This window comes from Grampus griseus (assembly GCF_964374135.1).
Source record: "Grampus griseus genome assembly, chromosome: 1".
In the NCBI taxonomy this organism is placed as follows: Eukaryota; Metazoa; Chordata; class Mammalia; order Artiodactyla; family Delphinidae; genus Grampus; species Grampus griseus.
In genome coordinates this window covers 138,421,984-138,494,072 of record NC_139017.1, presented here as the reverse complement: position 1 = coordinate 138,494,072, position 72,089 = coordinate 138,421,984, and the positions used below count along the sequence as shown (strand labels likewise).

The 72,089-nt window shown below is 38.9% G+C and overlaps 1 protein-coding gene across 1 annotated transcript; it reads right to left on the bottom strand.

Moving 5' to 3' along the window:
* Positions 1–21,540: 21,540 nt before the first annotated feature.
* Positions 21,541–69,900, bottom strand: NDC1 (NDC1 transmembrane nucleoporin). The gene is made up of 18 exons (XM_082671831.1): positions 69,622–69,900; positions 68,020–68,140; positions 65,359–65,460; positions 62,337–62,511; positions 61,056–61,194; positions 57,767–57,875; positions 55,771–55,822; positions 53,652–53,787; positions 52,523–52,615; positions 50,899–50,980; positions 48,108–48,266; positions 45,684–45,929; positions 45,479–45,594; positions 42,762–42,812; positions 40,692–40,755; positions 39,830–39,930; positions 27,298–27,458; positions 21,541–24,046 (listed from the first exon to the last, which is right to left on the bottom strand). The coding sequence occupies exons 1-18, from the start codon at positions 69,769–69,771 to the stop codon at positions 23,983–23,985; spliced, it is 2,121 nt and encodes a 706-aa protein (XP_082527957.1). The 5' UTR covers positions 69,772–69,900; the 3' UTR covers positions 21,541–23,982.
* Positions 69,901–72,089: the final 2,189 nt, after the last annotated feature.

The window sequence follows — 72,089 nt, the reverse complement described above, 5'->3', positions numbered from 1 at the left end:
GAAGTATCTGCTTAATGGGTATAGGTTTCCTTTTGAGGTAACGAAAAAATGCTGGCACTAGGTAGAGGTAGTGGTTACACAACATTGTGAATGTACTAAATGACACTGAATTGTTCACTTTTAAATGGCTACTTTTATGTTATATGAATTTCACTGCAATAAAAAATTTTAATGTATTTAAAATTTAAAAGATTATCTACCTGAGTCCAAAGCCTGGACTTTTCACTGCATTTCAGGGCTCTCACTGGGGTCAGTCCATAGAAGAGCTTCTATAATGGTTGTCGCTCTGGTGCTATCAAGCTGAGGGACATGAGCAAGTCACCATCCCTGGTTCCTCGATACTACACCTGTCAAATAAAGGTGATAGTACCTGACCCACCAGGCTTCTGTGGAGACTCAATGAGAAGGTGGAAAAAGGTAAAATCAATTGGAAAATGAGAGGTAATGATGATGATTAATGAAATACCCAACTTACTTCTCCTACCATTTCTAGAATTCATAATTATAACTTGAAGATGCTCTTTTAAAGAACAAATCAGCGACTTCCCTGGTGGTGCAGCAGTTGAGAACACACCCGCCAGTGCAGGGGACACAGGTTTGATCCCTGGTCCAGGAAGATCCCATCTGCCACGGAGCCACTAAACCTGTGCATCACAACTACAGAGCCTGAGCTCTAGAGCCCACGAGCCACAACTACTGAGCCTGAGTGCCACGACTACTGAGCCCACATGCTGCAACTACTGAAACCAGTGTGCCAAGATCCTGTGCTCCACAGCAAGAGAAGCCACTGCAATGAGAAGCCCATGCATGGCAATGAAGACCCAATGCAGCTAAAAAAATTCTTTTTATTTTTTATTTAAAAAATAAAACAAATAAAAACCAAATCAAACAAACAAACAAAAACCTGGAGAACCCCAATATGGAACACAGTCACAAGAGGCCAAAGATGATGTTTTATATGTACACTCATATATGATTAGAGAATAAGAACCAATTTAGGAATAGAAAGAAACTTTCTTAACTAGATAAGCGCAGCAACAAAAACAAAACAAAACCTACAGCTAACATCACACGCTTACACTAAACTTAATGATAGAGACTGAATGCTTTCCCCCTGAGATCCAGAACATGGTAAGGATATCTACCTTCACTATTCCTATTCAACATCATACTGGAAGTCCTAGCAAGTGCAGTAAGGCAAGAAAATAATTAAATAAAAAGGCATACAGCAGAAAACTATAAGACACTGATGAAAGAAATTAAAGATGATACAAACAGATGGAGAGATATACCATGCTCTTGGACTGGAAGAATCAACATTATGAAAATGACTATACTATCCAAAGCAATCTACAGATTCAATGCAATCTCTATCAAACTACCAATGGAATTTTTCACAGAACTAGAACAAGAAATTTCACACTTTGTATGGAAACACAAAAGACCCTGAATAGCCAAAGCAATCTTGAGAAAGAAAAACGGAGCTGGAGGAATCAGGCTCCTGGGCTTCAGACTATACTACAAAGCTACCGTAATCAAGACAGCATGGTACTGGCACAAAAACGGAAGTATAGATCAATGGAACAAGATAGAAAGCCCAGAGATAAACCCATGCACATATGGTCACCTTATCTTTGATACATGAGGCAAGAATATACAATGGAGAAAAGACAGTCTGTTCAATAAGTGGTGCTGGGAAAACTGGACAGCTACAGGTAACAGAATGAAATTAGAACACTCCCTACCACCATACACAAAAATAAACTCAAAATGGATTAAAGACCTAAATGTAAGGCCAGACACCATAAAACTCTTAGAGGAAGACATAGGCAGAACACACTATGACATAAATCACAGTGAGATCCTCTTTGACGCACCTCCTAGAGTAAGGGAAATAAAAACAAAAATAAACAAATGGAACCTAATGAAACTTAAAAGCTTTTGTACAGCAAAGGAAACCATAAACAAGACAAAAAGACAACCCTCAGAATGGGAGAAAATATTTGCAAACAAAGTAACTGACAGGATTAATATCCAAAATATACAGCAGCTCATGCAGCTCAATATCAAAAAAACAAACAACCCAATACAAAAATGGGCAAAAGACCTAAATAGACGTTTCTCCAAAGAAGATATACAGATTGTCAACAAACACATGAATGGATGCTCAACATCACTAATCATTAGAGAAATGCAAATCAAAATTACAATGAGGGGACTTCCCTGGTGGCGCAGTGGTTGAAAGTCCACCTGCCAATGTAGGGGACACGAGTTTGAGCTCTGGTCCGGGAAGATCCCACATGCCACAGAGCAACTAAGCCTGGGTGCCATAAATACTGAGACTGCGTGTCACAACTGCTGAAGTCCACACGGCTAGAGCCCATGCTCCACAACAAGAGAAGCCACCGCAATGAGAAGCCCACACACCGCAACAAAGAGTAGCCCCTGCTCGCCGCAACTACAGAAAACCCGCATGAAGCAACGAAGACCCAACGTGGCCATAAATACATAAATAAATAAGTAAATTTATTTTAAAAAACTACAATGAGGTATCACCTCACCCTGGTCAGAATGGCCATCATAGAAAATCTACAAACAACAAATGCTGGAGAGGGTGTGTAGAAAAGGGAACCCTCTTGCACTGTTGGTGGGAATGTAAATTGATACAGCCAGTATGGAGAACAGTACGGAGGTTCCTTAAAAAACTAAAAATAGAACTACCATATGACCCAGCAATCCCACTACTGTGCATATACCCTGAGAAAACCATAACTCAAAAAGAGTCATGTACCACAATGTTCATTGCAGCACTATTTACAATAGCCAGGACATGGAATCAACCTAAGTGCCCATCGACAGATGAATGGATAAAGAAGATGTGGCACATATATACAATGGAATATTACTCAGCCATAAGAAGAAATGAAATTGAGTTATTTGTAGTGAGGTGGATGGACCTATTGTCTGTCCTACAGAGTGAAGTAAGTCAGAAAGAGAAAGACAAATACTGTGTGCTAACACATATATATGGAATCTAAAAAAAAAAAAGGTTCCGAAGAACCTAGGGGCAGGACAGGAATAAAGACGCAGACGTAGAGAATGGACTTGAGGACATGGGGAGGGGGAAGTGTAAGCTGGGACGCAGTGAGAGAGTGGCGTGGACATATATACACTACCAAATGTAAAACAGATAGCTTGGGAGAAGCAGCCGCATAGCACAGGAGATCAGCTTGGTGCTTTGTGACCATCTAGAGGGGTGGGATAGGGAGGGTGGGAAGGAGACGCAAGAGGGAGGGGATATGGGGATATATGTGTACATATAGCTGATTCACTTTGTTATACAGCAGAAACTAACACAACATTGTAAAGCAATTATACTCCAATAAAGATGTTTTTTTAAAAAAGGAAGGCGTACAGGTTGGAAAGGAAAAAATAAAACTGTTGGCAGGCAACCTGATCATCTATGTAGAAAATTCCATGGGATCTATGAAAACAGGTTCCTCCTAGAACTAATAAATGAGTTTATTGAGGTTGCAGGATATAAGATTAATATACAAAAATCCATTGTATTTACATATACTAGCAATAAACAATTAGAAATGAAATTTTAAAAATACTATTTATAATAGCACTGAAAAGTATATACTTAGATATTAATCTAACAAAACATGCAAAATCCGTATGCTGAAAACCATGAAACTGATGAAAGAAATCACAGAAAATATGTAAATGAATGAAGAGGTATATTGTGTTCATGGTTTGAAAGATTCAATATTGTTAAGATGTCACCTCTCCCCAAATTAATCTGTAGATTCAACATAACTTCAACCAAGATCCTAGCTGGAATTTTTAAATAGAAATCAACAAACTAATTCTAAAATGGAAAGGAGCTAGAATAGCCAAAACAATTTTGAAAAAGAAGAACAAAATTGGAGGACTCACTCTTTGATTCTAGAACTCACTGTAAAGCTACAGTAATCACGACTGTGACAGTGGCAAAAAAACTATACACATAGATCAATGGAACAGAATACTCCTATTCTATGGAAGCCACATAGGGCCATATGCTTTTGTCAAAGGTACAAAAGCAATTCAGTGGAGAAATAATAGTCCTTTAACAAACAGTGCTGGAAAGGCTGCACATACATATGTGAAAAAACGAACCTCAACCTGTACTTCACACATTATGCAAAAAGTAACCCCAAATGGACCAAACTGCAAAGCTATCACTTCTAGAAGAAAACATAGAGAAAATCTTTGTGATCTCAGGTTAGGTAAAAAAGTAGTTAGATAGGGCTTCCCTGGTGGCGCAGTGGTTGAGAGTCCTCCTGCCGATGCAGGGGACACGGGTTCGTGCCCCGGTCCGGGATGATCCCACATGCTGCGGAGCGGCTGGGCCCGTGAGCCATGGCCGCTGAGCCTGCGCGTCTGGAGCCTGTGCTCCGCAACGGGAGAGGCCCCGACAGTGAGAGGCCCGCGTACCACACACACACACACAAAAGTAGTTAGATAATGATGCCAAAAGCACAATCCAGAAAATAAAAAATTATTAAATGGGACTTCATCAAAAATCTAAAATTTTTGCTCTGTTAAAGATACTGGCTGTTAAGAGAATGAAAAGACAAGCCGCAGACTGGGAGAAAATATTTGTAAATCATTTATCCAACAAATGACTTGTATTCAGAATATATAAAGCCCTCTTACAACTTAAAAAAAGAAAACAAACAAATTTTCTAAATGTGCAAAAGATTTAAACATTTCACAAAAAAAATATGAAGATAGAAAGATGTTCAGCATTAGGGAATGCAAAGTATAAGCATATTGAGATAGCACTACACACCTTCAGAATGATTAAAATTTAAAAATAAAACAAAAAACTAACAATAGCAAATGCTGGCAAGGGTATGGAACAACTGGAGCTCTCATACCTTGCTGGCAGAAATGCAAAAGGCACAACCACCCTGGAAAACAGTTTGATATTTTCTTATAAAGTTAAACTTAATACTTATCATACAACTCAGATAATCCAGCAATTCCATGCCCAATATTTACCCAAGTGAAATGAAAACCTATGTTTACACGAAAACCTGTACATGAAGATTTTTAGCAGCTTTATTTGTAATCCGCAAAAATGGGAAACCAAATGTCCTCAACTGCAGACAGAACAACCTGTGGTAAATCCACAGAACGGAACACTACTCGGCAATAATATGGGATTAACTATCGGCATTCGTAACAATGTGGATGAATCTCAAATGCATTATGCTAAGCAAAAGAAGCCAGGCTCAGAAGACTACAGACGGTATGGATTCCATTTCTGTGACATTCTGGAAAAGGCAAAATTACCGAGAACAGATCAATGGTTGCTAGGAATTAAGAATTGAGATAAATTTGACTGCAAAGGAATAAGGAAATTTGAGGGAGGAACGGTCAGTGAGAGAATTGTTCTGTTTCTTGGTGTTTACATGATTCTATGCTTTTGTCAAAACTTGTAGATATGTACATTGAATTTTACTGTATGTAAATTTAAAACAAAAGAGTCAAGTTGATTATTCCTAAAAGTAGTCTCTTCTGAATGAAGCTTCAGTTTAATCAGGCTCTCTCTAGAAATAGAAACTGTTAAACGGCTTGAGAAGCCAAGTTCTACTAAACTCATTTTCTCCCTGTCTCGCTCTCCTTTCTCCCCTCCCCATCCTGGGTATTCTCTTACGTGAATGATGACACCACCAAGCTGGGACCCTGGGAGTTATCCTAGGCTCCTTTCTCTCTCTTCACCTACATTCAGACTCCAAGGCCTCTGATTCCTACCTCCAATGTACCTTCTGTAAGTGCTCCTTCTCTCCATCTCCACATGTGTGGCCCTTGCAAGCCTCGTCATCTCTAGCCTGAACCACTGGACCAGCTTCTCATCTGGGTCTCCCTGCTTCCAGCCTGGCCCTTCCAATCCATCCTCCTCCCTGCAACCAGAGTGGTCTTTCTAAATCACTGATCCAACCATATTGCTCTCCTAGCTTAAAGCCTTCTGAGTGCCCCTGGCTCTTTGGGGGCAGGAGTTATTTCACTTGCTTCTGTAGCTCTAGTACGAAGCACAGGGCCTACCATCCATGCACACTCAGTGAATGATGGTTGAATAAATACGTAAGTTAATGAAGGAGTTAAAGGATGTGCAGGCCCTCAAGAAACTCAGAGAAGTCAGAAGACAATGGCTAAGAGTGCAAGGAGGAAGCACCGTTTGTATCCCAATCTCTTTCCTTGTCCAACAATATTGATTGAGTACCTACCATGTCCCAGGCACTGTCCTAGGTGCCAGAGATTCATGGAGGTTCCGACTGGTGGAGGACAAAAAGAAATCAACTAGGACTTCCCTGGTGGTGCAGTAGTTAAGAATCCGCCTGCCAATGCAGGGGACACGGGTTCAAGCCCTGGTCCGGGAAGATCCCACATCCATGCGCCACAACTACTGAAAATCCCGCACCTAGAGCCCATGCTCCACAACAAGAGAAGCCACCGCAATGAGAAGCCCACGCACCACAAGGAAGAGTAGCCCCCACTCACCGCAACTAGAGAAAGCCCGCGCACAGCAACGAAGACCCAATGCAGCCAAAAATCAATAAATAAAGTAATTTTTAAAAAAAGTATTCAACTAATCATACAAATGAATGCATACTTACAAACAAGGAGAAATGTCCCATGCTATGAGAGGATGTGAAGTGGGGAGGGGGGGTCGGAGGCTTGACGGAGTCTAAAGGGTCAAGGAAGTCTTCCCTGAGAGGTGATGATTAAACTAGAATCTAAGGGCTTCCCTGGTGGCGCAGTGGTTGAGAGTCTGCCTGCCAATGCAGGGGACACAGGTTCGAGCCCTGGTCTGGGAAGATCCCACATGCCGCGGAGCAACTGGGCCCATGAGCCACAATTACTGAGCCTGTGCATCTGGAGCCTGTGCTCCGCAACAAGAGAGGCCGCGATAGTGAGAGGCCCGCGCACCGCGATGAACAGTGGCCCCCGCTCACCGCAACTGGAGAAAGCCCTCACACAGAAACGAAGACCCAATGCAGCCAAAAATAAATAAATAAAATAAATTAAAAAAAAAAAAAAACTAGAATCTAAGAGGATAAGAAGTTACTTGTCGTAGAGTTGAGGAAAAGCTTTCCAGAAGATGGAGGAGTACGTGCAAAAGGTGCAAATGTTTTGAGATGAGAGGAATAATATTCCTTCCAGGCAGCAAAAGAGAGGCAGTGTGATTGGAGCCACAGAGTGAGAGGAGGGAAGGCATCAGGTGAGACTGGGAAAGGGAAAGGGCTGCGTGCAAAATCAGTGAAGGACTTTGGGTTGGAGACTGACATGATCAGATCTGTTCTGAAAATATCATTCTAGCTGTTGTGTGGAAAATGGATTGAGAAAGCAGCAAGTGTGGATAATGGAAGACTAGTGAGGAGATAATCCCAGAGAGAAATGCTGAGGAGCCAAGGGTTGGTGGAGATGGGGAGAGGTGGCTGGAATGCAGCTTCGTTGAGGAAGGAAACTTGACAAGCCTTGTGATGGGAGTGAAGAGAAAGGAGAAGCTGAGTATCTGGAAGAAAAGTAGTTTTAGAGTTTGGAACTTCCCCTGGGTGGCCCAAGGCATTCTTCATCCTTAAGGGTGATTTTCTAGAAGCAAAGTGTCACAATTAACAGGCCATTAAGTTATACCCCTTCCTCACTCATTATTATGCAACTGCTTTTCCATAAAAACATTAGTTGGTTTCCAGCACATCATCGTATTTGTAGGGAAACAGAATCAGACTTAATATAAAATGCACATCAAATGCTGCTAATGAAGACAATAAGAATCGACAGCTTGAAAAGTCGTGAGGGACAGTTTTGGTTGTCTGTTTAGAAGGGGCCTGTTATTTATGGAAGCACAGAGTACCATGCCCTGTGGCAGGTTCTTTTACGTAAATTACTGCAGATGACACTACATATATACATTTAATACAGACAACAACCTATGAAGAGAGTGGTATTGTTCCTATTACAGATGAGGAAAATGAGACCCAAATAAGTTAAGGGACTTGCCCAAGGTTTCAACTAGCAAGTGGCAGATTCAGGGTTCAGCCCTAGGTCTGCTTGACCCTAAATGCCATGGTCTTCCTGTCATGCCACTGTACCTCATGTCCAACTGAACTGGAACATCCTCTGTCACCTGACCTTTCTTTTCCTTTCATCCAGAGTGCCTTTGTGGCTGACCATTCCTACCTGGACCCATCCAGATCTCCAAGGTTCACCTCAAATGGCCCCTTGTCCACATAACCTGCTTCCCCTCCCAACCAAACACTAGCACACAAAGCCCCTCTCAGAGCATTTATTTTCTGCCTTATTACATACCCAATTATAAACTATAGACCCCTTGAAGGCACAGACTTTCTATGTGTATGAGAGATAATCAGTGGTGTGTGGATTTGAACACATGTACTAAATTGTTTGAAGAGGTCAAAAAGTTGGCAAATGAGGCTACGACAAATGTATATATGGAGTAAGGAATGAGATAGTTGATTATTCACATTTTTATTAATTAATATTTTAATTTGTTAAAGTAAATATCAAGTTCATCCAGTATACACTAGTATTATGTAATTCATATGCTTCTTTTTGAGTATTAAAATCATCGATACCTATAGGCAGAAAGCATTCTGAAAAACAGAATGGAATGGTATTCGTGGATACGTTTTAAATGAATCTTTCAATTACAAAAATCAATTTTAAGATATTTGATAGACATCTTCTTACCATAATATTTTCTTCTAAGACTTCTTATCTCTTTTGTGAAAACTATACTTACCTTACTATGTGACAAACTCAAAGACTCATGCAAAATTAGTTAGAAGGGAACTTAAAAATCATTCAGTCCAATTCTTTTATTTTGCAGTTGAAATAGAGGTTTAGTGATGAAATCTTAGCACAAAGTCACACAGCTGAATGATGCCAGACTAGAACTTGCTTCTTCCAAAATCAAACTTCAAACTCTGGAGAAGAGACGGCTCACAGCCTATGTTAATATTCATTTAGAGCCCCAGTAACAGAATCCCAATTTATTTAGGAGTTACACACAACCTCCAAAAGACATTTCCCAGGCTCCCTTGCAGCCAGATATGGCCTCATGACTACTATGCTTCAGCCAATAAGATACAAGGGTAAGTGTGTGGACTTTGAGGAAGTCTCCTTGAAAGGGAGGGGATTCACCATTCTCTCTTCTCTTCTTCCTTCTTGTTTCCTGGAATGCAGATATGGTGGCTGTAGTTCTAGCAGCCGTTTGGGACCATGAGGATGAGAAGCTAGCTAAGTAGAGAGCTAGAATGAGCCTGAATCCCTGATAACTTCAGGAAGCAATCCTGAGACAGCCTATTTCTGGATCTCCTTTTATGTGAAAAAAAAAAAATTATAAATTTCTATGTTACTTAAGCCACCATTATTTTGAGTTTTTCAGTTATATGCAGCCACACTTAACTAACCCATCATACTTACCCCACCGTAAACCCATTCCTCTCCCATCTCAGCAAATGGCAATTTCAGTCTACCAACTGCTCAGGCCAAAAACCTCAGAGTCCATATTACTGACTCGTTTTCTTTCATACTCCACAACCATTCCACCAGCAATTTTCATCAACTCTTTCTTCGTAATAGACCCAGATCTGTCTGTTTCTCATTGCTTTCACTATCACTCTGGTCCCAGTCACTGCAGGTGATCCTTGAACAACGTAGGGCTCAGGGGCACCAACCCTCTGTGCAGTAGGGAAATCTGCATAGTACTTTACAGTCAGCCCACCATATTCGCGGTTCCACGTGCATGGATTCATCCAACCACTGATGGTGTAGTACTGTAGTACAGATTTAGTGAAAAATAGCTGCGTGTAAGAGGACCCACGCACTCCCTTGGTTTTTCTCTTGCTTCTCTGGCAACTCCTGGCCCTTCTTCTTTCTTCATCTTCTATTCAGCCTTAAATGCTGGCTTAGATCTTCTTCCCTCTCCGGCTCTACATAGTCTCAAAGGCAAGGTCATCCATCCATATCCCCAGAGCTGTCACCATCATTTAGAGGATAATCATTAGGAATTCCAAAGTTAGAATATGAAAAAGAATATATATATGTATAAGTGAGTCATTTTGCTGTACAGCAGAAATTAACACATTGTAAATCAACTCTACTTCAATAAAATAAATTTTAAAAAGGAGTAAAAAAAAAAAAAGAGGACCCACAAAAGTTTGAACCCATTTTTCAAGGGTTAACTGCATCTTCTCTCACCTGCTTTACAGCAGTAGCCTCCTAACTAGTCTCCCTGCTTTCTTTTTTTTTTTTTAAGATTTTTTTGATGTAGACCATTTTTAAAGTCTTTATTGAATTTGTTACAATACTGCTTCTGTTTTATGTTTTGGTTTTTTGGCTGTGAGGCATGTAGGATCTTTGTTCCCCCACCAGGGATCAAATCCGCACCCCCTGCATTGGAAGGCAAAGTCTTAACCACTGGACCGACAGGGAAGTCCCAATCTCCCTGCTTTCATTCTTACCTGTTTTCCATAGAACAGCCAGATTTAATTTTTTTTTTTTTTTTTTTTTTTTTTGCAGTACGCGGGCCTCTCACTGTTGTGGCCTCTCCTGTTGCGGAGCACAGGCTCCGGACACTCAGGCTCAGCGGCCATGGCTCACGGGCCTAGCCGCTCCGCGACATGTGGGATCTTCCCAGACCGGGGCACGAACCCGTGTCCCCTGCATCGGCAGGCGGACTCTCAACCATTGCGCCACCAGGGAAGCCCCAGATTTAATTTTTTAAGACATAAGTTGGTCCACATTACTCCTTCGCTCAGAACTTTCCAGTGGCTGCCCCTGACTCAGAGTAAGAGCAAAGTCCTTGTTGTTGTCTACCAGGCCTGACATGATCTGGTCCCCTCCTCAGTCTCTGACCACAGCTACCACTCTTCCCCTCACCCACTGAACCCCACCACCCTGCCCTCTTTGCTATCCCTTGAACTTACCAGGCATGCTCTGGTCTCCAGGTTCACTGCTTTTAGGAACTCTTCCCCCAGATACCCACATATCACCACTCTTACCTCATTCAGGCCTCTGGCCAAACATCACTTTATCAGGAGGGTGTTCCCTGACCACCCTATCTAAAATAGAATCCCACCCCCACTATCTACTGTCTAATTGTTCCCCTGTGTACTCGCCACCACATGATGTTTGTTTATATTCATTGTCTATCTCCCCCACTACCGCCTTAGTGTTGCTACTCTGAGCAACTTGCCATCCACATGGAAACTTGTTAAATATTTGCTCGCAACAAAAATAAGCCAGCTCCATCTTACTAGTTAATTAAGAAGATCTATAAGGGTAATACGGTTTTCTGTTCTAATCATAATAAGTATTACTATTACAGTTAACAGCAACCACAAAACATTAAAAATTTTGAAATAAGAATGATGGACAGCAGTATGTCAGACCAATTTGTAAGACTGACTCCAGAACCAAATGTCCTTTTATAGCAGCCCAAGAGATACAAAGCTTTTTCTTACTGTTCTCATATGACCTCTTCAGTGAGAACAGGGTGGGGTCAAATTGACCACTCGTTATTTGGTGATGAACACAGCTGTCTTCTCATAACTCTCCAGCTTTATGGAAAATCCTCATAATTTATTAATGTTTTTAAAAACATGAATAAATAAAAGTCCACGAAAACAGATTTATCTTTTCATTCACAAACAGCTTATTTCTTGTCAAAGTTAGGAAGTTCTTCCTTTGGATTTATAAATTGAAATTAGAAATCTTTTTAGTAAACTACTCACCAAATAGGTCTTAAGCTTGAGACATTTTTGGAGACAATGTATTACTGACATTTGTTTTCCTGTGGAGAAGGAGCAAAGGCTGACAGAACATCACAGTTCCCATCTTCAAAGAGGACCAAGAAGCCAAGTTTAGATTCTTCAAGAACATTTGCAAGGAAAAACAGCAAGCTATTTCTGAGGCTTTGCTTCAGATGACTGCTAAAATATTCCTTCTTTGAAGAAAAAGTATAGCTCCCAAGAAAATGAAAAGCCGAGCTTTGAAGACACAACTCCCTGCATCTGAATCCCATCTCCATTAGCTGTGTGCCCTTGGACCGCTCCTCGCCTCAGGCTCCCCTTCTGGAAAACTGAGGTATAAGCATCACAACCACTCCAGAAGATAGATGGCTATTAAAGATAAGAGAGTGGGATAGTGTGGAGCACAGGGTCCGGTACCTAGTAGGTGCTCAATAAATGTTATCACTACATAAACAACTGTCTACAGAAGTCCACGCAAGCCATCAGCACTTTTAAACGTAATATATTACAAAATTGATTTTTTTTAGAACATTTGGAAAATACAGAAAAGTATGAATAGAAAACCACCCACCAGTACTCTATGAATAATACCTCCCCCAAACAAAAGAGAAGTGGTGTGGACTATCATTTTTCCTCTGACAACTTTGAAATAGTGACCTCTGCTGGCCAGTGGAAAACATGAGCTTTCCAATCAACTCTCGCGACTGAGCAAGGGTTGAGTCAGCCAGGCTTGGTCCGTGTCCCAGAAACAAAAACCAGGTGTTGCATTACAAGGTACAGAAATCATCACAAGGGTTACCACAATGTAATTGGGATGTTAACAAAATTAAAGGCTGGCCTTTCCATTTGCTTATCCGCCCAGAAGATTCTTTTTTTCAAACTCCATGGTCTCCTATTTTTAAAATGTCATAATTACATGCAAATGTTACAGTCGAAAAACAATGCAAGGGGCATTAAAAATCAATCTTCCATGTAAGCCTCAGATTTTCCAACATGATGATCCAAAAGCAGAAGTGGTGACAAATGTGTAGAAAACAGAGTGAAAAAGTCAGAAGGCATCATTAAGAATATTACAACAAAAGGAGGAAAAAAATCTTTGGGAACACATGTATGATTCAGCTAGGGTAAACAGCCAACTACAAAGAAGGCTTTAAAAAACCCTACAAACCTCTTACAGCTATGACCCAGAAATCCAGTTAGGAAGCAGTCACGACCCTTTTCTTCAGGCAGAAATAAACATGATGGAATAGGCTGCCCAAGAGTCTACTGGCTGAGATATTTAGACATGAAACACATTCCCACCTCTTAAGGTATGAAATAAAACAGAGGTTGCAAACTGGCAACGACAGGACTGTGTGGCTTGATTTGGCACTTACTGTATCTTTTTTTAATTAATTAGTTTCCAACATTTTAAAAATGGAGATTTCACAAAAATCTGAATTTCTGCCTTCTTAAAAACAAATGGGGAGATCTAGACATACCAAGCAAGCACTCTCCCACAGCAACAATCAACCAGAGCCAAACAGCAGTGGTTCCTTTATTTTATTTTAATTAATTTTTATTGAAGTATAGTTGATTTACAATGCTGTGTTAGTTTCTTCTGTACAGCAAAGTGAATCAGCTATACATATACATATATCCACTCTTTTTTAGATTTCCTTCCCATTTAGGTCACCACAGAGCACTGAGTAGAGTTCCCTGTGCTATACAGTAGGTTCTTATTAGTTATCTATTTTATATATAGTAGTGTATATATGTCAATCCCAATCTCCCGATTCATCCCACCCCCCCTTCCCCCCTTGGTAACCATAAGTTTGTTTTCTACATCTGTGACTCTATTTCTGCTTTGCAAATAAGTTCATCTGTACCGTTTTTCTAGATTCCACATATAAGCAATATTATACGATATTTGACTTTCTCTTTCTTTCTTCACTCTTTTTTGTTCGTTTTTGGCCACGCCGCGTGGCATGCGGGATGTTAGTTCCCGACCAGGGATCGAACCTAAGCCCCATGCAGTAGAAGCGCAGAGTCTTAACCACCGGACCGCCAGGAAAGTCCCTTACTTCACTCTGTATAACAGTCTCTAGGTCCATCCATGTCGCTGCAAATGGCATTATTTCGTTCCTTCTTATGGCTGAGTATAATCTCACTCCTGGGCATATATCCGCAGAAAACCATGATTCGAAAGGATGCATGCACCCCAATGCAGCACTGTTTACAATAGCCAGGACATGGAAGCAACCTAAATGTCCATCGACAGAGGAATGGATAAAGAAGACGTGGTACGTATACACAATGGAATAGTACTCAGCAGTCGCTCCTTTAGATGGGGCACGTGCTCTCCGGTTTGCTGTGTTCCCCATCCTGACAGCCTTACTCATCACATCACCTGTTTGGCTTTTGTAAGCTCGAGATTGAGGCCCAGGGTTTCTTTTTCTTTTATTTTCAATATTTATTTATTTATTTGGTTGCACCGGGTCTTAGTTGCAGCGGACGGGCTCCTTAGTTGCGGCACATGGGCTCCTTAGTTGTGCCAGGCGGGCTCCTTAGTTGTGGCATGAGGCATGCACGTGGGATCTAGTTCCTTGACCAGGGATTGAACACTGGCCTGCTGCATTGGGAGTGCAAAGTCTTAACGACTGCACAACCAGGAAAGTCCCGAGACCCTGGGTTTCTGACCAACCTAAGGCACTGAGGATGAACTGAATTCAGTTAAAACAATTATCAACCATGTGCAAGGTACTTCAACAAGCACTGGGTTTATAAAAAGACATGATCCTTGAACCCAAAGAACTCATTTATCACCATTTCCAGTAAAACCAAGTAAACTGGTTAATTATAATACATTATGACATGTTCACTGAAAAGATATAGAGGTGGTAAAGATAAAAGTGATAAAATTCACTTTCTAGCTTTTTGAGATGCTACTCAGCCCACTGATGTTCAGCCTTTCTTCTTTCCTAATAAATGCATTTTAAAAATATTTATTTATTTATTTTTTGGCTGCACTGGGTCTTCGTTGCTGTGCGCAGGCTTTCTCTAGTTGCAGCGAGCGGGGGCTACTCTTTGTTATGGTGTGCGGGCTTCTCATTGTGGTGGCTTCTCTTTATGCGGAGCACGGGCTCTAGGCACACGGGCTGCAGTAGTTGTGGCATTGCAGGCTCAGTAGTTGTGGTGCACGGGCTTAGTTTCTCCGCAGCATGTGGGATCTTCGCAGACCAGGGCTTGAACCCGTGTCCCCTGCATCGGCAGGCAGATTCTTAACCACTTCGCCACCAGGGAAGTACCCTAATAAATGCATTATAAGGGTATATATTTCCCTCTAAGCATGGCATTAGCTATATCTCACAAGTTTCAACATGTATTCTTATTATCACTCCTTTAGAATCATTTTTCTAATTCCCACCTGTGTCATTTTCTGTGGGAGATTTTGAAGTGTATTTCTTAATTTCCAAACATATGGAAATTAGTTATTCTAATTATCATTTTTAATGGATTTCTACCTTAACTGCCTTACAAATATACTCTAAATCATTTAAATCCTTTGAAGTTTGTTGAAACTTGCTTTATGGATCAACATATGGCCAGATTTGTAAATGTTCAATGTGAGCTTGAAGAGAATGCCTGTTTTTTAGTTGTCAGGTGCAGTGTTTCATATGTGTCCATTAGGTCAAGTTTGCTGATTGTGTCATTCAAATATTCTACATCCTTACTGATTGCTAAAATCTACTCGTTCTATCAGTTACTGAGAGAGGTGTGTAAAGAATCTTGTTGTAATTGTGGATTTATCTATTTCTCCTTGTAAGTGGTTCTGTCAGTTTTTGTTTTGTGTATTTTTTATTAAGGTACAACACACCAATACATAAAGCACATAAATCTTACATATCCAGTTCAACAAGTCTTTTATGTATACACCCACATAATTCAAATCAAGATATAGAACATTTCCAGCACCTCAGGTTTCCTCATGCCCTTCTAAGTCAATATGCTGCCCCTCTCTGCATTACTATTCTGACTGAGGATGACAACATGAAGTTTTACCTGTTCTGGAAATGCATAAAAACGTAATCGTACAGTATATATTCCTTTGTGTCTGGCTTCTTTTGCTTCACACCATGTCTAGGAGCTTCATTCATGCTGTTACACATAGCAGTAGTCCATTCTTTTGCTTGCTATGTAAAATTGCATTGTAAAAGTGTAGCACAATTTATCTATCCAGTCTACTACTGACAGACAATTGTCTCCAATTTGGGGTTTTGTGAAAAATCCTGCTGTAAGCATCCTTGTAAACATGACGTTTGGTGTGCACACACACTTATTTTTGTTGAGTGGTATCTCAGTATAGTTTAAATTTGTATTTCCCTAGTAACTGATGGTGCTGAATACCTATCTTCTCTTATAAGCCATTTCAATATCCTCATTTTTGAAGTGCCTGTTAATCTTTTGCCCATATTTTTTAATATACTTCAAGGCTATGTTATTAGGTGCATTAACATTTAGAACTGTTATCCTTCTCACGAATTGAATCTTTTATTTTGAAGTGCCCCTCTTTATCTCTAGTAAGGGTTTTTGCCTTATACATTATCAAAAATTAATGCAAGTATACTGGCTTTCTTTTAGTGTCTGCATATTTCTTTCCTATTTTTTTATTTTCCATATATCTTTCTTTAACTGTGGCTGTTGTTGACAGCTAACAGTTCAATTTTGGTTTTTTGTTTGATGATCTTTGCTTTTTGAGTGGAATATTAGTTTATTTATATTAATGTAATTACTGATATCTTGGGTTTATTTATTTATTTTTTGGTGGCCACACAGCATATGGAATCTTAGTTCCCTGACCAGGGCTCGAACCCATGCCCCCTGCATTGGGAGCATGCAGTCTTAACCACTGGACCGCCAGGGAAGTCCTGATATCTTGGGTTTAAATCTACAACTTATTATGTGCATTTTCTTTGTCCTGCCTATTTCAGATTTCTTTTTTCCTCCTCCTTTCATTTTTTATTATTTCATTCTTTCCCTGTCTTCATTTGAAACTTTTACTATTCTTTTAGAGGTTATCCTTAAGTTACAATGTACACCTTTAATATATCAAAGTCTACTTTTAGTCTACTGGCACTTTCTCTCTTCCCAGACAACATAAAGACCTTAAGATATTTTACATCCCAAATACTAACGTATGTCATTATGTTGTGTACTTTAATTCTCTCTATATTTAAAATCCTATCAGACGTTACTATGTCTCATAAGTCAATATTCGTATTTATCCTTTTTGTTGTTCTTAATTTCTTCCTGCTTCTCTATCCTTTCTTATCCCTGAAAAAACAAAAAAAAAAAACCCTGTATTTACAAATTAAGTTCCTTTTAGTGTGACCTGTTGATGAAATTTCTCAGCTTTTATCTGAAAATGTTTTGAATTTCCCCAGTATTTTTGTAGATTAATGCTGGATATGGAGTTCTAGGTTAGTACATTTCTTCCAGCACTTTAAAATTTCCATTCCATTCTCTTCAATTGTTTTCTTGAAATGTTAGCTGTCTAGTTGTTGCTCATTTAAACATGTCTTTTTTTTCACTTCTGGCTACTCTGAACACTTTGATTTTTAGCACTTATGTACCTCAGTGTGCACCTTTTATTTATCTGTTTAGGGGTCATAGAGGTTTCTCAATCAGTGCCTTGACGTTTTATCAATTTTATAAAATTCTGTGCTATCAAGTCTTCAAAATCGTTTCTGTTCCATCAGATCACCATCTCTTTCCAGGACTCCAATTACATTTACAAACTTTCTCATTATATTACCTCTGTCTTAATCTGTCGTCTGTATTTTGATATTTTTTACTTTCCATGCTTTATTCTGAATAATTTCTTCTGACCGATCTTCTAAGTCAATCTTTTTCAGCTATGTCTATCTGCAGGTAAACCTATCTATTGACTTAATTTTATTCCATTTTTCTGTTCTAGAATTTCTCTGTGGTACTTTTTCAAATTATCTGTGTGTGTGTATGTGTGTGTGTAGTTTCTACTACATATATATGTAGTTTCTAGTTCTCTAATGAATTAAAATTTCATTTTTTAATCTTATTGAACACAGTAATCATAATTCTTTTAAAATCTTTGTCTGATAACTCTAATACCTGGAGTCCCTATGGGTCTATTCTATTGTCTATTGCTTTTATTATTCTCATTCATGTTGTCTCTTCCTGTGCCTGGTTATTTTCAATTGTCTGCAGACACTGTATCTGAAAAATCATTTGTAGAAATAATTGAGACCCAGGATGTTGTTTTCCTCCAGAGATGATTTATGATAGCTTCTCCCAGGAGCTAGAAACGCTGGCAAATAGAGATTACTGCAACTCAATTTAATTAGGATTCTAACTCAACTACAGCTCATGCAATCGACTTCCTCTTCACCCTTCCTTCTAGGTTGCAGCCCTTTAGGGGTCCAACCCAAAGCAAGGGGACCTACCAGCCCCTCTTTGCAGGCCCTGAATCCCAAATTCTGTCCCCTATGTTGGAAAACTCTGGAAACTGCCCCTACCTGACACTTTATCCTGATCAACAAAGGTAAGTTCTCAGAAGCCATGTTGGCACTACATGACCTTGTCCCTGAAGCCTAATTAGACCCTTGGACACTTAATCCATTTAGGCTAATTTCTTTCAAACAGGAATTTGGTTGGCATTCAGAAACAGATGGTCAGTCTACATCTATTATATGTAAACTCAGGAGTTAGAGGGCAGATGGAGTGAGTAGCAGAAAGCCACTAGGCAGAGAGACAGAATAAATCTTTGATGCACAAAGAAGCAGAGAAGAACCATTTAGAGGTCCTGAGAGCTCTCCAGGTTCTTCATGGGGCCCAGAAGCAAATCTATACTTGTGCTCACCAAGACTTTCCTGTGCCCTTAGGATCAACTCCCCTTCTTATGCTTAAGCTAAGTTGGGTGGGGACTGTGTCCTTGCAACAAAGAATCATCATATAGCAAGGGAGGGACTAGTGTTCAAATTTTTTTCAAAACTGTAGACCGCTTTACTAGTAAGTTGAGAGATTAAAAAGGATAAATCAATCAAGAGTCAACATATCTTCAAGACTATCAAGTAAAAGCATGTAATTCAGAGGTCATCTTCCAATGTTTTTCTGCCAGAGACATCCCATAGGTCTTCCAGAACTACCATCAGAACTACTTTACCAACAGAATCGCTTGCAAGTCACACTCAACAGTATCTGGTAAGAGATATGTGTGTGCAGGGAGAACATAAGCAATTAAAGACAAGGTAGAGCCACACAGCTCCTGAAAAATAATGTAAGAGACAAAGTGGGAGGGCACCAGGACACCTAAAGAGATGCTGCATTCTGGGTAGGCTAGGAACAGAATAGGTGCTCAATCAACAAGGAGATAGCACATAGCAAGACACATCAATTCTGTAAATAAGTAGAAAAAAGGTCTTTGCAAACAACGGTTACCTCCACTTACTTCTTCCACACAAGGAAGAACTCTAAGGGGGTAAGTTTGTACTGTCAGGGCCTGGTATACAGCAGGCAGTTAGTAAATGCTGCATTAGTAAATGGAAGAATTAACAGCATTTTACAAAAACAGGTCTACAACGCTTTGTCTTAAATTCCTGAGGCCAGATGTTTCGAATAGAGAATTTTTCAGATTTTAGAAAGGTAATAAAGATGTATATTACATAACACACTAGTGGGGTCTGGAACAGCACCTTATAATCACACTACAGTGAATGTAAACGTAGTCATACTACATGGAATAAATTAAGTCTACAAATAACCTCATATCAGTTAAGGTCGGGTTTAGCTGCCAAATATGTTTTGTCACCAAACTTACCAATAAAAAAACCTCTGGATTTCAGAATTGTAGATAAGGTCTGCTAAAGATGAAAACTAAAAGTAATCCTAAAAAAGGACTGCTAATTTTCACTTAGTTATCAGGAAACTATTGTTAGTGTGATAAGTTTACTGATTAGACACAGTTGAGGAAAACGACTTGTAAGACAGGTCAGAAGAAACTACCCAGAATAAAGCATGGAAAGTCAAAAATATTAAAGTGATACATTGAGAAAGTGTAACGGGAATCCTGGAAGGAGAGACAGCTCATAATCTACAAGGGGAAGCAGATTTTTAATCAGTTAAGTTACAATTCAATGTGATATGGTCCAAAAAAGAAAGAATGACAAAGCATTGAAAAAACACATTGAAACCTATCCAGGAGCATGAGGGAAAGCTAAGCTCGTTGTGAAAAACGGGAAGTGCGCCAAGACAGAAATTCAGGCAAAGGGAACAATGTGAGCACGAGCACGTAAAGGTGCGAGAGCAACTCGCGTCAGATCCCTGCTGCAGTTTCAAGATAATCATCCGCACACCTGAATATTTCTCAGCATTCCTGCATTACCTATGGGATCTAACCACATTCTTCAAGCTTTCCAACAAATGAATCAGATGTAAGAACTCCACCTTACAGAAAATCATAGTTCATATGCTTTAGACACTCATCTGAGAGAACAACACATATGAGAAAATCCACTAGAACAGTAGTTCTTAAAGTATGGTCTCCTGACTAGCAGCATCCGCAGTGTCTGGACACTTGTTAGAAATACAAATTCTTGGGCCCCACCTCAGACTTACTGAACCTAAAACTTTGGAGAGGGGGCCCGGTAATGTGTTTTAACAAGCTTTCCAACTGATTCTGATGCATGCTAAATGCATCAGATCTCCTGATCTAAGATAAACCCTTCTCATAATGTAATTCTCAGACCACTGCTTGGAATTGGTTACAAACTACATCTCTTGGGAACCAGTCCAGACCTCCTGAAGCAGAATCTGTACTGAAGTGGAGCCCAGACTCTGAACCTTAATAAGCACTCCCTGTGAGTCTGATGCTTCTGATTCCAAGTTTCAAATGCCACTGCATCAGATTATACACTCCTGGAGGACAAGGACTCTCTTGTTCACAGGTCAATTTGTTTCTAATAGCTGGGCCATAATAGACATTCAGTGAGTATTTTTGGATGATTAGCTAGCTCCACATCAACGTGCCTATCACTACAGCAACTGCCAAGTCTGCTTAGGACCATGACTGAGAACTCTAGGGGGTGCGTGCTGTCTATCCCCCTTTCTTACCCTCAAAATGATAACGATTTTGCTTATTTTAAAATGGTGGTCAGCAGCTTGTTAAGAGTAGCTGGATTATTAACTGATGAATTAAAGTCATCTTTGTTTTAAGCTATTTGGTTCTAAGGAAACATAACTATGGATTGGGATAGCACACAAGAAAGTTGAGGGACTTAATACATAGTACCTCAACTACCTTGAGTTGAAGTTCAGACTAATTTAAGTAAAGCTGACAGACAAAACTTTTAGTCTGGTGGAATATGATCCGTTTAGAAACATTATTCTGGCAAGAAAAGAAACCTCTATTAAGAAATGGCTTTCAGCACCTGCATCCTTTGTTTAGTTTCGGAAAAAAAGGCAGCCAAGACAACGAAGAAAGAGGCTTTTAGAATTCACGCTCCTTAGAGGTACCATGAAACACAGATCACCTACCAGATTAGTCCAACCAGGGGCAAAAGCTCATTTCTCAAGAAGTGTTTCAGGTTTTATAAGCAACAACTCTGAGACTGCATTAAAACGGCTAAGGAAACACACACACACACCCCCCAGAAATTAAATAACTGACCTCACAGATATACATATTTCATTTTATAGTCCCATTTTTAAAAACTGTCAATTTATTTTTCTACCCAATTGAGTATCAGTGATATACAAAAGGATATAAACAGATCACCATATTTATAGGAAGACACACAGAACAATTACCAAGGAATAAACCCAGCAAAGTAACAAATTGTTGCTTATCCACGTCCGCTCAACTATACAAGTTTTTTAAAATTCTAGCACAGTGTCCCAGTTCTCTAGGAAAGAAGTTACGTGGATTTATACCTTCCATAAGGGTCAAGAAAACATTACAAGAGCTGATACAATCACGTTTTGTACTGACAGTCAGAGAAAGGCTTTTAAAGAACACCCTCTAATTTTCAGGCCAATGTATAGTATCAGTGAGTTCACAGGCAGGATGTGACTTCATCAAAGGAAATGGTTCTCTCCTCTTGCTGGCCTTCCTAAGATCCTCCTCCCTGTACACAGGCGAAGGAGCTCTCTTTCATAACAGGTGATCGAGCCATACCCTACTCCAACAGATGGTGTGTAGATTAACAACACAATGAGGAAAAGGAACTGACTTCCTTATCTACTAAATACAATCCAGATTTGGGGAAGCAGTTTCCAAATTTCCACCAGCCAGACATATAGTGAACTATACTGTGTACACAGCACGTCCTCTTGAGAAAAAATAGGGATGAACACATCAGAAATTTTCACATTGCTCATCAAATATACATTTGCCCAAAGTATATGGGAAATGATAAAAACCTAAACAAAGCCAGACATTTTATCTAAGTAAGTCAGAGTTTAAATTCTTCTTTATGGAAGCATAAGGTTAAGAGTTCTTTTCTCTCAAAATGCCTCAGCCAAGGAAAGCAGAGAATGGAATATAAGAAGTTCAATGGCTTTAAAACATGGAACTCAACAGTTCTCAGTCAACCTAGTCACAATTTTTTGGTCATCTGTAAGTAACTTCCACATTCAAAATTCAACTTTTACATTCAAAAAAGAGATCAACTCCACTTCAGATGCAAAAAAAAAAAAAAAAAGGCAACTGCCTAAATACTCCAAACACTTGACAACTGGGAAACTGTCTCATAAAGATACTTTAAAGGCCAGCAGGATTCATTTATAATTTGGCATGTGCTGGTTGAAGGGGCAACAAATAAATCAAGATATAATACATCAAGTAATCAGACAAATGGTAGACATATATACCACATTAAAGATTCATATACAATTCTGTGCTGACTTTAAAGAAAAAAATGGGGGACACTCGAGGGAAAAAATGGGAAAAGAATTACAAGGGAGCATTTCAGTCCAAAGTTAGTCCAGTGAGTATCTACCAGTAGGATTTCCAATCTTTCACCTCCAAAGGTGATCTAATAAATTATAAAATTACCTACTCACTTTGGGGACATACAACATACTCCTAAGAACAGTAATCCCTCTGACATTTTGGTTTCACTTGCTGATTGATGACTAAGTTGTTTCTGGCTGCAAAGATTTTCCTAATATATTTTAATTAGCCAGTTAACAAAGCAAAGGTTGCTCCCTCTGTGAGGCCAATTAAGCTTTACAAAATAATTTGATCTAATGAAGATGAGGGAAGGAAAAAAAAGGGAAAGTTTCCTGGTGTTTCGTGCAAAACTTTTTCTCTCACTTGAAAAACTCGGCAATCACTTAATGTTTTGTTCCAGAAAATGAAAGCAAAACTAGTTGAGAAAATACCCATATGCTTATTGTTTACTAGCATGATACAAAATAAATTCATAGATGTTGGTCAATTGTCTTTCGAAAACCAAATGTGAATGTTTAATCTTGTAACTTAAGAACTGAATTTTTCCACATTCCTTTATATAGAGTTAGCATCTGTAAATTGAGACTTTTTTTGGACAATCATGCAAATTTAATTTGTCTCTGAAAACAAAAACACAACCTAACAGATTAACAAAATATGTCCTTCAGACAATATTTTCTGTGAAATTTTCTCCACTGTTACCCTTTTTATCCTTTAGCAAACAGAAACTACTCCAAAAAAGTTTATGTATTTTGAATTTACAGAGAGCTAAACTCTCAGGACGATTAGGAAGGAAGACTAGATCAAGTCAACCTATTTTATCAGTACCTTCTGAGCTGACTCTACTCCTCTCAAAAGTAAATTCTAAAAATTTTCTGGTTACTATTATTAAGCTATATAAGCTGCAAACATTTCTACTGCCATAGATGCTTCTGTAAAATTGAATAAAGATTTTATTATGCCACACACAAAAAAAGTAATCGGTACAGAAAAGGCAGTTTTCGGTTATTCTGTTGAGAATTTCTCTCCATGATTTCTCCCATTAAAGTATAGTTTTCAAAGCAACCACCACGACAAAGGAAGCATCTAATTAGTCCATTTTCTTCTGATCCAAGAATGCTGAACATTTACTGTCCCATCTGTAGTTGTATCAGCAGTGTAATGAACACAGTTTATATTACTTAACTATTCTTTGAACTCCAAGAACTGTTGAAGTCTTTTCTGATGTTCTGCAGATGCTTGCACAGCACTAAATGAAACATAAATTCAAAGCATAAGCTTTATTTTACATTAAGCATATTAAGTGAACCACAGAGCACAGAGTCAATATTTTTCAAAACAATTAAAAACGAATAGAAATCTTCACATATTTAGTACTTCTGAAAAAGCTGGATGAAAACCCTCCTTAATCTAATGAGGAGGAGGGCTTGCACTCAGTAACAGCATGCTTCTACCTTCTAAAAGACCAAAGCAAATTAAGACTGACAAGTGAAGGCATCAATTTTAACCTGCTCTGCTGTGGAACCTGCTGTGCAGTTCCAGGCCTTGCAGTAGATTTTCTGGATTTTATTATTTTATTTAAACCAGATTCCAACATTATCTTTGAGTTGTGGAGTATTTGAATTGCCTTTAATATAAAATCCTTTAAACTAAAATGTTTGGTTAAAACACAATAGACTCCACTAATCGTTTTCAAAGGTAATAGCTTGGTGGTTTAGATTTACTTTTCCCTTTGAACGTAAGTTATGTCTTAGAGGGGGAAACTGAGTTCTCTCCCCACCCTTGCCGCCACAAAAATACATTACCTGGACAAAAGCGGGGCAAATATATATATTGAAACTAGTATAAAACTTCCTTTTAAACTTTTGGGCAGAAATTGAATATACTGAAAAATTCTGGTTTTCTAGTTGTTGATAGTAATATACCATTACTGAATGATAAAATTCCAGGTAACTGAAGGTCGCCACTTTTAAAAGCGTCAAGTCTTATTATAATAATTTTGCTACAAATCATGCTAAAGCACCTTATACATTTACATCTCTCTGACTAACTGCACCATCTCAAGTGTATTTTACTGTTCAGACTCCCTCTAGGTGCCAGTGAGGTTGCCATCTCTCACTAAATGGCTCCGAACTTTTTCAAACACCAAGTCTACAGCTTTTCTCGTGACTCCCCTCTGCTAGCAGGCACTGTACTGTCTCTTACTGTTGTTTGTATTCTTGACTCTAACAGCAGTCTTCCTCTCATATTTTAATATGTTATAGGCTGGAAAACTAGCAAATCGAATTTGCCTAAATTAAGAGTAAATAGGTATTAAATGAATTTCTCCAATGCATAACTGATCTGCGTTAATTTTCACACCTCAGACGTTTACTTCATTTATACCTGGTTCTCAGAGGTGAAGTTTTGGGGAATGAATAAACCAGGTATGATACAGTAATAATAGTTATTGTCACAACAATATATAATGTAGTGTGGGCTTTACATATGTAGGATCCCATTTTATCTCTCTTAACAGCAAATGAAACAAACTGGAATGGATAACATACCCTTTTCATAGGAGGGTAAACAGTATCAGAATGGTTTCCAGAGGTTTGTAGATAGAATTCTAGGGTCAGAAAGATTTGAGTCTAAATGCTGGTTCTGCAACTTACTACCTGCATAATCTCAGGCCAGTTACTTAAATCAATAGGTAACTTGCCCACAACTACAGATAGTCAATAATGTAACCAGGCATATATCCAAATGTTTTAATTCCAAATCTAACTTCTACTATACCATTCTGTCCTGTATTTGTACAAAATAGTCTCTACTGACCTCATCAATTTTGGTACATGTATAAAAATATGGCTCTTCTCAAAGGAAAGAAACTAAGGCAGAGTTTCATTCTCATAATTTTTTTAACAGTCATCTCCCTTTCTTATCTAAGTTTACATCTTAAAGGGAGTCTAGTATTGTATAGGGTAAGAAGGTGGAATTTTAAGAGGAAGAAAGACCTGATTTCAGGTTCATGTTCTAACACTGACTAGACTACGCTATTAGGCGAGTTCTTAATCCCTCCAAGTCTGTTTCCATATCTATACAATACGATAATCTCTACACCCCAAAGGCTCTTTGAGAAGAGTAAGTGAAAATGCGAGTGTATTGTCTAGAACAGCACTGTGCAACAGAACTTTCTGCAATGATGGAAATGTTTTATACCTAAGCTGTCCAATATGGTAGCCACTAGCTATGTGCAGTTATTGAGGACCTGAAATGTGGCCAATGTAAGTGACAAACTGGATTTTCAATTTTATTTAACTTTAATTAATTTAAATTTAAATAGCAAGGGGGCTTCCCTGGTGGCGCAGTGGTTGAGAGCCCGCCTGCCGATGCAGGGGACACGGGTTCGTGCCCCGGTCCGGGAAGATCCCACATGCCGTGGAGCGGCTAGGCCCGTGAGCCATGGCCGCTGAGCCTGTGCGTCCGGAGCCTGTGCTCCGCAACGGGAGAGGCCACAACAGTGAGAGGCCCGCGTACCGCACACACAAAAAAAATTTAAATAGCAATACATGGCTATCACATTGGAGAGTGCAGATCTAGAAGCACTCAATAAATAGATTTTTTTTTGGTTTGTTTTTAAACAAATGAATAAACTTCTTAAGGAGAGCGGATCTACAACTCTTCTGTATTCCCGCACAGAACCAAAGTGTTCCAAAAAAACTTGCTGCTGCTGCTACCTTATGTATGTGTTGACATGTATGTCATATGCTTTATGTATGTGCCTCATGGAAGTAAAAGGAAATACACTACTGCTTCTAAAAGCAAGTGGTTTGAGGAAGTTCTAAACTACTTATTGATTGCATACAGAAAAGAACAGAGCAATCTCTTATATCTTTTAAAGTTTATTTATAATTATGACAGAAATAATTTAGTTAATAAACTAGTATCCCTTACACTGCCTAGGTAGATTATTTCATGAAAAGAAAGCAGTAAACATCAATGAAACTAAATATACACAGGTCTGGCATTTGTGGTTTTCTTTCTGGTTCCGTTTCTGAAGGTGGTATGATCTATCATTGCTTTTCCAGCACGATTCACAAAGCACCAAGGACTCATTTATGGAATACTCTCCTCACCCCAAGTCTTAGTTTGCTGACCAAGATGTAATAACAGAATTATTTTTAATATGCTTTTCTGGAGAAGAAAATATCATTTTGCCTTTTTTCTCCCTTAAGGATATTTTAGTAATTAAAAAAAACAATATATAATTACATTTGCTGCTTTTATAACTTTCTATCCTCTTTTTTACCCATTTGAAAGAAGGCCCCAAAGCTTATATGATAGGCCAAATTTTAAAATGTAAATATTAAATCTAAATCCAAGCTGTTAGTTCCCAGTAGGAATCATGAAGGTCCCAAAAGAATACTTTCAACTTATGAGCCTTTATAATTCTCATGCCTGTTTCTCAGGTGAACTCCTGAGAGTGAATTATCGTGGAACAAAAACAGGTAAACTTACTTCAGATGTTCACCAAATGTAGTAGTTATTCTATAGATGGCAGTTTTTAATGATGCTCTAAAGGCAAATCTTAATGTTTTATAAGAAGTGTCCACTAGGCTTCCTGAAATCCGAGGTGGTTTACTGGAAGCATGAGGAAGCTTGAAGTACTTATCAACTGCCTACATCAAGAAAGAAAGAAAACACGTTAGTTCAGACTATCAAGAAAGCCAATTTAGTCCAAAGGATTAAAGAGATTTCATTTCAGATAGATAGATACAGACACACACACACACACACACACACACACACACAGAGACATATAATATTTATTTTGGATCACAGTCAAAACAATTTGAAAAACAGGGAGTAGAGGTTCAGCCACTTCAGCAGTTACCAGGGAAAAGTCCACATCTGTCCTCTAAAAAGCAGCTATACTTCAACAGCCTTGAAAATGCAAAACTGGGAAGTGAAACACAGATATCCTACTCTGCTTATAATGTATGACAGACGGGTAAGAGCATCTTTATTATACATCTCAGCCCAAAAAAAGACCAAACTTTATACTTTACAAGGGTAAGGTTATTTACTATACTAGTTTATCTTCCTTTACAATTCTAGCTGATAAAGTACCTATGAGCAAGAATAGGTGGGAAGAGAACTCACAAGTGAAACTGATTTTATTTATAGTTGATAGTATGAGATTTAAGTATAACTTTTAAAAGCCAAAGGTAAATATTATAATTTTTAAATGCTATAAACTATATTAAGAGAAGGGAGAAGACTGAGAAGTATAAGCATGTCAATCTACTACAGGAAAGATAATGTCTAAAGTGACAAGAAGTAATAATATAAGTCTATTATTTATAGTTACAGATGTAAGCACCAAAAAAGTACTTAAAACTATAGTTAAAAGGATTTCTGCCATCATGTTTTTAATTTCAAGAGCTCTTACGAGGGGAAAGCAGGGGTGGGGGTGGTGGTGGGATGAATTGGGAGATTGGGACTGACATATATACACTATTATGTATTAAATAGATAACTAATAAGAACCTGCTGTGTAAAAAATAAATAAAAATTTTAAAAAGAGCTCTTTATGTCATTTGAGTGATCCTTTTTACTTCAGCATACTATTTTTGTTTCAAGGCTGCAATACCGCTTTTATTTCTGAGGATTTTGGTGATTTTTGTTATGTTTTTGGTTTTTTGTTTGTTTTATAGTTTCTTCCAAGCTACTTTTCTTCTCTTTCCTTCTTCTGGTCTGTATCTTCTGTATTGGATACTTTCTTCAAAATCTAGTGATCTTTGGCTCATGACTGAGAGTGGGACCTCCTAAAGAGCTGACCGAAAGCTCTGAGTACTGGAGATTATTGACCACAGCTTTGAGTACACAACTGGAGATTACTGACAGCTTCACAATAGGTGATCTGCGTGGACTTTTTTGGGGATAAGTGCTCAACTCAGTAACTTTAGATCTTTCTTCTTGGTTTGATCAGAGTTCCCAAAGAAAAGTCTTCCAGTACCCTGTCTGGGGGGCTTGGTCCCCAGTGCTCAGGGAAGCCAAGTGGTGAACAGAGCTATGGAGCACACCTCTACGCTTTTTAGTAGAGTACCCACAACTGTGAACTCTCCCAGTCCAGAGACCCAGTGCTCTACTCTCTCTGAGGATGAACCTCGACTTCTGCTGGAATGAGGGAGAAGCACCACCTAGGAAAATCTAGGGATCTAACTGGTTTTCAAACAGCTCTCACCCAAACCTCCCTGTTCTGGTACCTGTCCCTTCACCCTTGGTTCCAGAGGGTCTTGGTGCTTGCCCCACTACCAACTTCAGATTTGCCTCTGGAATCTGCTAAGTTAGTTATCTCAACCATCTGCTGTCCAGCTTTGAAGACTTTGTTGCTGTTGTCTCCTCTCCTATTTATGGATTTACGTTTGTTTTTTTTTAAAATAAATTTAGTTATTTATTTTTGGCTGCACTGGGTCTTTGTTGCTGTGCGCAGGCTCTCTCCAGTTGTAGCGAGCGGGAGCTACTCTTTGTTGCAGCGTGAGGGCTTCTCATTGAGGTGGCTTCTCTTGTTGCGGAGCACGGGCTCTAGGCGTGTGAGCTTCAGTACTTGTGGCATGTGGGCTCAGTAGTTATGGCTTGTGGGTTCTAGAGCACAGGCTCAGTAGCTGTGGTGCATGGGCTGAGTTGCTCCATGGCATGTGGGATCTTCCCAGATCAGGGCTTGAACTCGTGTCCCCTGCACTGGCAGGCGGATTCTTAACCACTGCGCCACCAGGGAAGGCCCTGGATTTATGTCTTTTTAAAAGTCCTTTTACTGTAGTTTAGCAGAGTTTAGGGGTAAGGAACAAGACCTGATGTGTGTGTTCAGTCTGCCATGATAACTGCAAGTCTAAACATTTATTCTCTCAACAGTAACTTATAAGAGGGATTCCCAAGACTGGGACAAACTTGAGATAATTTTAGGCAGTATGGGAGATGGTATCCAATGACATATTTAAGCAACATTAAATAACACTGAATCATAATGGAAAAGTTACTTCCTTTTCAATTTTCTCGTAAACCTTCTTATTAACATTCAGTATACCAGCAAAATCATCATCATCATTTACACCTGGATCCAGTGGACCCTTTATTTAAAAATCTATTTTTATTTATTTATTTTTGGCTGCGTTAAGCCTTTGTTGCTGCACATGGGCTTTCTCTAGTTGCAGCGAGCGGGGGCTACTTTTTGTTGCGGTGCGTGGGCTCCTCATTACTGTGGCTTCTCTTGTTGTGGAGCATGGGCTCTAGGCGCAGGGCTTCAGTAGTTGTAGCAAGTGGGCTCAGTAGTTGTGGCTCGTGGGCTCTAGGGCGCAGGCTCAGTAGTTGTAGCGCATGGGCTTAGTTGCTCCGCGGCATGTGGGATCTTCCCGGAACAGGGCTCAAACCCGTGTCCCCCGCATTGGCAGGCGGATTCTTAACCACTCTGCCACCAGGGAAGCTCCCCTTTTTTTTTTTTCCAGTGGACCTTTTTTATAGTTTAGTTTTTTTACAAAAAATTTACAGAAATAAGAATGACAGGATAATGTAAAATAACTTTATAGAAGTTTAAATAAGATTATAAACATATTTTCCAGGTTTTGAAGATATATACATCTGAAATAGGCAGTCTTTTGAATGCAACTAGCTGCTTATCAGCTATCATGAATAAACGTGGAACACAGCCATCTTGCAATACTGATTTCAAACTGAAGATATATCTCCAACAGGTTCTAGTTTATCATTACTTCTGATTCTTTTTCTTGCATCTGCACATCAAAATACAATATTTTAAAAAACTTTTGACAGCTCATAATATTGTTGAAGACTTCAGCCATTTTCTTTGTACCCTAATTGTGCAAAACATTTTCATTCTTAGGTTTATAAAGATGAACTGAAATGATGAATCAAATATAAAAATATTTTATTGTACATGACTTTTTTCATTTCAGTATCACCTATTTCCTTCCACTTTTTTGTTTATTAATTAATTAACTTATTTATTAATTATTTATTTCTGGCTGCGTTGGGTCTTCATTGCTGCCCATGGGCTTTCTTTAGCTGCTGCGAGCGGGGGCTACTCTTCGTTGCGGTGCGCAGGCTTCTCATTGCAGTGGCTTCTCTTGTTGTGGAGCACGGGCTCTAGGCACACGGGCTTCAGCAGTTGTGACTAGCGGGTTCTAGAGCGCAGGCTCAGTAGTTACGGCACGTGGGCTTAGTTGCTCTGCAGCATGTGGGATCTTCCCAGACCAGCACTCGAACCCGTGTCCCCTGCGTTGGCAAGCAGATTCTTAACCACTGCGCCACCAGGGAAGTCCTCCCATCACTTTTTTTTTTTGCAGTACGCGGGCCTCTCACTGTTGTGGCCTCTCTCGTTGCAGAGCACAGGCTCAGTGGCCATGGCTCACGGGCCCAGCTCCTCCGCGGCATGTTGGATCTTCCCGGACCGGGGCATGAATCCGTATCCCCTGCATCGGCAGGTGGACTCTCAACCACTGTGCCACCAGGGGAGCCCCCTCCCATCACTTTTGAATACACCTTCGTGTACCTTCAGCATGTAACCACTTAAGAACCATGTAAATTTCCAGAGTGCTGTCTCTCCACATTCATCTTCTGATTTATCTAAATAATTATTTAACATATTGGCAATTTTCTTCCTTTTACCATCATCGGTGGTAAATTTTAAAAATCTGAACTAGCAACTGCATTCAATGAAAGCTTAAAAAAAAAACTGTAAAGATGTGTGTTCAGACTATATACCTTTTCTTCAAAGATGATACAATATTATATGATTTCATCATTCTTCTGTTTTCTTATTGGTCTTTTTTACCACAATTGGAATAACTGATGAGTAATGATGAAATAATTCCTGGGATGATCAAATAGCAAGTTGTTTCAAGATACTGGAAATGTAAAATCACTAGGATTTCATAATACCTCTTGGATTTTACAAGGGTCCAAAGGATAACTGTAAAACAGTGAATTCTGTTTGACTGTTTTCTCTTTGTTCTTTGAAAGACCTCTAAGAAAGAATAAAAGTCATAGAATATCAATCCTTACAAATAACTGGAATAGCTCACAAATAAATACAAAAATTAAATTGAGTCCAGCAGACCCTAATGGTATCAAAGTTACATTGGGGAAGAAAGTCTTAGTTTGGAGGTAATGTGTCCTTAACACATCTCTAATTCTCTCTAATCTCCTTTTGTAGCAAAGGACAAGAAGGCTTCAGGTTCAGGGATTTGAGCAAACAGTATGTAGCCAGAGCTTAAAATTATTGTCTTTTCTCACTCCTAATTGTCTTCTCCTAAATACTGAAATCCAAGAAGCACTGGGACTTCCCTGGTGGTCCAGTGGTTAAGAATCCTCCTTCCATGTGGAACATATATACAATGGAATACTACTCAGCCATAAAAAGGAACGAAACTAGGTCATTTTTAGAGACGTGGATGGACCTAGAGACTGTCATACAGAGTGAAGTAAGTCAGAAAGAGAAAAACAAATATCGTATCTTAATGCATATATGTGGAATCTAGAAAATGGTACAGGTGAACCGGTTTGCAAGGCAGAAATAGAGACAGAGATGTAGAGAACAAACGTATGGACACCAAGGGGGGAAAGCAGGGGTTGGGGGGTGGTGTTGGTGGGATGAATTGGGAGATTGGGACTGACATATATACACTAATATGTATAAAATAGATAACTAATAAGAACCTGCTGTATAATAAAAATAAAATAAAATTCAAAACAAAAAAGAAATCCGCCTTCCAATACAGGGGACACGGATTCGATCCCTGGTTGGGGAACTAAGATCCTACATGCCGCGGGGCAACTAAGCTTGTGTGCCACAACTACTGAGCCCGCGCTCCACAACTAGAGAGAAGCCTGCACACCACGAAGAAGAGCCCGCATGCTGCAATGAAGACCCGATGCAGCCATAAGTAAGTAAGTAAGTAAATAAATAAATAAATAAATAAAAGGAGGTTAAGAAATGCATGCTCCTGCCAAGCCCTTACAGAGGTAATTTGATATGGCGGGAAGCAAAGGACTTCAGGTCTAAAAGCCTGGTTTTCAAATTTACTCGACCATTTATTGGCATGATCTTGATTAAGTCATACCGACAGATACAGTCTTTTTGAGAGAGCCTCAGTCATGCAAAGTAAGTCTTATTCTAACTTTATGGGAGTGTTACAAAAATTAAAGAAAGAGCATTTCTTTTGGAGTACTACACAGATATTAGGTAAAGTAGCATAGGATTCTAGAGAAACAAAGAATGGACTGTGACTTGTAGAAGAGTATTGGTCAAGGGTCTCTGGGCCTTCAAACCCATAGTTCTGGCCCTCAAGAACATTCCTTTCCTTTTCCCCATTCTTCCTTCTAACTTCTGTCATCACTTCCTCAGGGAGGCCTTTAATGACTTCATACTTCCTTTCAATCTCCTATTCACAAGACTAGCTTAGACTTGCCTGTTTTATGTTCTCTGATCATCCTGCATTTTTGCATACTGTGGCACTTATTACAATTGTAGTTACTTATTTGTATGATTTTCTATTTTATAGTCTGTAAGCTCCTGGAGGGCAGGTACCATGTATGCCTTTTCTCATTCTATATCATAACACATGGTAAACCATTTGATAATTAACATTTACTGGATGAATGGATATGTGAATAGCATAAAGGTCAACTCCAATATTCCAAGTATATCAAAATTTGACCTTCAGATGACAAGGCAAAAAATATAATAGACAGAGCTGATATCCCACCATCAAGGTGACAATGACTTTTCAAAGACTTGAAGGCTTTCTGAAAACTTTAAAAAGTACTTTTAAAGATGAAAAAGTTCTGGAGCTAGATGATGGTTGATGGTTAAACAACAATGTGACTGTACTTAACGACATAGAAATGTACACTAAAAGATAGTTAAAATGGTAAATGTTACGTTATGTGTATTTTAACACAATTTAAGAAAAATTTGTTTTGATTAAAAAACCACTCTAGGGGCTGCCCTGGTGGCGCAGTGGTTGAGAGTCCGTCTGCCGCTGCAGGGGACATGGGTTCGTGCCCCAGTCCGGGAAGATCCCACATGCCGCAGAGTGGCTGGGCCTGTGAGCCACGGCTGCTGAGCCTGCGCGTCCGGAGCCTGTGCTCCACAACGGGAGAGGCCACAACAGTGAGAGGCCCGTTTTCCGCAAAAAAAAAAAAAACACTCTAGGGGCTTCCCTGGTAGCGCAGTGGTTGAGAGTCCACCTGCCGATGCAGGGGACACGGGTTCGTGCCCCAGTCCGGGAAGATCCCACATGCCACAGAGCGGCTGGGCCCGTGAGCCATGGCCGCTGAGCCTGCACGTCCAGAGCTTGTGCTCCGCAACGGGAGAGGCCACAGCAGTGAGAGGCCCGCGTACCGCAAAAAAAAAAAACCACTCTACCATTTTGGTCCCCAACCTTTATAAGGACCCTTTTTAAAGATTATATATATATGTAGACATGTACACATATATATGTATACGTAGTGGAATTCCACAGGATAGTAGTTTTTCTCCATCCACTAATGTAGGAAATAATGCTTTTAAGTGAATTTCTATTTTAATTAACCAAAACAGCATGTAAAAACCTCTGAAAAATAGCTATAAATATGTCAGACAAACATTAATTACTCAGATGACAGCAATATATGTGTGGATTCATGAATCTGTTGTGATACTTGGAATCTCCCAGGAGGGCCTGGCCCACTATTAGGAACAACTGTCCTAGGATATCCATCCCTCCACGGCTTGCCCTCTGAATGATTTGAAGAATGAAAGGCTTCCCCTTTCCTATTTTCTCTTTAATGATTCACAGTGATATGGCTTTTTTATTGATAGTGAAAAATAAAACAAAAGAACAGAACAGTTCCATACAATTTTCCTTAGTAACATCCAGAAGCCTGTATTTTATAACTTGCCTTAAATTCTAAGAGATACTTAGAACTTATTCTCGTTATTAAGAGCAAGTATCCCTCCTACATCACAGAACATAAAACCAAAAACATGTAACAGGGCTCGTATGAGTCTCATGACATCCCTGCCTCTCAAAATGAAGGGGCTTGGGACTATTATAATTAACCCATTACATCAGAACTGTCACTCAAATCAGGCCCCAGAACAGAAGCTTTTGCCCACCAAACCAACCATGAAGCTATCCAGCAGTCATCAAACAAGCATTTAATAAGTGCCTGTCATTTGCCAGGTACCAGGTCAGATGCTAGGAATACAGAATTAAGACAAGGTCCCTGCCTCTGCTCTGACTAGAGACAATAAAAGTAAAGAGACAGGGCTTCCCTGGTGGCGCAGTGGTTGAGAGTCTGCCTGCCGATGCAGGGGACACGGGTTCGTGCCCCGGTCCAGGAAGATCCCACATGCCGCAGAGCGGCTGGACCTGTGAGCCATGGCCTCTGAGCCTGCGCGTCCGGAGCCTGTGCTCCGCGACGGCAGAGGCCACAACAGTAAGAGAACCGTGTACCGCAAAAAAAAAAAAAAAAGTAAACATACAATTAAAATGCAGTATAATAAAGTGATGAAATGGGGATTACAGGGCAGAGCCAGAGAAAAGAAAAATGTGTTCTAAGCAAAGAAGGAAAGAAGAAGCATCATATACAGAGTTAGAGTCTGGTTAAGAAAATAAAATATATTGGGGGGGGAAATGGAATAGTCCATCGTGGTTATTAGAGTAGAGGGCTTATAGGAAGAACAGGATAGTGACTAAAGTCAGAATGAAGGATCCCTGTTAATAAGAGGAGCAAAAGGCCATAGTAATAATTCAGGTCAGAAATGCCAAGGGCTGAAGTGAGGCTGAAGCAGGAGGGATGGGCAAGAGAAAGGGTGGGTGGTTGATATGGGATTGATCCCTTAGAGTTTTGCCACATGGGTGCAACTGAAGGACATGGCAACAAGGAGTTGAAGAACAGGTAACAAGGACCTAATGAAACTTGGAAGCTTTTGCACAGCAAAGGAAACCATAAACAAGACGAAAAGACAACCCTCAGAATGGGAGAAAATATTTGCAAATGAAGCAACTGACAAAGGATTAATCTCCAAAACATACAAGCAACTCATGCAGCTCAATATCAAAAAAACAAACAAACCAAGCCAAAAATGGGCAGAAGACCTAAATAGACATTTCTCCAAAGAAGATATACAGATTGCCAACAAACACATGAAAGAATGCTCAACATCATTAATCATTAGAGAAATGCAAATCAAAACTACAATGAGATATCATCTCACACCAGTCAGAATGGCCATCATCAAAAAATCTACAAACAATAAATGCTGGAGAGGGTGGGGAGAAAAGGGATCCCTCTTGCACTGTTGGTGGGAATGTAAACTGATACAGCCACTATGGAGAACAGTATGGAGGTTCCTTAAAAAAACTAAAAATAGAACTACCATACGACCCAGCAATCCCACTACGGGGCATATACCCTGAGAAAACCATAATTCAAAAAGAGTCATGTACCAAAATGTTCACTGCAGCTCTATTTACAATAGCCAAGACATGGAAGCAACCTAAGTGTCCATCAACAGATGAATGGATAAAGAAGATGTGGCATATACATATAATGGAATATTACTCAGCCATATAAAGGAATGAAACTGAGTTATTTGTAGTGAGGTGGATGGACCTAGAGACTGTCATACAGAGTGAAGTAAGTCAGAAGGAGAAAAACAAATACCGTATACTAACACATATATATGGAATCTAAAAAAAAAAAAAAAAAAAGGTCATGAAGAACCTAGGGGCAAGATGGGAATAAAGACACAGACCTACTAGAGAATGGATTTGAGGTTATGGGGAGGGGAAGGGTAAGCTGGGACAAAGTGAGAGAGTGGCATGGACATATATACACTACCAAATGGAAAATAGATAGCTAGTGGGAAGCAGCTGTATAGCACAGGGAGGTCAGCTTGGTGCTTTGTGACCCCCTAGAGGGGTGGGATAGGGAGGGTGGGGTGGAGGGAGATGCAAGAGGGAAGAGATATGGGGACATATGTATATGTATAGCTGATTCACTTTGTTATAAAGCAGAAACTGACACACCATTGTAAAGCAATTATACTCTAATAAAGATGTTAAAAAAAAAAATTGGTAACAAAATGGTTGAAGTGACAGACTATAAGGTCTAAGCTGGATAGGGAAAGACATATGTGTAGCTAGGAGGGAGCCGAAAAACAAAGGAAGTGAAAATATTGACAAAGACAAAGTGTACAGAAGAAGCAAGGGCATAAGAGGCTGTGCTTGGGGGGCCTCTTACATGGGCCCACAGATCTATGGATAGGATTCAGGGCGCAAGAACTCTGGGATAAAAATTACATGCTTATCTTTACTAAGCTCTAATTAAAAATTAGCATTTCTTTCAATTATGAAACAGTAAATCACAATAGCATTAGCAATTCCTGTGACTTTGCCACCACAGATATCATCAATATCTTCATATCACATTACTATTGCAATTATCTGAAATACCATTCATCATATCACTACTTCAAAGTGATGGGTTAGTAGACTCACTGATAGATCTTGTTATTTAATGCATTAATTAAAAAGCACACATTACTGTATCATAGATTTAATACTTTCATAATTGTATTCTAATATAATTGATTTCCTTTTTAATCCTAAGGACTTTATTTTATGTATTTAAGAACATTATTCTGAGAAAAAGTCCATGGGCTTCATCAGACTGTTAAAGGGACCTTTGGCACAAAAACATTTAAGGACTCTGACTTAGAGGGTAGAATCCTGGAATTTTAAGCTTTGGAGGTGGAGAATTCAGGGGATGATGAGGCCTGGATGATGGTCAAAGGCTGACACTGATGGGTATGTAAAAGACTGGTGAGGAGGTCAAGGTGTGGGACAAATATCCACGTGGACACTGAATTACTCACTACAGTCAACCTCAGGATATGGGGTGGGAAAGACTGCAAGGCAGTTTGCAAAATCTGATGCCTGCAGAGCATGACCAAAAGGCCGACTGTGATGTGGCCTAGGGGAGAACAGATGCCAGAAGCCTCACACTAGGAAGGGTTTTTATACTCAGAAGCAAAGTATCAAATCACTGGTCCTGTTCTTTGTTCCATTTACCTCTTCTCAACTCTCAAAAACATGCCTCTGCCTCTTGCTACTCTGCCCCTCAACAGTATCCTCCATTCAACTCCTCTGTTTCAAAGTAAATAGGGCCTGACCCTTCGACAAATCTATAATTCTTATCTTCCCAATCAATCAAAGGTAGGAATGACTATAACCAAATAAACAAATTGCTTTCCTTGTCATACCTACCCATAGCCAACTATGAAGAATTAGGAATTCTGATGGTGGGGAGGTGAAAAGAAAGTAACTTTGGTGCAGAATACCTTGAGGGCAGTGTGATCCTTGTGAAATCAATTCCGTTTCAACCACCATTTTTTTTTTAATGAAACAGAATGGAAAGCATTAGAATGCAGAGCACATAATAAAAGGTAAGCACTCTTCTAAGAATCTTTTGTTTCTTGTTACACCCACACACCTCTATATTCTGAGTCTAATGTAAATGTACTAGATCATGGTCTAAAAGGTTTGAAAGCCATGGTTCTAAGGGTAGAGCCATTCTCTCTAAAGAGAACCTTATGTAAAAATAAAAGCCCAGGAGAAGATAATAGACAAGTTCAGAGAGAATACAGGATGTGGATCTGCAGCTTTCCCTGGGGTCTACTACACTGCTAATGCCCTGCAATCAGCTCACATTCAAGTCCCAGCTCTGCCACTAACAAGACGTGTGTGTGAGACCTGAGGTAAGTCCCTGCACTACCGAGCCCCTCTCATGTGCAAAACAGGGCCAAAACACCTCCATCTCACTTCACAAGATAGATCTGAGGTTCAAAATAAATAATGATAAGAAATCACTCTGTAGACTATGGAACATTCTACTGTAGTTTTATTTTAAACTACATAGCAAGAGTGATTAAAAAAAAACTATGCTATGTACCAAAGAGGTGCCCAAATCATGGTTACCCTATTGTGTGGTTAGACAAGCCAAATATTAGAAGTCGTGGAGAAATAGTAGGAAATTCTTTCTTTAGAGAAAGGCAGCTGGGAAAAGAACCCAAATAATAAAACTACCCATGTGTATAAACATGTCTCAAATAACATACATGAGAAAGTGGGCACAAAGAGGACTCAGAGTGAAGAAAAAAAAAAAAATCACTGGTTTTGATGGGTAAGACTTTCTAAGAGGTAAAATGAATTGAGATTTGAAGAAAGGAACAGTAAAGCCTGTTTTCTCTTCGTATCTTAAATTGTTTCCCAAGACCCAAAGATGCACCAGTTTATTATCCTTTAAGCCTAGTTCAGTAACACTCCTCCAGAAAACCTATACAACACACAAGCCCCTACCTCTAAATGCTCCTAGCCCTCAGTGTTTATATTCCTCATCTGACATACAACTAATATTATAAGGCAGTGTAAAACATATCACCCAACATGAAGTTAGGAAAGGCAGCCTAATGGAAAACAAGAAGCATACGTTTTATTTTTCTTCCTTTAAGTCTAGGACTAAAAAGACCTGGTAGTTTAAAACTATGCACCCAGCCTGAAAACAGGAATCTGCTGGCCCCAGCTCTATCTTCTTAAGCCTCTGGCCAATAGGCAACTTCTTATCTGCAGGGTAACTTAACCTCATGTCACTTTCAGTGGCTACAAATTATGTAAGGATGCAATCTTATAGCACTGAACAGAATTCCAATATCCTAAATAATCTGATTAATATCAGAGGTATATCCTACAGGTTTAGTATACTTTATTTCTTTGTTACAATACAATTATTACTTATAAATGAATTAAAAGTTTATCTTCCTAGTTTCTCTTAGATTGTAAGTGCCTGAGGGTGAGAATAGTACCATTATTTTGACTTCCAACATATGTTTGTTGCTTAATGTGATATGTAAGAAACAAAGTGAAAAAGCTGGGCAGGGGGAGGGGACAGGACCTCTACTCCACCCAACCCACATATTGCCTACCTCTTGTAGCGTCAACAAAGTATTAAGAATAGCTGGTAGTGTAGTCTGGACAACTCCAAATCTATCTTCTGTAAATGATGCTGCTACTAAGTGAGACAGACCTCAAGTGGAAAAGAAGAAAAAAGTTAAAAGCGAATCAAAATTAGGCAAATCTACTTGCAATACGTCTATTTGGGAAAGGATTAATATTCTGAATGCATAAAAAAACTTCTAAATAAAAAAAGAGGGAGTAATACAATAGAAAAATAGGCAAAAGACTGGAAAAGGCATGGAAAAAGTGCTCAACTGCAACAGTCTTGAATAAGATGACAGTCTCTGCCTTACGTTCTAGTAGGAAAAAGAATTTTTTAAAATAATATTGTGTTTGATAGTGATAAGTGCTAAGAAAACAAAGCATGCTAAGGGTGACAGCTGTGAGGATACTTTTCATAGGGTGGTCAGGAAAGGCCCCTCTGAGGAAGTATCATTTAAGCATTGAGAAGGCAGTATCTGTAAGATGAAAAGAAATAGTTCTTCAGGAACTAGATTTTCATATTTAACCTAAGCTAAATATGGTTAAACATGCTATGTCAACGTAAGTTGACGGTTAAAAAACAATCTATTAATTGCAGTTTTTTTGAAATAGAGAAAGAGAGGCAAGAACCCCAGGCTCAGTTTATCCACTTATATACAAGGAAAATTTCTGCCTAAATTAAAATACACCTAAATATCTAAGAAAAATGATCTATATAAAACAGAGAAATAACAATGTATCTGAATATTCAAAGATTGAGATCGAAGTCCAGAACTGATCTTTCACGGATTATACTTCAATATTTAACTAATAAAGAAATCATAGTTGTAGTTCACTGAGATTGCTTACCTTCTAATGCCCAAATATGCATTTGGGCATCTGAAAAAACAGCCTGAATGGAGGCCTCTGGGTGCTACAAATACAATAAAGACATTTAAGTAAGTTCCCCTGAAATGATAATTTCATCTAATCAATTACGTAGACTATAACAATAAATATTTCACAGCTGCCTCTGAAGAATTTTAAAACCTGAAATTGTTACACAGTATGATTTAACTGCAATAAAGCATTCTGCTACCAACTCATTGTGTGACCCTTGCCAAGTCTCTAAATCTCGATGGGCCTCAGTTTCTCATTTACAATAAGAGTTGAATAAATAATAAATATATTCAACTCAACCCACCTCAGGGGATTAGCATAGAGATCACTTAAGAGAAGCGTTAAGAATGCTCTTTTTTTTTAAACAAAAGAATTGCCTAAATACATATTACCTCTCTTAAATCGTCTGCCCTCAATTCCACTGCAAAGAAAAACCACCCAACCTTCTTTAATACAGCAAGGTATTGTGGTGCGGAGCAATAATTGGCCCGTGTAAATGGTGGATTTCATAATACACCCAATGAAGCCTACTAAGTACAACAGCATGTTACACGTCCCAACATTAAGTAGCAGTGTCTACAACTCCTTATCATACAATAGATCCACTTGCAAAATTAGAATCAAAAGCAGCCCTTCACTTCCAAGGAAAAAGGAGATCTTATCTTGTTCAGCCTCTGCTCTGCCACTTACTGGCTATGTGCCCTTAGGCTAGCTACTTGACCCCTCTGAGCCTCAGGTTTCCTTATCTGTAAAATGAGGACAAAAAGACAACTCACAGGAATGCTGTTAGATTAAATGAGGGAACTGAAGTGAAAAGAGCACGGCATACAGAAGACAAAAGGGTAAGTTTTCTTCCCATCCTTCTGAAGCAAAGCTCTGAAGTAAAACTTCAGACAACTCCTCTTCCTCTTGGTGGAAGACGAGACACCTTCCTCCGGGGTCTGATAGTTTAACCAGGGCTCTAATGGATAGCCTTATTGCTAGTTGGGTGGATCCTCCCTGCCACCACAGTGAAAAAACAGTTTCAAGAACTTGAAAGGATTCTTTGCTATGTGTACCTATATTCTATCAGAGTTACTGAGTTCTCTCTCCCCACCAGAGTATGACTCCCAAAGAATAAAAATGAGGAATGTACGCCAATGCAGAGTTTCACTTGAAGGCATTAACTGAGTGCACTATTAGTTAATACTACAGTATCTGGAAAAAGAGAGAAGCTAGATTAAAATAATTAAAACAGGGCTTCCCTGGTGGAGCAGTGGTTGAGAGTCCGCCTGCCGATGCAGGGGACATGGGTTCGTGCCCCGGTCCGGGAAGATCCCACATGCCGCGGAGCGGCTGGGCCCATGAGCCATGGCTGCTGAGCCTGCGTGTCCTGTCCGGAGCCTGTGCTCCGCAACGGGAGAGGCCACAACAATGAGAGGCCCGCGTACGGGGGGGGAAAAAAAAAAAAATTGAAACAAAAATTCTTTCCCCTACAAATGGGCAAGGTTTTCCTCATCAAAGGATTAACTGACACACAACAGCTGTAGCAGTGAAAACAGGAATGAATTTTTAGCTTCTACCATTGAGATTTACTCCCCTACAGCAGCTGGGGCAGCTGACAGACAAGTTGAAAAGTCATTTAGTTTGTGGTCTGAATTACAACTTTTATCCAACCCAAGTTTAACATCTGCAATCTAACCCAGTCATCTCTCTTCTGAACACCAAATTGGCCATAAAGATGTTAGCAGGACAATGAGCCATGAAGCATCACCATGGATCTACTCATTTTGCAGCAAGGGGCTACACATCAGCACAAAGCTGCCTGCAGCCAGGAAACTGAGAAGGCCAACTAGAGCCAAGCCTCAGGAAGCCACTAAGGTGAGATGTGTGTCTAGGGCAGCCACTGTTAAAAGGGAGGTTTAGTGAAGCATGATGCAGAGCTGTTTGGCTTGCTAGGATCAAGCTAAATATTTAGAAGTCAAATCCTACCTGCTACTTCATTCTTATTTTGTTTCCTCCCCCCCCCCCATTCCCAATGCTATAACTACATATTCTTACCTTACTGAAAAAATACATTATCAGCACCCGTTTTGATAAGAAATTCTTAATCTGAGTTGGAAAAAGGGAAGAATTAACACATGCACATTTTGCAATTCTACTCAAATATAATATTACACATTTCCAGGTTCTTCCTGACACTAACTTAAATGAAACACTTCACATCTTACAAAGAAAGAACAGTATTTAAGGTAAACTACGTAAATAAATACCTCTGTACTATAAACTGGATAACCAAGATAGGCCATCTAACCTAAACTGCATTCCCATGTACACATGTCTAGCCCTCAAATTTAAGCCCTGTCATAATAAAAAAGGAACTCTAAGTGGTTCTGGTGATATTTTCTAAGACCATATTCTTTCTCAATTCTCTACAACTGTCTTACCCGTTACCTCTTAATACCAAAAAAGAGCATGTTTCCCCTACCAAAAAAAAAAAAGATCTTAAGACATGAAGTGGTTTTCTACTAGTTGATATTTACAGGGAAAACAATTTTCTTAATATTAAGCTAAAAGCTATATACCCCAACTGACTTGAAAGTAAATTCATGACATAGCAGTACTTATGGCATATAGAGCCATATGGGATCCTGAAGTTTTGTAAAATGCCTTCAGTTCTGCCCTCTCTATTAATTGATCATTCTATCAATGAACATGGTATTATTTCTCCCATCCTAAAAAATAAAACCCTTCTTTGACCCCTCAACTCCTCCCAGCTACTACCCCATTTCTCTGTTCCCCTTATAGCAAAACTCCTTGAAAGATCTAGCTTTTCTTGTGGTTTCCAATTCCTCTCCCAGTCTCTCCTGAACCCACGCCAATCAGGTGTTCATCCCCTCTACTCCACCCAGTAGCTCTTGTCAAGTACTCAATGACCTCCACATTTCTAGCGCAACAGTTCATTCTTAGTTTGAGTCTCATGCTACCTATCAGCATCATCTCTGACACTCACTTCTGTCTGAAACACTTCTTGGTTCTTTCTCATCTCAAAGGTGCTCCTTTGCTATTCCTTCTCATCTCCCAGACCTCGTCATTAGAGGGTCCCGGTTCTTGCATCTCTCTTCTTCTATATCTATATTCCCCAAGAATTTTCACGGAGTCTCATGGCTTTTATATTCTGATGACTTCCAAAATTTCATTTCTAACCTGGACTTTCCCCTAGACTCCAGATGTATGTCTCATATCTTATTCAGTATTTTCACTTGGTTGTCTAGTAAGTATCTCAAAATTGACATGTCTAAAATCAAACTCATGATTTCCCTACCTTACCCCTATCAAATCTCTTCTTCCAGAATCATCAGTAAATTGCAACTCAATAAACTGCAACTACATTATTTCAGATCCTCAGGCCAAAAACTTTAGTATCAACACTGACTCTTTCACACCACAACCAAACCATAAGCAAGTCCTATTACATCTACCTTCAAAATATATCCAGACCTTGATCACATTTTAGTCTCCACCACAACCACTCTGGTCACAGAGACCATCATCTCCCCCTAGATTACTTTAACAGCTTTACTACTGTTCCTCTGCTTCCACTCCTGCCCTCTGAGGATCTAGTCTCAACATAGCAGCGTTTTTCAAAATGTAAAGTTACATCATGTCATTCTTGTGGGTAAAACCATGCAGTGGCTATCCATCACATTCAGAGAAAATGTCAGTCTTTACAACGGCTAATGGGCCTGACGAGCTCTGGGTGCCTGCTACATGTCTTATCTCACCACCCACCTACCACTCTCCCCTCACTCTGCTCTGGACACACTAGTGTCCATACCGTTCCTCATGCAAGCCAATCCTACTCCCACCTGAGGGCCTTTGCATTTTGCTGTTCCCTGCCCTCCCTTCAGGCCTCTGATCAAGAGTCACCCTATCAATGAAATGTCCCCTGATCACACCATATAAAATAGTACTCTCTTCCCCTAGGTACTGGTCTCCTTTACCTGCTCTATTTTCCTACATAGCACGTAAGACATCAAATTTCTTCCCTCTTAAGACATATATTTTTCATATTTTGCACATGACATATCAGGATGCCATCTTATAGTCAATAGCATGTCACGGTTTAACTGGCAACTTTTTTTTCTTAGTGGTACGTAAAGTAAGTCTTACAATTAATAGTACAGTTGACCCTTGGAAAAACTCGGTTGTTAGGGACACTGACCCTCTTGTAGTTGAAAATCCACCTATAACTTACAATCCGTTCTCTGTATCCACAGTTTTCCACGTCAGTGGATTCAACCAACTGCAATCGAGTAGTATTGTAGTATTTACTACTGAAAAAAAATCCACATATAAGTGGACACACAGTTCAAACCCGAGTTATTCAAGCATAAACTGCATTTTTTATATTCAAAGAAATGTAATACACTTGCTTGCTCACCTCTTTCCCCTCACTAGAATGTAAACATATGGTCAGGGACTTTTGTTTGCTGTTTCCCCAATACCTAAAACCACACCCTATATAGATGAAGAGCTCAATAAATATCTCTTAAATGAAAGAATTCACAGATCAAAGGCACTGTATTAGGTTAAGCCAAATGAAATTGCAATTTCTATAACTCAAAACCAGTCAAATACTGGCAATTTTATATGGGTCAACTTAACACATTAAGCATCCCCAAAGTCCTATTTATTCCTAATGGCTTACTTAAGTGAGATCCTTGATTCTCTCAATGTTACATGTAACTATAAATCCCATACCCGTATCATCCTACCTGTTCACGTTTATTCTGAATCCATGAATAAATCATATTGGGCTGTCTCACTGTCTTACCCTCAGCACTAACAGAGGTAGATGGAGAAGGATTAGAATATTCAGTCATTTGCTGACCTACAAAAAAAAAACCCAAGAAGGTGAAAACTTAGCCTGATTCTCTGTAACTATGACATTTCAAATTTTAGAAAATAAATAGTCCTCACCAGAAGCCGAAGTCCATAATCTTGGCCCTCTTCTTGTAAGCTGAGGACTTTGAGGTGACGCATAGCACGTGTTTACATCAAAAATCCCAGTCATCCGATTCACTACACTAGAGCCAAATGGGGTCGCCAAGGGACTTGCAACATCAGGTGTAGACAATTTTGAGGAGAACAGCGATGTCTTAATTAATGATGGCACTGAAGGCCGAGGCATCTGGCTAGACTTGGGGGTTTGAAAAGTAGTTTCTTCTGTAAAGAACAGATCCAGTGCTGAAGAGGCAACCTGATCAAAGCAGGCCACTGTGGAGGTTCTCAAATTTTACACATCTCAATTCTTTGTTTAACTCATTTAACCAAGGCTCTGTAGATTGTTTCCATTTAGGTTTACATTCTCAACATCCATATTTTACTACTGCAACTTGGTGACCACTCAAGGAGCTTTATACATCTTTTTCTGTCAGGGTGGTACAGCCCACGTTTTTTTTCTCTAAACAGGTATCTTCATCTTCAAGGTCAATTTTTCTAACTCTAAGCTGCTTTGAGTGAACCTATCAACTTATACTTTTTTTTCAAATGGCAACAACCTTATTGCATTAGAATATGCCCAGGGTTACTGCATGATCTTACTGTAACTATTACTTGGCTGAATCAAATCTACAGTGTGAAAATGTACAGAGAGAGTGCTAATCTTATCCCATTTTCCCCAGAGTTCTTTCAAGTTAACAGAAGTCACACCAGAGACTCATTTGCCTACAAATCTGATCTGTAAACAGCTTCTTCAAAAGTTATCTCATAACTGTACCAATTTATAGAGTCTCTTGTACAAAAATAGAAGAACATCTTTCTGCCACTCCAGTACAAGGCACAAAGACAAATAAATTACACTAGTATTCTATCTTTTTAATAAAACTGGCATAAGACATCAAACATTTAAAGTACCAAATTTTCATGACATGACTCTTTAAGGGTTAATGGCAATAACAAATATTTGGAGAATCGATTTACAAATTAAGATTGGGGTTTTTAAGTTTTGCGGTTATTCCTCAAAATTAGAGGCAAATTTTGACTGAGTAATGGGATATGACAACAATTTAAAATAATGAATAATCCATATTTGGTCTGGCCCAGGATCTCCCCCAACTCAGAATTACAATGATCTTTCTAACATGCTAATTTGATGTAACTATAGCTACTCAAAATTCTCTAACAGTGCCACATCTAAAGGATAAAATTTAAACTCCTCCTTTCATTATCAAACATCATCCTACCCATTCAGACTCCTTTTTGACAGACTTCCTTTTAGCAGTTACATTGTCTTGTCATTATTCGTGTGCCTCCCACGAAAAGGTCAGTTCCAAGAATGTTTTTTCATCTTCAACTCTTTGGCTTCTAGCACAGTGCTTGGTACATGGTAGGCATTCAATAAATGCTTGCTGAATAAATAAATGCTAATCTGAATGCTAAGAACATCTGAAACACTCTAGAATCTTCTAAAATCTGACATTCATGAACTTATCTAAATCACTTTTCTTTTGTAATCTCTTTGTTTTTGGTCTATGACCCCAGCAGAGTAATGAAGTCAAAGACAGAGATGTGTTTGCTTTGGCCCATATAGTGATTTTTTTAAATATCAAGATTAGGTGCCAATGTTTAAAAGTGGTAGATTTTCCCTAAAACTTCTTCAGGCTTCTCTTTAAAAGAAAAAAAAAGCCCAGAAGTTCAGATACTGGGTCCAAATTTCCATATGGGAACAATGGACTGAAGCTAACCCGCAGCTTCCCATTTCAGATGAAGACTGTGCTCTCAAGTTTACCACAGTCCTCACCCAGCCAGTTCTGCCCATTTTCATTAAATGCCTGGCTCCAAAAGGCACTGGAACATTAAGTCTTTTTATCAGTCTTACCTTCCTAGGTATTGTCTACTTAAGGTGTTTTGTGAAATAGCATAGGTTCCTCCACCTGTACTTTTTCCTCTCAGCTTTCATCTTTCAAACATTATATCAAGCTATCTTAAAACAATGAATGTGATGCCCCCATCCCCAAATCACCGAGTCAGTGCAGTTGCTCCTCTCTGGGCACCGCCCAGGAACTTTTTATCTCTGGGATACTGCAATCACAGCAGCATCCAGTATTACCTGTAAAGATTCACCTGGCTCTCTACTAGAGTAAGCTGAAGTCCTCTATTTGATGATTAACATTTTGTTAGCCTTTTTAACACCACCACCACCACACTGGACTTAATTTTTTCAATCTACAATAGTACCCAGGCCTTTTTCTTGATTCAGTACAATATCCCATATATTGGATCAATTTTCCCTAAAAGTATATACTTCACACTTATATACATATCCTTACATTAACTACTGTTACCTTCCGTAGGAAATAAAATGTAAGTGCTTTCCCCTCTCTTAGTAGTATTAGGAGTTACCTGGAGAATTCAATTTCTTAGGTTCCACTGGGTAGGATGAAGACATCACTCTCCCATTTGTAGCAGCAGCTTCTTGATAGAGTACAAGTTTCTGAGTCATATCATTTAAAAGATTCAAACACTCTCTTGAAATGGCTGTCCAACTGTGGGGATGTCCACCTAGGAGGTCCAAATACCAGCTTTTAAAATGTAGATAATCTTATGGTCTCCTCTCAAAACGAGGAGAAAAATCAACAAGAAATGCTATATTACACTTCGCATCAGGGCCCACTTTTCTCAGTCAAGCTACCATTTACACTCATGCCATCTAATACACAGCAGGAGTTCAATAAATATTTGGATGAAATAATTTTCCTAAAAGTCTACAAGCAAAAATTTGCTATTTTACCATTAAAAAAAACCATTCTCAAATTGGTTGCTAAAATAAAGCCAAACATTGTTGCACAGTTTGAGTGAAAAAGACCCAGGTTACTTCACTAGCAGTACTGAACAGACTGAAGACTTATGACAATGAACATGTCTAATGAGAAGCACCCCACGGCCCCCAGTGACCTCTAAATTGCTGTGGCTCACCCACTGTGCTTCCTTACATTTTCATTTGCAAAAGAGCCCTTATTTGCTATTACATCTATAGAAGTGACACACTATTTGACAGTGATCATACTTTATACTGAGTGTTTATGTATCTGCTATCTTATTATTTAACTACTGTGATCCACACTCTTAAAAATTCCCTTAATTCTCATTATCTTTTGATTTTCTAAAATCTTTATCTCCAATAGCTGTCATGCAAAAATCGACTGTGCGTTGAGAATAGCAGAGGAGTCCACTGAAAACTGGTTTCTCCATCCTGGGCATTAAACAATCATTCTCTCTTCACTTAGGTCCCTCCTTAAATCTTTCTTCCCATTTACAACTTAAGAGGAATACCATTTAACCTGAAAACAAACAAAATACTCCATCAATAGGCCCCAGGACATTTTTTTCCCTAAATTATTTTTTTTAAAATTTCTTTATTTATTTATTTTTGGCTGCGTTGGGTCTTTGTTGCTGCACATGGGCTTTCTCTAGTTGCAGTGAGCGGGGGCTACTCTTCGTTGAGGTGCGTGCGCTTCTCGTTGCAGTGGCTTCTCTTGCTGCAGAGCACGGGCCCTAGGTGCGCAGCTTGAGTAGTTGTGGCTCGTGGGTTCTAGAGTGCCAGCTCAGTAGTTGTGGTCCACGGGCTTAGCTGTCCATGGCATGTGGGATCTTCCCGGACCAGGGCTCGAACCTGTGTCCCCTACATTGGCAGGCAGGTTCTTAACCACTGAGCCACCAGGAAAGCCCCCCAGGACGTTTTTTACCGCTGTATCGCAGGACCAGTAAGGAACTATGTAATGGTCCAGTTACATTTTTTTTCTTCCAGTTTTCAGATATAATTGACATACAGCACTGTATTAGGCTTAAAGTATACAGCATAATGATTTGACTTACATACATCATGAAATGGTTATCACACTAAGTTTAGTGAACATCCATCAACTCTTACAGATACAAAATTAAAGAAATAGAAAAAAAAATTTTCCCTGTGATGAGAACCCGTAGGATTTACTCTCTTAACAATTTTCATATATAACATACAGCAGTGTTAATTATATTTATCATGTTGTACATTACATCCTTAGTACTTACTTATCTTATAACTGGGAGTTTGTACCTTTTGACTGCCCTCATCTAGTTCCCCCGCCCCCACCCCTTGCCTCTGGTAACCACAAATCTCATCTCTATTTCTATGACCAGTTACATTTTAATAATATGTTCTCTGGCAGAGAACATGCCACCCTGGTACGGTTTACTTGAATATCTTGTGAAAACATTTAGTGTATAGAGAATTCTTAAGTAAACCTCAGTCTGCTAGAAAAGTATTGCTACAGTTAATTTTCCACAGCATCAGCACTGGATTTTTCATACTACCAAAAGGAGAGTGGCTCCAATCATCTATATTTTTATATAACTGGATTTTATTTCCATGTAACTATAGGTTTATTTTATAATGTGGGAATTGGCGAGTTTGGCAAAATAATGAAGAGCTTATTACAGAGATGTAAAGCTACCCAGGTTCTGTCCCCACTGGTGCTGGGCTGGAAGGCTTTCCCTCTAGGAACAAGGCAGAGCACTACTGGCCCAGCTGCAGTCTGGAGGAGCTCGGTAAGTAACAATGAAGAAGTGTTTCAGAGTTGCCAAGAGTGTCCTTGGGCCTATCACCATCAAGTCTATTGATAGTTTCTTTTCACTTCTTTTTTTAAAAAGGAAGGCAAAGTTGCATGGCAGGAAGGGGGAGCTCTGCACTTAAGAGTCAAATAACAGAATTTCTTATTCCAACTCTGACATTAACTTTATTAAGCCATTTTAATCTCTCTCAGACTTAGGTCCTCCATAAGGATTAAACCATCTGATTTTTAAGACCCCTTATAGCATTAAAACTTCTGGGATTCTTAAACTGTACTTTTCTGCTCTAAAACTGTCAGCCTACCTCATAATTTCTTCAGGTGAAGGGAATGAGAGGACAGAAGGAAATAATATAAAAATTTAAAAATACTTTTCCTGGAAATATAATTTCTAACCACAGCAATGCAAACAGTTGTACAATGTTTAAATCAATACTTCATTTAATGGAAGTATTATTAAATATGTGTGATATTTAATGATGTGTGATATTTTAATAAGTATATCGAGCTCACCAAACTTTAAGTGGAACACTTTCTGCACACACATACTCAGTTCCTATTAGGTCTATTATTTTTAGCAATACCTGGCTGGCTAAGGCTAAAAACTTCTTGTCTTCGTGAAGGAGAATATTGAGAAAGCAACATCAGGTCCTGCAAGGCCAAATACTGAAAGGGAAAAAAATACACACTATTTAATTTTTTTAACCTCTATATAAAATCTTATTTATGAATGGGGCTCAATACTACATATCTAAGGGGAAATCAGTTGAAATTTTTCATGAAGGAAATACTTTTCAGAACCATAACCTTCCTTTCTAGACTTCCAGAACCTTCTTGCCTCTACCCTCTGTAGGCTACCCTAGTCACTGTGGGCTCCAGCTACCGAGGAACTACGGAACTCTCTGTGTTCCTTCCCACCTTATAGTGGGAAACTTAAAACACCACTTCCTCCTGGAACTTCCCTGGCCTCCCCGGCAAAAACATATACTCACACAGCTCTCAACCATGGTACTTACCATAATTTATTGTAACTGCCTGCTTACTTGTCTCACCGGGTTCCACCCACTAAACTGTGAGGCAGGGACAATGTTTTGCTCGCTGCCACGTCCAAAAGCAGTGCCCAGGCACACAGTAGAGACACAAAATATGCTGTACTTTTTTACTCAAAATCTTCATTTTGTTCCCTGGCAAACCACTTTACTCATCATTCAAGATACCATCCCTTCTGCGAAGGTTTCCTGCTTTGGTCCCAAGCAGAGTAAGTGGTTCCCACTGCACTTACCACAGTAAATTTTCATTATTTTGTGTATCTGCCTTTTCCATTAGGCTGTGCTTTGTCTTATTCATCATTACACCCTAAGCAACTAGCAGTGACTAACATCTGCCCAGTAAATAAAGATCTTTTAAATAACCAAATGAGTAACTGATATTTTTGTTTATCTAATAAATTAGTCATAATTGATATTTAAAGGTAATCAGAACCTTAGTGGGTCATTTTCTTATTAGTTTACAACTTTTCTAGAGTGTAATCCAAACTCTAGGTTCTATTTTAATTCTTTTTTAAGAACTATGACCTCTTAACAAGATCATGTATATTGTAGTTCTACTTTTAAAATTTCAAAATGAAACTTAAATCAAAACAATTTATTCTCACTTAGGTTGATTTATAAACGTACTGCAACTTCTTTAGACTCTTTTGATTAAAATTTGTTTTAGGATTATTATCATTATTCAAATTTTAAGAGAGTTCATTGAATATGTACACACTATCAAGTACTTCCTTTGATCATAACAGCCAACAATTCTATATGAGTGAAAATATACCTTAAACCAATGATTAAAAAAAAAAAAATCAGTGTTTTGTTTTGCTACCATGAAGAATTTGTGAAAAGCTAACGTATATGGTTGTATATCATTATATTTCATGCTTGAAATATTTTTATATCTCTCCTAAATATAGAATTAGTCTAGCTTATACACATACGTTGCAATATATACTTGCATCTTAGTCACTTGGAATGAAAACTGAAAAAGTAAACAGCATTTAATGTAGCATGTAGGTGATTTTTACAATACTTTTTACAGTATTAGAATATTCTAGGCCCTCAAAAAATATATCGAAATACTTAATTATGCAAACATTAAGTCTATTCCATAAGGTAAGTTAGAGATGACTGTGTAAAGACACAAAATGCATAGTTCCGCTACCTTTATGATGAGGGGAGGACTGCTGTTTAAAACTTTCGGGAGGCATTCATCTGACTCTTCTGAAAATGGTGGTTGAACAGGGAACAGACGAGCCTATCAAATATAATCAAATATAAAGACTATGGAATGATTATTTTCATGACTTAATTACATTCAGTAAATTAGCACTATTTGAAATTTATTATAAAGGAGACAATACAACCAAACTAACATCTTTAGTGTTCCTCGCAAAAACAGATTGCATTAAAATTACATGTACCCAAATACACTACCTTCTAACATGTTACTTTCCCAATTTTACTAGATCTCTGACTTCCAATAATAGAAACAAATTTAAGAAAAAATTCTCTGAAGTCACTGGAGGGTACAAACCTACAGAGATGGTAAAATAAAACAGAAACACTCATTTTCTAAGACAAACATTTGGATGATGAAGACAATGCAATTCCTACTCATTTAAAATCATTTCTTCAATATAAATTTTTAAAAGTTCCTTCAAAGAACAAGTATTTTGGGCTTCCCTGGTGGCGCAGTGGTTGAGAGTCCGCCTGCCGATGCAGGGGACACGGGTTCGTGCCCCGGTCTGGGAAGATCCCACGTGCCGCGGAGCGGCAGGGCCTGTGAGCCATGGCCGCTGAGCCTGTGCTCCGCAACGGGAGAGGCCACAACAGTGAGAGGTCCGCGTACAGCAAAAAAAAAAAAAAAAAAAAAAAAAAGAACAAGTATTTTATTGCCTTCCTTATATTTAAATATTTTAATACTGATCAACAGTATCTATATCAATAGCATGTAAAATTAATTTAAAATTCAGGCCGATCTAGTATATGCTCAGTAGAGAAATAGAAACTTTCAGATGAGAATTACACTATAGATAAAACATAGTAAGTACCACTAACAGTTCATTCAGTTTAGTTTTCAAACATTAAGAACACTAACACTGTTCCTCAGAAAAAAATACAAATAAATGATGGTTATAAGAGATACATGCCTTATGAAATCTCAGAAGAAAAACCAAAACCCAACTTCTCAAAATGGCTTTGGGCACAACAACATGCTGATCAGTGCTCTACTAAAAATAAACCTCTGCACTCCAAAACAGAAAAGTACTGACAAAAAATTCAATACTAACCTCTGTGGCATAGATTTTGAAGAGGATCCATGAGATGTACCAAGTCATCAGGACAAAGACACCACAGAGCCAGACATGGTAAAGTAATGAGAGATTCAAGAGGCCACTCACAGTGTCAAGAGGCCTATGAAACTGCCTGTGAAAGCAGAAATTACTATTTAATCCTGTAGGAAAAATACAATCTAAGCATTTAAGAGACATGAGGCCCTACACTGAGAAACAAACAAATCCTATTTCTAAATAATAATGGTGATAGATTCCTCTCCTTTTGTACCCTGTACAGTTCTTTCACTAATACCTTCTTATAAAGTACACAAGGGAGCCTTAAGGGAAGAGCAGACCTAAACTAGCTCTTAGTTTCTTGCATTCCAAATCTTCACTGTCACTTTCTATGATGGAAGAAGTCTCCCCTAGAGACTGGGTAAAATTTTATTATTGTTGTTTTGTAGCTTGATACTTAAAAACCATTCAGCATGACTAGCACCTCTCCTGGACCAGATTTCAGCTCTATCTGTATATGTATAAACAGTTTCATAGTAGTTAAGAACACAAAGTACTATCTAAAAATAACAAACTTTACTTTTAAAATAAGTTAAGAAACTCTGTTAGAATGCTAAATAAAGGGAATGCAGGCAATGTTACCAAAACCTTGAAGAGCTCAATTTGCAAAGTCATTATAATCCTACAATCATACTTAGCAATTGTGAAAACAGGACTAGAACCTCTGACTCTGCTATTTGTAAATGTTGTGATTTTGTTAATCACTTGACCTAACCTACCCTCAGTTTCCTCATCCATATGGTGGCATAATCTCTTCATTCTACCTCTTAGGGCTTTTATGAGATTTAAAACAGTTTATGTTAGGAGTGCCCAGCGTAGTACTTGACCTTCCTTGGGGTTGGGGTGGCGGTGGGGATGATAAAGTTTTTTTTCTGCTTTTAAATAAGCATCACTGAGGGCCTGGCATACATTAAGTCCAGAATATCAGGCACTGCCATACAAACAAAACATTTTTTAGGTGAAAGGAGGAAAAAAGTATTATATTAAATTTCTATCAATACCATTATTATTTTTTTCTTTCCATTTGACCAAGTATAAAACCTGGGCTAACATAATAAATGACCCACACGTTTGGTTTCATATATACTGATTAAGCAGAAGACAAAACTAAATTTTACCTAGCAACTTTTAAAAGTCAGGAATTTTTTGAAATCTACACTGGAGAAACCATAATACCTCAAACATCCATTAATGTCGATATTCCCACTCCTCAAAAGTGATAATAGTTACGATCATACAAAAGTATCACAGTGGAATAACCAATAATTAAAAGAACAAATACTAATAGAGAAGTTTACATTTATTCGCTAAATAAAGATTAAAGCTTTGCCTATGTGCAAAGTGCATAAGGAATAACTAGAACAATAAACCCCAATGCTGTCACTCCATTGCTACTTATGACCTTCAACTGGTCACGTGACCTGACTCAAATCTGGTTTCCTCACAGGTAAAATTAGAGTAAAACCATAGTATGGTGCTCATCTACCACAACATAGCAAAGAATGATTATTGAGGAGAAAAACAAAAGAGAGGTATGTCCATGCAACTCAAGAAATCCACTTATATAAAAGCTGTATCTAACAAAAAAGGAATTATCATTGCTTATTTTTGGGGAAAGGAACTAGGTGACTAGAGACAGAGGCCAACAGATTCACCATATACCCTTTTATATACCATTGGAATTTTAAATTATGTGAACTAAGTGTATTCAAAAATGAATGCAGGGGCTTCCCTGGTGGCGCAGTGGTTGGGAGTCCGCCTGCCGATGCAGGGGACGCGGGTTCGTGCCCCGGTCTGGGAGGATCCCACATGCCGCAGAGCGGCTGGGCCTGTGGGCCATGGCTGCTGGGCCTGCGCGTCCGGAGCTTGTGCTCCGCAACGGGAGAGGCCACAGCATTGAGAGGCCCACGTACCGCAAAAAAAAAAAAAAAAAAAAAAGAATGCAATTTTTAAAAAAATTTAAAGGCTAAATCTAAATAAAACATCTGGAAAGTAGCAAACATCTAAAAGGATGGAGAGAATTAAAAGCATTAAAATTAGACTTTTCAGGATCACTTACTCATCTAACTGAAGGTCCATAGCAGTGCTAATCCAAGCTTTGGGAATGTGGCCTGAAATGAAAAAACACCATGCTATAATCATAAAAAGTTAATGAAACAAATCTTAATCATGCTTTGGAACATGAGGTGGATGAGATGACCAAGTAGACACCAAGACCTCAGTCAAAATGCTAGACTTTGATTAGGAATGGGCAGAAAAAGAGAGTAATTTCTAAATACAGGCAGTCCTTGCTTTGCACACATCCAACATGTACATATTTCAGTTACTGTGGTTTAATAACACCAGCCTGCAACAACACAATTCAAATTTCCGTTACTGTAGCCTTAGCTGTGCATAACTGAATATAGCAATTCTAGCTTTTCAGTAGTACACAAATCAGTATATAGATAACAAATGGACATCCTTTCTTTCAAAGTCTGTTAGTGATTAGTCACTCACGTCTGTTATTCAGTTCTGGCACAGACAGCAAAGCATGTAGTTGTGTTGCCTCCTTATCTGCCATGATAAATCTCCATGACACTTTACCAAAATGAAAAACTGAAAGAGGAAACTGGCCCAAAAGACCAAAGTGCAACAAAGAAATGAAAAGTGGTAACACTGGAAATCTGAATGAAACATAACTGGAATTAAAGAAGAAATAGTTGGCATGGATATGTTGACACAGCTGCTATGTCAGCCCAAATGTATTGATACAACAACAGGGGAACATCCAGGCTGATTGCAGTAGGTTAATAAAAAACAACAAAGTGTTAACATTAAAATGACAATTATAAAAGCTACGTAGAAAAATGGATTATATAAACTAAAAATTTTTTAAAGTAGACAACAGAATGGCCTATGCACAAATAGAACAATTTTGTAAAATTATTCCACAGAAAAAAGTAGGACCAGAAAATGTTATAGTCTGAAAACAGTATTTTAGAATGCTGGATTTTGTTTATATTAATATATGTTGCTATTGAGATTAAGGTTTCCATTCAACTTGTACTGTTCGTTATACTAAATAAGCTGCATCTTTGTGCTTAAAATTCATGTTAATAAATTCTACAATGTCCCCTTAGCAACAGGGTATTTCTGTTGTATTAGTTAGCAAGTTACAAAAAGTTATAAAAAGGAATATGTTATTTATAGAGTAATGACTAAATGATATACAATATTTTCTTTTTTTTAAAGGATATATCTTTTTATGTGGTAAAAAATACATTACAAAATTTACCATCTTGACCACTTTTAAGTGTATATACACTGTATGGCACCTTGTCATACAACAGCTCTCCAGAACTTTTTCACCTTGCAAAACTGAAACTCCATGTCCATTGAACAACTCCCCCTTCTCCCCTCCCTCCAGCCCCTGGCAACCACTATTCTACTTTCTATTTCTAAGAGTTTGACTACTTTATTTATTTATATATTTTTAAATATTTATTTATTTATTTAGTTTGACTGCGCCAGGTCTTAGTTGTGGCACACAGGATCTTCGTTGCAGCACGCAGGCTCACAGTTGCGGCATGCAGACTCCTAGTTGTGGCATGCATGTGGGATCTAGTTCCCCAACTAGGATCGAACCTGGGCCCCCTGCATTGGGAGTCTGGAGTCTTACCCACTGGACCACCAGGGAAGTCCCTTGACTATTTTAGACACCTCGTATAAGTGGAATCATGTAGTATTTGTCATTTTGCGCCTGGCTTATTTCACTTAGTATAATGTCTTTAAGGTTCATCCATGTTGTAGCATGTGACAGGCTTTCCTTCTTTTTTAAGGTTGACTATTATTCCATTGTATGTATATACCACATTTTCTGTAACAATATTCTCTCTTAACTAGTCTTTGAACGTTTGAATCTAAATCTAAACACTTAATCGAAACAAGCAATCAGCTGGGCTAATCACATACCTACAATTGTAGGAAATATATAAATACAATCAAGAATGACTTTGATATTTTCTGAGCTGTGAGCTAATACATATACTGTATCAAAAAGCAGAAATTCTTACCAAGAAAATAATACACAATGCAGAAATTTCTAAGCAGGAACAGCGATTCCACACAACTATGCTTAACTAGCAAAGGCAGAGACCTCCTGAAGCGCAAGAACTTGTATTGCTGTGGAAGAAAAGAAAACCAGAATCAAATGACATTCAAACAAAGGTTCTTTTTTATTCCAAAGCAAGCACATAACTATAACGGTCCACACAAAAACATAATCACTGCATAAAAAGACAAAGTTTATTCCAGAGGTAAAAAAATCATCCATTTCAGATGTTAAAGTATTTAATATTTACATTATACAACATCTCATTGATATGAGATCAGAAATGAGAAAATTAACAGTATCAATCTATACTTATAGTAAGGACTACAGAGATGGAGTAAGTACAAAAAACATAATAATAATTACAACAACAGCAGCTAACATTCTTTGGATGCTTTTCACATACCAGGTAGTGTTCCAAGCACTTTAAATGCATTAATCCATTTAAATCTCACAACAACCCCACGAAGGAGGTTCTATTATTATCCCCATCTTACAGATGAAAAAACCAAGGCACAGAGAGGGTAAGTAACTTAACCAGTGTTACCAGCTAGCAAAAGAAAAAATCTGCGATTTTAATGCAGGCAGGCTGGCTTCAGAGTCTGCAACCTTAAAGATAATGTATGCTGCCTTTACACTAAAACTTTTCACATGCTGTTTACAGAAAAATAGGAGGTAGTGAAGAAGACACGAGACTAAGAATTGGGAGACCCGAGTTCTGTGCTTCCTCTTTCTGTATAACGTTAAGTCAGCCTCGTCTCCTATCTAATTATCTGTGAGATAAGAAGGCTGAACCAGCTAAACAGCTCCTTAGTGGGTACCTTCCTATGCTAACAATCTAAGAGAAAAGAATCAAATATGAAAAAATACGAAATGTTTTTCCTGAAAAAATTACACTTCTTGTGAAACAAGGGTTGTCAGCCCTAAAAATGCCAATGGAAAAAATAATTTTTAAATTATTGGAAAGAATCTAAGGAAACCCAATGAACCAAAGATGGACTTCCCAAATTCTGGTCTTCTTTTGTGTTTATATTAAGGCTGATCCTTCTCTAAGGATTTCAGAAGCTAAAGGACAGCAAAGAATTATAGTCCTTAGGTAGAGGTTATGTCTTCATACCACATCTGCAGATTCCCACAGCATCTTACAAAAAGCAGCCCAGGTGAAATGAATGCTTGATCACTAACCATACAGCTTGAAGTATCCTGATTTATTCAGATATTTTCAAACTCCAAGACATGGAATTGCACTATTCGATGCAGTTACTGGGTGCTACCACCATCTCACCTCAACCCCCTAATAAAAAGGGTACAGTCCCTAAACCATTCCTACTGCAGCTCTCACCTCCATCATCACTCTCAAGGGTCCAGAGAAGCTAAGGAAGCAGGCAGACATTTCAGTAGATACGTAGAGAACAGCTAATAAACCCTCTTCTTGCTCCCAAGCTGAAGTGTTTTTCAATTCCCTGTTGGGTTCTTCTGTGATTTGGCTATGAGCTACCCTGTGCCTATTCAAATATTTACTATGTGCCAGGCTCTATGAATCTTATCTCATTTAATACTTTCAAATAGTCTTGTTGGCGTATAACTTGCCAAGCCTGTCTTGGCATTAATCCATTTCTTTGTCCCCTACTCCATGCCAACGTTCTGCTTTTCCCTATCAGTCTGTCATTAAGAATTTAATAAGGGCAATAGAACTGGTTTTTGTAGCATAGGCAAGTTTATAGAAAAAAACCCTAATGGACTAATGGTAAATGGTTAAAATTACTAGATTTTTAAAAACATCTAATTTTTCATACTGTTATATGAAAAAAGTAGTTACTGAATAATATGTACAATATAAAACTATTTATGAAAATCCCACCCCACAAACTATGTAGTATTATAGCTACTATATATATAAATGTACAGTAAAGGGTCTGGAAGAATACACAAGAATGAATCTAAGATTTTATCAAAAGCTATTACAAAAAATTTAGTAGTCAAATGTTACAAATGTAACAGTACATGGTAGAAACAATAATTTATCAGTACTGTCAATCCTGGACTCCCCTTGTTCACTCTTACACATCCGTGATGTTAAATAGGTGGTTACTTTCAACACAAGTCCGTGGAGGAGCAAGATATTTGGGGGTAATCTCATTTTTCTCTAATTTTTTTTCTTCATTTCCTACATTCTTAACTATGTTTGGATCAAAGCTGATTCACCATGGATATTTCTATACAGGATTTTGGGGGGGTTTCTCCTTTTGAAATTCTGAGGTGGCAAAGCTGACACTCTGCTTTAATTCACCTTCACAAGATGTGAAGAATTTGTAAATAGGACTCTTTGTTCATAAACTCACAGACTGCAGGCAGATAAGGGCCAGATCCAGATAAGGACCAGATCCTGTGAGCACTGTCTCCTTGCAGTAGGTGTATTTTCATCAGATTGTTCTCAGGGATGCAACAGGCATGTGAAAATTTTAGTTAAGCCAGGAGAATCCTAATCCGTCACACTCTCACACACTCTTGTGGAACATCATTTATTTGCATACCCCTCCCTCCCTACCGGACTGCGTCCTAGTGGGAAGGGGCTGGTTCTAACAGTGTTGCTCCAAAGCCCCGTACTCAGCATGCCCTACAGCAGGAATGAAGCGAATAATAGCACAGTCAGGAATAGCAGCAACAGGCTGGGGAAAGCCTTGATGGCACCAGGAAAATCTCAACCGAACTTTCTCTCTCCTGCCAGAGGAAGAGTCAGCTCCTACCAAACTAGTAGAATTTTTAAAACCTATCCCACTCAAACCAGTCAAAACTGTTTTATTTATGCACATCAAGCCTTGTTCTGAAAAGGATTTGAGATAGTAACTGACATATTCTATACTTAGTTGTACATTCTCAAGCTTATGAGCTTCTTAGGTTCAAAAAGAAGCTGGCAGCTGCACAGAGGTACTTTGCATGAATGTCATCATCATCCTCCCCCAGCCCTGCTAGGTCACAGCAACTGCCACTACCTAGCAGGGAGGGGAAGAGTGGAGCAAAGAGGTATTCTGAGAGTGGCAGCAGGAAGGGCAACTGCAGCTCTCAAACAGACACTGAAGTCTCATGAAGACAAAGATCTACTCTCCAAATGGCATTTTGAGGATCTCAGTCCTAAGTTTTGCTGATCAAATCTTGAATTAATCAGATGATGCCAGTTATATATACAAACACCAAGGCAATTTTAACTCTGCCAAATTCTGACATAAAGTAATACTCAAATCATAGCTTACCTGTATGATGGGAAATGGAAGATAGTTCATGTTGTTAATAAAATACAGGAGGCTATAGCTATAGCCCATAAATGCTCCAGCCAGCAGAAAAAAAAGGTGATACTCATTTAAGCAGGTTTGTGCAGCAGGGCTATCTAAGCTGAAGGGGAAAAGTTAGGTTATTAATTCAACAGTCAGGGACACATATTACTACTTTACGCTTATTATTTACTGAAGGCAAAGCTTTGACTTAATTACTTAAGAAATGCCCCAAATTCTAACAAAGGGGTTAAGTGTGGGCAAAAGATTAACAAAACCCTTTTCCCTGATGCATGAGAACTTGACCTTTAGTTAATGCTCTAGCTCTGCTCCTCCAGAAATCTGGTAAGGGTAAGAAAGTCCCCTGTGACAGTAAGCAATGGTGCTTATGAGTTGGTAAATTGCATCTGGACTGAAGAATTCGAAATAAAGGCTATAACCTGATAGAGATGCTGTAACTTTGGGCTTCTCTCTGTGTTGCTCTTATAACTAGGCAATCCCTCAGGGGGACTCTTTTCACTAAAGAAAATTTATTGCATTAGGAAAAAAACTTGTCTTATATAATGTAACTGGGGGACAAAAGGAAATCAAGTATTCAGTAGCAATCATGAATACTGTCTTAAAGTCACTGGATAACAGAGAACTTAAGATTACTTTTTTGACTTTTAAAGTCAGAATATAAACTTGAAATTTACATCAATGCCATCTGGTCAAGAACTGTATAAGTTTCAAAATTATAAAAGTACTCTACTGAAGAAGGTATTTTTAATTATTAAAAAATTTTTTTTTCATTCTTCTCATACTGTCCTTCCTTCAAACCCCAACCGAAATACCACCTCCTCCATGAAGCCATGTGTGGATTCCTCCCTGCCTTCTGAAGCCCCAGATGTTTTTATCTGCACATTTCACTTTCTTCCTACTAAATACTATTTCTCATACATTCCTATTTCTCTCCTATTATATCTATTTGTGTCCAGGTCTTAAATCCCCTACTGTTCTCAACTCTCAAGGAGCTTACAGTCCATGTGTGAATCATTCTAACAAATCCAAGCATTTAGCATAGTACCTTGTACAAAATAAATGGTTTAAAAAAATTGTTGAATTCAACAAACATAAAACATCAAAAACATTCGATGTACATAAAAAAGCACTTTTTACTGAAGTCCAGAAAGTAAAGAACGTCCATAAACTATTAATGTATATAGGTCACTTTGGGCTTAGTAACTAAACAAGCACCCTTAGAAAAAGTATATGTAATATTACCTCTCAGTAACAGTGCAGGGAACCACAAGAAAACTGTATTGACCCTTGGTTATCACCGCAGCACACCAAGCCATCGTCATTCCCATTGCAGCATGAATAAAGGAGTGCATGAGCTGCTGAGGATGAATGATCTTCCCTATCAGTGCCAGTCTTGAGCAAGGAATGGAAGGCACAACTGCAAACAAAACACGTGACTGTGGCTTTATAATCTGCAGCATATGAAATTAGAGGACTTAAACTATTCCCTCTCATCTTTGCACAAATACGCCAAAGGGCAGGAAGAAACCCAGAGTCACTGTATAGTACAGAAAAATACCAAGTTAAAAATTCTTAGTTAAAATAATTTGAAAAAAGACTGAATACAAACAGATGCACAAAGAAAAAGAAAAACCAAAGGATCTAGAGAGGTGAAACCTAAGTACAGTATGATTAACATTTTTCAATTCTTTTTAATTAAGATTTCCTGATAGCTCAAATAGTGCCTACCCTGGCACTCCCTTCACTGCCATAAAGGAATAAACAATAATAATTTTAAGACAGTGCTTGCCCTCCAGCAAGTTATCTTTATTTCAGCATTTTAAATTGTCAATATATAGTCCATCTGTGAAAAATAAACCACAAACCAGGTAAATAATGATAACACTGAATACTAAAATAAAAGCTTGCATGGGAATTTCTAATACCGCTCTGATAATCCTAAAAGGTTTTCAGAAGTGAGCTGGGGGAAGCAAGTGTGGGTGGGAGGTGAGGGGTGCTGACTTTTGAAAACAGTTGGCACAGGGTTCCCTGGCCTATCTTTGTACACATTCTCCTTTTGATACATACCAAGTAAAGAGATTGTGGGGAAGTACAAAATTAAGTATAAAGGGAGAGGGCTTAGGTGCTTTACAATTTGGGGAAGAGGCTGCTATCACCTTCCCCTCCCCACCAGAAATGCCCACAAGGCCTACTGACTGTGTAACTGACTTACATTCTGACTCATACTCTGAACATACCAAAGTTTCTCATGTCATTAAGTCTTTTTATATGATACGCCTTTTCCCTAAAACATCATTTTTCTTCTGTGCCTACTTAATACAGCTCATTCTTTAAGGTTTGGTTCAAGCATCACCTCCTCCAGGAAGCTCCCCATGCTGGGTAAATGGTGCTTCTATATACGTCCATACTATCCATGTATTACTGTCTTTCTCAGCATTAATTGTGATCCCCTGGGGAAAACTGGGACCATACATCTCTTATCCCCACACAATGCATGGCATAAAGTAATACATAAGGAATGTTGAAGGAATGAGCCAAAGTGACTAGTCAGGCTTTAAGAATGACTAGATGGGGACTTCCCTGGTGATTCAGTGGTTAAGACTCCTCGCTTCCAATGCAGGGGGCACAGGTTCAATCTCTGGTCGGGGAACTAAGATCCTGCATGCCGCATGGCGAGGCCAAAAAAAAAAGAATGACTAGCTCGAGAGCCCTTGTCTGGCATCTAAATCTAGATTACCCAGGTACATGGGACAGTGTGAAAGAACACATGCTGTAAACCAAGGGGTTCTGTAGATGGCGTGAATAGCAAAAGGGATCCATCAGCCAGTAGTGCGGGATTAGAAAAGCAAAGGAAAAGGGTGTACTATAAAATCCAGAGAGCAATGTGAAATTTTATACCATATCTAACAAGGAAGTACTAAAGAGCTAAAAAGAAGAATGATGTTATAGTGAAAAAAAGAAGTATCAGAAGAAGCTTCTCAAAAAAAAAAATGTCATGAAGAACCTAGGGGTAAGACGGGAATAAAGACACAGACCTACTAGAGAATGGACTTGAGGATATGGGGAGGCGGAAGGGTGAGCTGTGACAAAGCGAGAGAGTGGCATCGACATATATACACTACCAAACGTAAAATAGCTAGTGGGAAGCAGCCGCATAGCACAGGGAGATCAGCTCGGTGCTTTGTGACCACCTAGAGGGGTGGGATAGGGACGGTGGGAGGGAGGGAAATGCAAGAGGGAAGAGATATGGGAACATGTGTATATGTATAACTGATTCACTTTGTTATAAAGCAGAAACTAACACACCATTGTAAACCAATTATACTCCAATAAAGATGTTAAAAAAAAAAAAAAGAAAAAGAAAAAGCTTCTCATTTTACCTCAAGACAGATTTAAGGAATCTGAAACGGCAGGAAGAGCAAGGAGAGAAACTGAGAAAAAGTAAAAAGCTCTGAAATCTAACAGGTGATTCTCCCAAGGCAAAACATATGATATTTTAAATTTTGTTGGAAAACCACAGAATTATAGACTTCAATATTTGAAAAGGACCTTAGAAATCATCTGGTCTTGATCTCTTACTCTATAAAGGAGTTATTTTTATAATGTATCTGCTGAATTATAACTTTAACACCAGCTGTGAATTATTAAAAGGTCTAAATTTTTGTATGTCATAAAGTACACATTTAAAAAAGTACCATTTTAACCTTTTTTTTTTTGCCGTGCTGCGGGGCACGTGGGATCTTAGTTCCTCGACCAGGAATTGAACCCACGCCCCCTGCATTGGAAGCTCAGCCACCAGGGAAGTCCCTTAACCATTTTTAAGTGTATAGTTTCCTGGCATAAGTACACTCACATTGTTGTGCAACAATCACCACCATCCATCTCCAGACTTTTCCATCCTCCCCTGTACCCATTAACTCTATGCCCATTAAACAATTGCCCATTCTCTTCTCCCTCCAGCCCCTGGCAAGCACCATTCTACTTTGTGTCTCTATCAATTTGACTACTCTAGATACCTCATATATATAATTGGAATCATCCAATATTAGAGTTCTAATTATTTTTTTTAAAACAGAGAATGTATTGGTCAAATAAATTTTATGGTAAGACATTCAAAGCATATATAATAATTCTGTATACATTTTTTAAACTTTGACATAAAATATAGCCTCTGATGTACACATCCACATACAAAATGCATTGAGTCTGCCCTTAGTAAAATAAATTCAGATACTTTAAAGATGGTTAATATTTGAAAACTCACCTGTATAGAACTCCACATTGAAAATACTTATTATTACTATTACCACTGACAGCAGCAGAAGGTAAAAGATTATATAGGAACTATACAGATCACTGAAAGAATCTAAAACACAAGAGAAATGAATTAGTAAGTTCATTCAGTTATATAGTCATGTTTAGTATACTGCAATAGAAAAGGGGCTTGAACCACAACTATAATTTTAAAAGTTATCTTTTATTTAAAAATTTACTCATACACTGCTGATGGGTCCTATAGGACATCAACTCAAGAACTACATACAGCACGAGCTATTTGGACCAAGTTCCAGGTCCTTAAAAATTATACTAGAATTTCTTTTAGATGACCCAGATGTTAACATCAGACAAAATAATACCATATGCAAACATTTTAATCACGTGAAACAGAGAAGTACCACATTTAGTAATATACCAACAAAGTTTCTTTTTAAAATGTAAATAATATTTTTCAGATCTCTTCTTAATTAATGCAATTAGTCCCTACAGCTAGAAAAAAGTAACATTTCTAGAAATAGCATAATCCATAAATCATCCAAATGAGCCAAATTAAAAAAAAATCATGATGTCCCTACGAAATACTAACACATTCACATTTTAGAGTAGTTCAACAATCAATATTCCATTTAAAAAATGTGGTAAAGTTTAAAATACGTATATATTATGCCTAAAAACATGAACAAGAGATATAAAAATAAGGACATATGTTTGTTGAATAGACTTAATAATGAAACGAATTATTTTTAAAATTTTAATTCAGTGACCAAAATTATGGAAAAATATTTATTCAGTATCCACAATTAAACTCCTCAAGCATTACACTGAGCTAAAAGAGTGAAAGAACTGATTCATGTGACTGAAAATAAGGAAGGAAGGACTACAGTTTCTCTGTAAAGACTTTGTGAAGCAAAAGTTGAAGAATACAAGTAATATTTGATGAGAAAAAAAGCATAAATCAAATCCAACCTGAAGAGAAAGTGATACTAGGATACCCTTGGGCCATGAAATGGCAGAAAGTGTTTATCTCAAGTGCCAATACTGAACAATTGGTAATGGCTCTAGATTACAATATTGAAATATTCTGAGGTTGCAACTAGACAGCCCAGCTCATGAATGATGCAGATGCAGCAAGGTGGTTACAGAAATACTTGCCATTCTTGTGCTGGCTTATGGCTTAATTTCATTTGACCTGTGAGACTCACCCAAGAAGTGATTGATATGTTTCAACAAAAAACTTAAAATGACTTTAATTCTTTAGCAGCAATATCTCTCCAAAGGTCACAAGGTAAAGCTTTTAACTTTGAAAACTGGCATTTCTTCAGAAAAATTAAATTAACAACATACTCCCCACTTTTCAAAGCAAAAGAAATTTATTGTTACTGTTTCTGAGAGGGAGGGAAAAAAAGAATTTCAAGAGTATTTGTGCTTCTAGGCCTTAGGCAAGACTTTAAAGACTTCAAAACCTACTCTGGGAACATTTCTCTCTTTTTATTTTTTTAATTCTAGTGTGGCAGAGTGGAAAAACATAGGTTTGAAGTCAGAGACCAATATTCAAATCCTAGTTCAGTTATTCACTAGCTGTGTCTCTGCACAGACTTATAACCTGAGTCTCAGTTCCCTCATTTCAGTAGGGATACTATGTCATTATTATACAAGGTTGTAGGAAGGATAAGAAGTATTATACATAAGGTACTTAGCCTGGTGCCTGGCACACAGTAGGCAGCAATAATTGGTAGCTATTATTAACATAAAATAGTTTAGTTTAATGAATTTATTGATTTTATCTACAAGGATGTGGAGAAACATTAGCCTGCTCCAATCTTTTCCTCCTCATCAATCTTTCAGTTTAACTCTACTTTCCTTAGTCTTTCCTCCTTTTCTCTCTTCTCATCTTTTTTATCAACCACAATATAGAAATTTTTTAAAATATATTTCATGTATCAGATTCCAGGGTATCATTCTTTTTTTTTAATTTATTTATTTATTTATTTATTTATGGCTGCACTGGGTCTTCACTGCTGCCCACGAGCTTTCCCTAGTTGCGGCGCACAGGGGCTACTCTTTCGTAGCGGTGTGCGGGCTTCTCATTGCGGTGGCTTCTCTTTGTTGCAGACCACAGGCTCTAAGAACACGGCTCAGTAGTTGTGGCACATGGGTAGTTGCCCCTTCCTGCACCAGGGATCGAACCTGTGCTCCCTGCACTGGCAGGCGGATTCTTAACCACTGCACCCCCAGGGAAGTCCCAAAGTATTCTTAATTTTAGACAGACTTTTTAAAAAGGTATGTCATATTTTCTACCTACAATTTTTAAATATATAAAAGGAATAGTTCACTTCTTAAAAAGACAACCTCAATAAAGCTGCCAAATAGAAGAGACAAATAAACAAAATTAGGTTCTTATTTATGTGGTCTTCTAATGATCTTTCTGTTCATGTGATAATACTACACAGTCTCTGATGTGTCTACTAATCTTATTATATAGTGAAGAGGCCTATGTTAGGAAGGGAATGCCTTAAGAATACCTCAAAGTGAATGTTTTGTCATTGTCAATACAGCAATTAAAATAAATTATTTAAAACACAATGCGATTTTTATGTTGAGAAGTGGGTCCTGTAAATTTGTTTTCCCCAAACTGAGTATCACTTACCAGACAGCCACTGTATAGGATGAAATAAATCAATGCTGCTGAAGATGACAAATACTGTGGTACAGATGGGCAGAAGCAGCAATGACCAGACAATACTTGTAACTATCCTCCAGCCCAAAACCTATAATTAAACAAACAAAAATCCCTCAATCATGAAGTCAGTTAAACTATTTCAGTTATTTCAGTTATGCAAATCCTATCTTTTCATACAGGATGTTGATCACTAATATTTATACCCAGATCACAGTCCATGCAGCTATAGATAAACTCTAATGGTTACTACTATTAGTAACACTACACATCACTCCAGAAACTTGTAATAACAGTGAACTGATGCTTGTTTTAGTCCAGAGTCAGATGTCACATTAAATATCACACTTTGAGGGGTGAGGGAGGTTTCAATTAGTTTACAACTGTACTTTACAGCAACTTATACTTGTCTCTCTAGGTTTGATATGTCAATATCTGAAAGTGTATTCATTTTCCAGGAACCAACAGTATATTGTAATTGTGTTTATTAGACATGAGCTCCTTACTGGGCAACTACTGCATTGTATTCATGTCTGACTCACCAGTGCCTACCACATGAGGCACAAGATTTACTGCTTGAATACAAGAAGAGATACTGAGGCATTTTAAGCACAAAAGTGACGATCAGATTTATATTTTGGAAGGTAAAACACCCTTGTGTCTGTAAGGTGGCTATAATGAAGATGGATCAGAGGGGACAAGACACAAACAGGAGACAAACAGGAGGCAGTCCAGCCCAATTGCCCAAGCCAAAGATTATAGTCAGTGTCTGAAGGAAGGCAGTGGCAAACAGCAAGTTAAAAAAAAACAAAACTGCAGCCACGTTTCTGACATACAATCTACAGGACATCGATGACTGATAATACAGGTGGTAAAGAACAGGTAAGACTCAGTAACTTGGGATACAAAGTAGATGGCAGTGCCGCTGGGCTAGAAGCCCTGTTCTAAAAGGAATCTTACTCCTATATCTCTGTGCCCTCCACAGAATGGAGGCAGAACTGTTGATTGGACTTCAACAAGGAAGTACCTCCTCTTCTCGGGCCCACAGTGCACACATTCCTCTAATTTGACAAGATACCTGTCCTGCTCACCTAGTCCCCAAGACCAGCTTCTGCTAAGGTCATACCACATTCTTTCCGATTCCGGATATTCCTTCCTGCTTCTTATCCCAAGTAACCAACAACTTATTAATTGTGCACATAGCAGAGTTGCATACAACTCTTCCCCATTCTCTGCCAACTCCCATGCAGGACATCCTTCCCACCATGACCAGCTTCCACTCAGGACCCCTCTCTCACGCCGTAACAAGTTTGCACTCAGGACGCCCCGCACACACACAACTTGTAACCAACTTTCCCTAGCACGCCCGTCCCCTCTGTAACCAGCTTGCACTCAGGACGCCCCCCCACAACCCTGAAATAAGTCGCTCGGGTCGCCCCCTCCCCACGCGCTCCCCACACCACACTCGAGCCAGCCCCGCCCCCGTCCAGCGCGCACGCGCGACCAGCGCCCGCACGCCCAGCCCGACCCCCGCAGCTGCCGAGCGCCTGCCACAGCGCGCGCAGCACTCACGCGCCACAGGATGTCCCGCGGTCCGCCGGCGCACGGCAGGCTCGCAGCAGTGGCCATGGTGATGGCGGCCCCTACTCTGAAAGGTACAGGATACAGTGAGCCCACCCGCCACCGCAGTTCAAAGGGAGGAAGGCCCCCCGAGGGCCCCATTGGGGCTGTCTCAGACGCTGCCTGGGCGAAGCCAGGCCCAGGCCCCAACCCATCCCTTCGAGGTTTCGTCTGGACGGGCCCAACAGGCCAGAACCGCCCCGCAGACACGTCCCCCAAAGAGGGCTGGGACTCCAGACCCCGCCCTCTGGAGTCCAAAACGTCTCTCCGAAGCAGGGTCCGGCGGGGCGCCAGAAACTGGGGGCGGCGCTCCATGCTGGGAACTGTAGTCTTTACGGCCCTCTGAGTAAGGAGGAGCGTTGCATTCTGGGACTGGGAGTTCCAAAGTACAGCATGCTGGGAGTAGAAGTCTTCCCAGCGGTCCTTTGTGCCATGCTGGGAATCGTAGTCTTTTATAAAGCAGCTTCTAGTCACAGTGCTGATTATCAGAATTCTATAATTAGAAAGACCTGGTAAAATGATTTGCCTTTATTCCTTCCGATCTTACTTTATCGACCTCCTGAAAGTGAAATCAAAGGATGCTGTGGCCCTCTCCACAAAGGTACTAATTTTACTGAAATGAAAAACTCTCTTTCCCTAGAGGTGCATTTGGTTTCCTAAGATCTGATTTCTAGCTCCAGCTCTGCCACTTGCTAAGTGGAATATCTTGACCCTCCCTGAGCCTCCGTTTCTTCATCTATACAATAAGGATAAAAATAAAGATGGCATCGGATGATGTTGTAAAGATGTACTAAAATGCTATACAAATATTGTCATTAATTTCCTGCCAGTGAGAAAAAAAGGCTTTTCACCAGCCTAAGTCCCACTTAATGAATCCTTCTCTGATTGCATTAGGCCTCAGTGAGATCCCCAGAGGCATATTGCTAACACATTTTAACACCCAGTTACATACCACAGACAATATTCAGTACTCTAGAAAGACAGATTCAGTGATTTACTGACTCTGAAGAAACTCATAGTCTGATGAGAGTAATTGAGATCACACATATTGCTCTGCAATGTTTGGTAAAAGTGGTTTCTTGAGTTGTTTTAAGGTTGTATATCATATTCACTTCCAAAAACATGATAATATCAATCAAGTCTGAAGTATTGCAGGACAAACTGGAAATAGAAAGGTAGATCAAGTCTCTGCCATGAAGAAACCTTCTATTTGGTGGTGGAGAGAGATTATAAAGAATCATTCTAGGGACTTCCCTGGTGGTGCAGTGGTTGAGAATCCGCCTGCCAATGCAAGGCACACGGGTTTGAGCCCTGGTCCAGGAAGATCCCACATGCCGCTGAGCAACTAAGCCTGTGTGCCACAACTATGGAGCCTGTGCTCCAGAACCCGTGAGCCACAACTACTGAACCCATAAGCCACAACTACTGAAGCCCACGTGCCTAGAGCCCGTGCTCTGCAACAAGAGAAGCCACCGCAATGAGAAACCCGCACACTGCAATGAAGATTAGACCCTTCTCACCACAACTAGAGAAAGCCCACGTGCAGCAGCAAAGACCCAAAGCAGCCAAAAGTTTAAAAATAATAATAATAAATTAATTAAAAATAAAATAATGAAAAAAAAGAAGAATCATTCTAAATGAGTGTCCATAAACAAACCTCAGGTTACTTGCAGTCATATTCCTTTGTTTAGTTCCTTTGGTAAAGACTAGTAGTTGTCTACACCAGTGTCTATTCTCCCCTTCTTTCTTAGTAGTAGACCACCCCCCCCCACGTTTAACTGGGCATGTGGCTACATTTCTTAGATTCTCTTGCAGCTAAGTGGAGCCAGGTGGCTGAGTTCAGGGCAGTAAAATATAATCAAAGTATTGCATGGTAGCTTCCCAGAAACCTCCCCTTAAAAGAGAGCTAGCTCGTGGTCTTTGCCCCTTTCTTAATCCTTTCCTCCATCCAGCTGCATGGAACTTGGATGTGTTGCCTGCCATATTGAACCACAGTAAGAGGGTCACACTCTAGGCAAATTAGGTACTGAGCTAAAAGGAGACTTGATTACTTGGAGCAATCATACTATTTTGGGCTACCTGCCTTTACCTTCTGACTTAATTTATACAAGAGAGACAATTATTTATTGTTTAACCGACTTCTATTTTTACAGCACTTACTACAATCTGAAATCATATTGTGTAACTCCTTAGTTATTATCTTTCTTCCCACTAGTCTACAAGCTTCATGAGGGCAGGGATTTTGTCTATCTTGTTAATCATTGTTTCCAAAATACCCATAACATTAGTAGGTAGTCAATAAACGTTTGTTAAATGAACAAAATAATGAATGGAAACAAGTAAATGCATCAGATAGTGTCTGATTCAGGAAAACAAACTTTGTTATTTAAATCAAAGGGGGATTTAATTCAAAGAATTGA

Coding starts and splice junctions, on each gene's coding strand:
- NDC1 (XM_082671831.1), bottom strand. CDS start 69,771: ATGGGGCCCTCGGGGGGCCTTCCTCCCTTTGAACTGCGGTGGCGGGTG. Junction 45,595..45,683: donor ATTATGGACTTCGGCTTCTG/GTGAGGACTATT, acceptor TTTTTTTTGTAG/GTCAGCAAATGACTGAATAT. Junction 40,756..42,761: donor TAATGTATTTTTTCAGTAAG/GTAAGAATATGT, acceptor TTGTATTTGTAG/CACCCAGAGGCCTCCATTCA.